Genomic DNA, 72,089 nt, shown 5'->3' on the forward strand with positions numbered 1-72,089 from the left:
CAATAAACGTTTCTTCAAACCTAGTGAAGAAGTCTGACACTGTCTCATCTTTCTTCTGCTTGCATGCAGATAACTTGTCCCAATTTACGCGCATCGCAGGCATTATTGTCTTCATATACGTGATGATTCTATCAGGCAATTCAGCTACTAAAGGTTCTGGTTTCGCACCACCAGTTTGTCTAGCATCAGCAGCAACAATGTTAGCCCATGTATCCCCTAGTTCTGCATTGTGATCTACATTACGAATTGATCCCCATAGAGGCTGTGGAACAACATTACCAAACAACATGTCTATGTCGGCCAGATTCATAATGCATGACCCTGCCGTCTGTGACAACTCTTTATAATAACCTGCTGGGTTTTTACGGGGATCAGGCAAGGACTGCTTAAGCGCTAACACCTCAGAGCGCTTCCATGGAACATGCACCCAAACACGCTGGAAATGCGCTGCCACAGCGGGGTTACCACCGACAGCTGCAACCGCTTCCTTCCATACCGGGGGAACTTCTCTCATAGGGTATTGGCGCGCTTTTGCCTTTTTTCCCACAAGGACCTCTTGTTCAAACAATGACTGTTGGCAATCGTCATTCCTAAAGGACAATACAACCGCAACTGCTTTATCTACTTCGCGGTCCACAATTATACCAGTTCCAAAATCGAACCTCACTCTACACAATTCCTGCGGGTTTGGATTTTTACCACTATCCTCCAATTCTTCACAGAGAATTTCGCACATTTTCTCAAACACATATCTCTGTTTCGGGGCATCCCATTGATGGAAAATGTTGACAACTGATTCCACATCATACAGTGAAGGAAAAACGATCCATCTACGAGCCATGTGATCTATTACCTTTTTCTCATCGGGGTTAGGCAATTGGCTGCGCAACTGCTTACGCTGTAAACCAGGAGTCGCACCAGATGACTCAAAGAGAGGAGACATTAATGTAGTAACCACATTAGCTAAGCGCTGTCGCGCTGAAGGAGAAGCTGAGGCGAGAACAGGGGGAAAAACAGAGGGAAGAAAAGAGGATGTAGAGACAGGTACTGGAGTGGTGGAAGGAAGAGTGTTAGGGGAGGCAGTTACTGGATTAGGCAAAGTCGCAGGAAGTGCGGGGGCAGTTGGAAGCACAACTGGCGGCGCTTGAGAGGGCTGCGCTACAGGAATAGGAACTGGCTCCAAAGCAACTGGCGGTTGCGGCAAGGCTTGCAGTATATGCACTGGAGGCGGCATATTTACAAGCTGGGGAGGCGCCGTGGCAGTTTGAGCATACGGGGGTGGCGAACTCAACAAATGTGACATCAGGGGATCTTTCTCCTTTTCTTCTGACTCATTCTGCTTAGAATGTGGCAAAGCTGGGTAACATTTGTCAATCCCTAACTTACGCTGCCTGTGCAATTGCTCATTCATTTGCTCCTCTTCATTGTCTTTAAATTGTACAGCTGCTTGCATTACTGACATACCTCTCTCGCTCTTATTCTTTTTCGCTAACTTAATTTCCTTTTGTTTGGCTTCCTTTCGCCATAAGCGGAAAGAGTCAAACATCGCCGGCCGGGCTTTCTTCTTAAACAATTTCATTTCCAAATTATCTAAAATATCGGTATCAAAACTACCATTTTGGGGCCATTTTAAAACACCATCTTTCCTGGTGTAGTGGATCCACACTTCGTTATATGCAATGGGGCCTACGCCATGTTTTACATAGAGCTCATAAGTTGGAGTTCCAACCGGAGGAACCGGACATGATTCCTCTAGCTGGAAATCTTTTCCACAACCCAAACAGAATAATCTACCAAATAGTCCAGAACCAGGCATCTTTGCTCACTAGTCTAGATCCAAACGTCAAAGGATTATCGAATACGATGTTCTCGTGAATACACGAGTCCTCTGGTTTTGGCGTTTGCAAACTCCAAAGTACCAATTCAAATGATCCCGAAGGATACCAAAACAAATGGGAGATGCTCCACTTATACTTAACTGAATATTGCTGATCGATGGCGTCACCAGAAGACTCTCTCGATTGTTTCGCTCTCTCAAACTCGTCAAGGGTCCAAAACAGGTCGATTAATCAGGGCAGCAGTCCTTCGTAGCCGTCGGGACGCGGAGAACCTCGCAGAAAAGACTTTCGGACCACGTCGACATGCAGGGGTCGATGAAGTGGCGGCCTTTCTCCGGAATTTCCACACGAAGCTCCTCACGAACCTCTGGCTTGGACTGGTACCTCTGAAATCGCCCCACGTTGGGCGCCAAACTGAAGTACTGGGTAATTTAGACCCAGCGGTGCAGGGGCACACACCCTATGACTTCTGGGTTCACCCTGTTCCGGACCTACAGAAACACAGAGTCTTTTGGGTGAAGTCAAAGATTCGTTTATTGGCTGCAGACCAATGACAGGTATCCTAGAAGTACAACAGCGTGTATGTTCTCAGGAGACTGCTGAAAATCATAGGAACGGACTTCTCCTTAAGTACAAAATATCATGCTCCAGGCACACATTCCTTGGTTTACGATATGGCCATATAAAGGTATACATTACAAACGAAAAAGCAGAGTCATGATGACCATCCCACATTCCAGTTCGGCCAGCCCACAATGATTTACACAGTAAGGTTCAGATCCCACGTTTTGATGTAAATAGACCCCCCAATAAACATGAGCATCTCCTGTTTTGGGAAACAAGTCATAAAGCAGGAACAAGCAGGTGTGGAAGAGATTAGCCGGGGGATTGTGTAGAATGAAAGGGTTTTATGACGGGTCAAACCCTGATGCTAATCACAGGTGGAAGGAGGAAGGGGAGCTCGTGAGACCGGTTTGACCCGGGGCAGCAGAGCCAGCTGCCCAGGTCACAGAGAAGTCAGAGGGAAAGCCCATGTACTGTGAGGCCCGTATTTACTCCATTATAGCCTATGTGAGGGCAATGACAAGATGGCCACTGCTTCCAAAATGGAACCCGCGTAGTAAAGCTGAATAACGTGTAAACAGTGCATTCATAGCTAGAACGGTATATAAAGCATTCGTACATGCCGCATTTACCATTTGCGGTTCGCTAATACCAAGATAGACAGGGGTAGGGCCCTGTCCCCTACGCGGTCCCGAATATTAAAGTACGACATCTCAGGCACAGTGGTGTGTTGGGAAGCCCTTGGTTTCCCCATTGTGGTGCCTGTGATGGTCTATGAGGATAGTGGGGCGTGCAGCCTATGGTTAAAGCGTTTCGTTGTTGGACCAGGAGATCCGGTAGGCGGTTGATGCCCGACAGGCCAGAGATAGGGTGGTGCCGGATTAGTTGATCTTTGAGAGAAGGGGAGCCACTGCTCCGGCTGTCACCATGTCTATTACGTCGCTCTATGGGTTTTTGGAGGACATGTGGAACTGCGTGTGGTGATCCCGATGAGCAGGACGCTGTGGGGGTCCTTGGCGAGACGGCCGTCTGTCCGTGTGTTGCACCCTTGGCGAGGTGTGTGGATTACGGCGGTAGCGACAATGGTTATGATGCCTCCATGTCAGAGTCAGGCAGCGACCATTTTAAATGTGTCTGGGGTGCGCTGTATTGAGAAAGGGAGGAGGTTTTTTTTCCACTGTATTGGTCCCGCCCGTGCCGAGGAATCCAATGGCTCACCTGAAGACTGTGGATGTGAAATGTTCACAGAGGCTCCCGATGCGTGGCCTCAGCTGCGTTGCTCGTCGTGGATCACAGGCGCCATCTCAGGTCCAGGCAGCCCCGAGGAGAGAACAGTCCAGCACTCTGTGGCGCGGACGAGGAAGGGGGGGTTGTAACTGCTTCTCCCCCCCGTTGCAGATAGTCCGGTCACTCACCACCGACCCACTGGGGTCTGATGTCTGTGGAAGGCCGTTGGCTCTAGGTCTCAGTGGTTCTGGCGATCTCGGGACCCAGCCGCCATCTTAGGTCCAGGCATCACCGAAAATGAAGGGCTCTCCTGAGCTTCGTAGGATCGCTGGTGCCTTAGTTTGGGGCTCGCACCACAAGTCTGTTCTGTGTTATACCAGCGGTGTGGACGGGTGCGGTGGCACGCAGCTCCTTGTCGCCGCTGGTAGTGTCCGCTGTGACCTTCGCCGCTTAGAGCCTGCAGCTAGTAACGGGCGGGCGCCATCTTGCTGTCATCAGCCCTGGTCCCGTTTTCTTTTTCCCGTTTTCCCACAGTAAAACCCTCGGCTGTCGGGTCTTGGGGGAACCGTTGGATGCCGCTCACCTTCCGACACCTGTCTGTTGTTTCGGCCATCCAAAACGGCGCTAGGAAACGGACGACTTGCTGGCCCGATCGTGGAGCCTCAGCAAAGCACCTCCGCCTTCATAGCCGGCTTGCCCACGCCCCCCAGAAAGTTAAATGCAAGTTAGTTGATATTGGCGAGAACCTCCTTCTCAACATGTTAACGGTTCTTCAAAATTCTCTTTACCCTTTTTAGTGAGTTACTGATTCTGCTGTTTTATTGAAAAACAAATGGTGGTGGAACAAAAGTGCAATTATTGTTCTTAAGCCTGAACAGGAGTGTGTTTTTTGAAAAGGACAAACTGGAGAGTGATGGTACTTTGTTTTGTGAGAATGGTGGGAAGTGTGATTCCTTGGTGAATCCTGCCATAAGACATGATTCTGAGTGTACTGCTGGCAATTTTATGGATTCAGTGACTAGTGAGCAGCATGGTGATCATTTGGTTGTGTGTGCCGAAGAAGGGAATTCTTCTGAAGAGAATCCTTCCTTTCAAAAGAGGATTACTAAAGTTACTAAGAGATTTGAGGATTATGTTTTTGTGAGGATGGGTGTTGACCCGTGAGGGGACCAAAGAGAGCCAGAGGCCATATCGAGGTGTATGGTCTATTTTTAATGTGTGGAGTACACAATACAGTTTGGAACAGGTCCCGATCTTCTCCTCCTCGGCTCCGGAGTTCATCTTTCTTCTCCTCCCCCTGGGGTTCTGGCTCGGGCGTTGGGACTCCGCGGGGCATAAAAGGAAGAGAGACCACACTTTAGACTTCTTGTTTGTGCCTCCAGGACAGCTTAGGGGAAAGGGAGTGAGGAGTCACCAGGGTCCTCCACCAAGGATACGAATGGCCATGAACCAGGGGAAATGTGATGGGAAGTTACCCCGTGACCTCCCCAACACGACAAAGACAAGAAAGTTATCTCCCTCCCCGTGTAGAAATAAAACCCAAGACTCGGTCCCGTACCTTTCCCAGCCACGCTCCTCCTGGCGCGTGGCGGGCGAGAAGCCGTGCAGTTGGCCTCCTGGCCCTCCGACTCTCCTGACGCCGGTTCCTCCTTCTCCTCCTCCTCGGCTCTCCACGATTCGACCTCCGTCTCCTGCTTCGCTCTCCGTCTCCGTTCTCGATCGCTCCCCGACTCTTTCTCCTCCGTGGGCTGACGCCCTTCCCTCGTCGCTGGCGTCCTCCTTACGTAAGAACTCCGCCGCCGATTGGTGCTCTGAGGTTCACGTCAGAGCAGGACTCCCAGCCTCCGAGGCGAGCCAGGCCGCCTTAAAGGGGCCGCTTACGTCCTGTAGATGGGGCGGAAAGGTACAATCAGTGAGGGTCCATTCCTGTTCCTTCTCCTCTCCCGAGCACACGCGACAGTTTTGGAGTAGTTTTTTTTGTTCTTTTTTTTTAAAGGACATGTGTTCACACTATTGTGTCCCAATAAAGTTTTATGTTAAATAACATGATCATAGATACTTGCCATTGATGTTCTAAAGCTGCCTCCGGCAAGTATATTCCCCATAATTCTGTTGGCAGGGTAAAATCTCCTTCTTTGGAATCGACCAGTAGCCAGTAGATTACCGCCAGCTCCTTCTTTAGTACTGTCTCCGACATCAAACGTGTTTCCAGCTCGTTTTGTTCCCCAATTATTGTCCCCACGGCTTGGTACCAGCTTCTCATTTGCAGGTATTTAAATCTGGACAGTTGGTGATCTGTTTGTTGATTATACACTTTCCATGAAATTAACACCCCTTCTATAATTATATGCTCCCAACGGACCAAGCCTACCTTTAATAGTGGTCTTGCTAAAGCGTCCTTCGTCCATTCTGGGGCACCTGGAGAGTCCCAGATGGGGTCCAGCAAACTGTGGTAAGGAATGTTTGCAATTTTCCTGATCTTATACCAAATTTCAGCTAAACCTTTTAGAATTTTCAGCCTTACTTTTTTAAAGTACTTTGGGTCCGCGTATTTGAATAGAAAACCTTGTTCGCCTCCTGGCTCTAAATTCGCCATCATGGCCCACATGCCTCCCATCTTGGTTGTATTTGGGCTGCCAAACAGACTTCTTCCATTCTTTAAAAGAAAAGCCCAGGAGTTGTAGAGCAGGTCCGGCAAAGCCAGACCTCCCTTCTCCACCTTCCTCCTTAGTTTCTTCCATGCTATTCTAGGGCCTTTATTCGACCAAATAAAGGAACTGATTTGGCTTTGTATGTTCTTTAGCCATTCCTTCCTAAAAGGCAAGGGTATTGTATCAAAAAGAAAGGTGAACTTCGGGAGGATTATCATTTTGATTAAGTTCAGCCGTCCCAAAAGAGATAGCTGAAGGTGGGACCATATCTCTAAAAGTCTACAGGCCTCCTTTTTTACCTTCTCGAAGTTTACCTTGGTGATCTTATTGATGTCCTGTGTTATTATGACACCAAGATATCTCATTTCTTCTTTCTTAGCCCCCCATCCGCCTCTAGGTTCCACGTCATGATCTCGATTTTGTCCCTATTGATCTCATAACCCGAGACCTTCCCAAAATCAGTCGTCAGAGTCATGATCCTCTCTAAGGTGTCTATCCCGTCAGCATATAGACCCAGTTTTTTATTCCAAACCTTATACTTAAAAGGAGAAATGGCCAGATCCTCCCTAATCTTCCTGGGTAATGGCTCTTTGTAAAGATTGAAAAGGAGGGGTGACAGCGGGCAGCCTTGCCTCGTGCCTCTGGTAATGCGTACTGGATCGGTTAAAGAGCCGTTAACTAAGACTCTGGCTACTGGAGAGTCATATATCTCCGCCAAAGCCTTACAAAAATTTGATCCCAGGTTTAAAAACGTTGTCATAGCTTTTAAATAAGTCCAGTTAACTCGGTCAAAGGCCTTTGCGGCATCTAAGGCCACCACGGCTAGAGGGAGCTTGTATGTCGTGGCCAGATCGATAGAAGCCAACAGGTTGTATGTTAAATCTTTTAAAGTTCTGCCCCGTATAAAACCCTTCTGGTCGTCATGTATCATTCCAGTCATTAACCCATTCAACCTATCGGCCAAAATCTTAGCGTAGATTTTATAGTCGCTATTCAATAATGATTATTGACCGATAGGATTTTTACCTTGGCTTCGGAATTAAAGATATAGTGGCCTCGTTCCAGGAAGCCAGCATTGTGGACCTTCCAATAAATAGGACATTAAATAACCTTATCAGTATGGGTGTTAAAGTATCTCCCAGAGCCTTATAGACTTCTTGGGGTAGGCCGTCAGGGCCCGGAGCCTTCCCCTTCTTAAGCTGCCTCATTACCTTCTCTATTTCGTCAGTTTCCATTCCCATGTTTAGGAGCCTTGCTTTATCTAGAGGAAGGGGAGTTACACAGTCTTGTCCTAACCACTCCTTTATTTCTTCTTCTGTTGGCTCTAGATCTTCACAATAGACTCTACTGAAGTAGCTGTAAAAAGTTTGTTCAATCCCTGTTGTATCTTCAATCAAGGCCCCAGTTTGCTCGCATATTACCTGGTCTATTTGGCTTCTCGCTTGCTCTTTCTTCACCTTCCTGGCCAACAACTTATTACATCCTTCGCTATACTCAAAATGAATAAACGGCTGGTCTCCCACCTACTCCTCACCCTGTCCTCGAGAACTATTGCCAACTTGGACTGAACTTGTGTTATTTCCAGCTGTAACCCTGGCCTCACCTCTTCCTCTGTATCTGGATCGATTATTAGCTTTTCTAAAATGCGAAGCTGTTCCTCCAAAGCTGATACTTCTACATGGTATTTTCTCCTTTATCCTGCCACCGGAGCTCCTAATCTTTTCCTTAAAAAGGCCTTATAGGCATCCCAGGTTATACCAGGAGGAGTCGAGCCCCAGTTATGTTTAAAAAACTCCTCAGTCTCTCTACTCAAAATTTCAATAACACCCTCGTCTTGGAGGACCGTATGGTCTAAAGTCCACCTGGATTGAGCAGCCAGATTACCAAACTTAATTTGAAGAATCAGTGCCGAGTGGTCGGACAGGTGAACTCCAACGTGATCAATACGATAGGCCATACCTTTTATATTGCCATTGATGAGAAAATAATCTATTCTAGACTGCTGTTTGTACTTTTTGTTATAGAAGGTGAAGCCTTTCTGTGTACCTGCTCTTTGATGCCAAAGGTTGCACAACCCCAGTTGCTCCATCATCTGTTTAATCAAGGGTTAACCTGTGTCCTACTGTGAGATGATCTATCAAGAGCATGATTTAAGACTGCATTAAAATCTCCAGCTAAGATGATTGGGTCGGAGGAATTTAGTAGCTCTACCATTAATTCTCCCAAGGGGTTAACATCGTCTTGATTCGGTCCATAGTAACCTGCCAAAGTAAAGGGGCGAGATAAGATCCTAACCTTAGCTACTAACCATCTCCCAGCTTTGTCAGACACAAAGGACTCTAACCTTGCTTGTACACCATGTTAGGTCTCGCCTGACCCAGCGCATGCACTGGTCTGGCGAGACTTATTGAGAGGGCTCCAAAAAGTGCTACCAGGCCAGCCTAGAGCTACAGTGCATGTGCGCGCGCGCCGCACTTTACCGCGATTGCTTTCACTTTCGCGGCCGCACGGCCACTTGGCATAGCCAATAGGTCTCGCTTTTGGGACCTTATAAGTATTTAGTTATGCAACTGTTGCATGGCTAAACACTTAAAAGGTCCCAAAGGCGAGACCTATTGGCTATGCCAATGCTTGTTTAACTAATATAGCTACCCCTTTGGTTACTGCTGTTTGGGCTGTATATGCAACTTGGTCGATCCAGTTCTTAGACCTAAAAAGCTCCATACCCTCCTTCTCAGTTAGGTGCGTTTCCTGTATTATTATAATTTGAGCTGGGGATTCCTTTAAGTATTGTAAAATTTTTTCCCGCCTCCCTCTTACCCTGAGACCGTTTATGTTCCAAGAGAGAATTTTTATAAGACTCTCCCTCTTTTCACCCATCCCTAATACCGACAAAGTGTGATAAAAAAACCCTTACTCATCCAAGAGGCTTCAGAGGAACAATTTTTTTTAGTTTTTTCCCCACTGCTCCCTACCCTGTGCTCCCCCCCCCTGAAAACCCATCCCTAGATCTACACGGCTAAAAGCCATATGGGTCTCCCCTCAGAGTGTACCTTCAGTTCTTGTATCTGAGCAAGGCGATAATTAAATTATTCAATTATTTTCTTTTCTTTTAATATATATTTTTTTCATAAATTTCATTTTCCTTTCTCCTTTTTTATTTTTTTCAAAGTTGGTTAATACTCGATAATTTTTTGGAATTTAAATTTAATTTATTTTATCATATATTAGACACAGGATGTGACAAGGGAAGGTTTATTTTTCTCTTTTTTTTTCCCGCTCCATCTCTCAATACAAGTTGTTTCTCTCAACTAATTTTTTTATTGCGTAATCCGGACCTGTTCAAAATCACTTGAAGTCATAGATCCCCAGTCTGCAGGTCTTTGATAAAATCGTCAACTTTTCAGCTGAGTGGAAAATAGACATTTTATTCTTATACATGACCTTCAGGTGGGCCGGAAATTTTAGCTGAACTGTGGCGCCCAAACTTTTAAGTGTATCCATCCTTTTACCCAGTTCCCATTGCCTGTTTGAGGTAGTATTCGAGACATCAGATCTGAACTCATATTTGATTCCCTCAACTTCTATCCTTTTTAAGCTCAAGGCTTTCGACAATATCTTTTCTTTCAAGGAAAAGGTTAAGAAGTTAAGCAAAATCTTTCTGGGTTTTGTCCTGTTAGTATTTAACCTGAAGGGGTCTCTGTGCACCCTTTGCAGGTCTTGAGCTATATCGTCCTCTGACTTTTCCAACTGTAATTCCTTTTTAATCAACTTTACCACAAAGGGCTTTATATCCTCTCCTTCTTTTCCTTCCGGTACTTTCAGAATCTTTATGTTATTTCTTCTTTGGAAATTCTCCTTCCTTTCCATTCTGTCCTGCTGCATCTTTTCTTCTGATTTTAACCTTATTAATTCAGAGCAATTTGCCTGTACCTTTTCTTTTAATTCTCTCACCTCTCCTTCTAGTGTTGTTGTCCTGCAGCCTAGGTCATCTATCTTCTTCTCAAGGGATTCACAAGCCTGTCTGATCTCACTCTGATTCTCTTCAGAAGGCTAAACCACTATGCCCGAGTGTGCCGCGGCAGGCGTTTCAGGCAGCCATCGTCAAGACCCAGAAGCGTGCCACAGCGGGTTCGCCAGATCTCTCTCGTTGACCCGTCACCAATCCCGGAAGACCAGCCACAGGCACGACACCCGATATATGAGGATGAAGACGATGATGTGTTCGTAGTGTCGTATGTCAGCCGGACAGGCTCCTGGCGAAGACCACCTCCCATGTGCTCAGTCTCAGTTGAGGGCATGGAGGTACAAGCCCTCATTGACACCGGTGCATCTGTCAATGTGATGGACTCCGATCAGTATGACCGCCTGTCACCGCGACCCCCCCTTGCACCGTCCACGGCACGAATATACACGTATGGAGGCACTGATCCTCTCCCTCTCCGTGGCATCATTCGAGCCACCATCGCTAGTGGGAGCTACTCCACCAAGGCACAGTTCCACGTCACCGAAGGCAAGAAAGGAACTCTACTCAGCTGCCACACAGCAGAGGACTTAGGACTTGTCTTCTTTGCCAACCAGGTCCATGACACACATGCGGAAGCAATACTAAAGGAATTCCCAGCGCTCTTCACCGGCCTAGGGAAACTCAAGGGCAAGAGGTTCAAGCTCCACATAGACCCTTCAGTACGGCCGGTGGCTCTCAGGCACCGGAGGGTGCCCTTCAACTTACGCCCACAAGTGGAGGAGGAGCTGCGAAAGCTCGAAGAGCTGGACGTAATTGAAAAGGTCTCGGGCCCCACTCCCTGGGTGTCCCCGCTGGTCGTGGCACCCAAGCCCAAAGAACCGGGGGCCATTAGGCTCTGTGTCGACATGCGACTGCCCAACACCGCGGTGAAGAGGGAACGTCACATCACCCCCATGATGGACGACATCGTGGCAGACCTTAATGGGGCGAAGTGGTTCTCTAAGCTGGACCTGAATGCCGGCTACCACCAGCTGGAACTGGACCCGGAAAGCCGGTATATTACCACCTTTTCAACGCATGTTGGCCTCCGGAGGTACAAAAGGCTCAGCTTTGGAGTATCGTCAGCCGCGGAGGTCTTCCAAAATGCTATCCGCGAGACACTGTCAGGGTTGCAAGGGGTGATCAACCTCAGTGACGATATCCTTGTGTTCTCCACTACGCTCGAGGAACATCACTCCCACCTCCGGGCCACGCTCCAGAGGCTGGCAGATTGTGGACTGACTCTACACAAATCCAAGTGCTCCTTTTATCAAGAAAGCGTAGATTTCTTTAGGTACACGTTCACCCGTGAAGGACTTCTGGTAGACCTGAAGAAGGCTGAAGCTATCAGGGCGGCCAGCACACCTCAAAGCCCCACCGAAGTGAGGAGCTTCCTCGGCATGGCCACTTACTGTGGACGGTTCATCCCCAGTCTTGCAGCCATGTCCGAGCCGTTGCGCACCCTCACGCGTCACGATCACAAGTGGGAATGGACGCCAGCTGCCAACAAGGCGTTCCAAGACATTAAAGCAGGGCTACTAGACAAGATGGTCATGGCGTACTTCCACCCCCAACGGCGAACAGAACTAGTCGTTCACGCCAGCACGTTGGGCCTAGGGGCTGTCCTCCTGCAAGAACACGGCCCGGAAGTGTGGAAGCCCGTCGCATATGCCAGCAAAGCACTCACGGATACTGAGACCAGGTATGCCCAAATCGAAAGGGAGGCGCTGGCCATCAAATGGGCATGCCAACATTTCCACCTGTATCTGTGTGGACAGGAATTCAATGTTGTGACTGACCACAAACCGTTGCTCCCGCTGTTTGCTGGCTCATTTAGGCTAGCACCCCCGAGGATCGAAAGATGGGCGGTCCAGTTACAAACCTATAACTTCAAAGTAATCTACCGTCCTGGGGCTCACAACCCAGCGGATTATCTGTCCCGTCACCCGGAGTCAGCGGTGCCATCTGCCCCATCAGGGGACACCTGCAGCACCGAAGCATTCGTCAACATGGTGTCGCAAGGGGCGTGTCCCAGGGCAATGACGCTGGAAGAGATTGGTAGAGCAAATCGAGAAGACCCCACTCTCTCTCGCGTTCGGAGAGCACTGGAGAATAATGGATGGGCCCATTTCATGGATGGCGCCCGCGCCCTACGGCAAGAGGTCAGCCATGCTTGCCAACAATTGTGTCGCGTCCGGAGCGAACTCAGCGTGGGAGAAGAAGGAGTCGTCTTAAGGGGACACCTAATAGTGGTCCCGGAAAGCTTACAGAGAAGAATCCTTGCGCTGGCACACGTGGCCCATCAAGGAATGGCCAAAACCAAAGCCAGGCTACGTGACAAAGTCTGGTTCCCGGCGATGGACTCCAAAGTAGAAGAGATGGTTCGACAATGCCACGCCTGTACAATCACCGGAGGGGACCCAGCGCCGGCCCCCGTGATCACCGAAGAACCGAGCAGATCTCCGTGGACGCCTCTCAGCGTGGACTTTGGGAGTTTTCCAGACGGTCGTCACATGCTGGTCATGGTTGACTTGTTCTCGAAATTCCCTATCATTGAAGTGATAGCGTCGACAGCGTTCACTCATGTGAAGAGGGTCCTGGACAGAGTGTTCGCAATGATGGGGCTGCCCGAAGAGGTCAGGTCGGACAACGGACCTCCCTTCCAGGGGCGAGAGTTCCAGGAATACCTCGAACGGCTAGCGTTGCGCCACAGGAAGATTACCACACTATGGCCCCAAGCAAACAGGGAAGTGGAACGACTAATGAGAAAAATTAACCGAGCGCTGCGCATCGCTGTGGAGAACGGAGAAGACCCGGAAGCAGCTCTTGACCAGTCCCTAGGTGCGTACCGCCAGACTCCCCACAGCACCACCAAGTGTGCCCCGGCTCACCTTCTATTCAAAAGAGCCCCACGAGACAGTATTCCGTCAGATCCGGTGTGGGTACCTGCTGAGCGGGATGACGCAGCCATCCAAGCAAGGAGAGAAACAACCAATCGGAAGGCCAGTGAGGCCCGAAGGGCCCAAGAACCGCAGCTGAGAGTGGGAAATCGCGTGGTGATCAAAGGCCGCCACCCCGGGTGGAAGTTCCGGACCCCCTATGAGCCCGAGGTGTGGATCGTGGTCGGGGTTCAAGGGACCATGGTCATAGCTAAAAGGGGACAGCAATCCATTACCAGGAACGTATCGCGCTTCAAGAAGCTCTCCGAGGCAGATACGAATCGAGATGGGTCCGGCTATCAAGAATCACCTTTGAATCTCTCTTCACCTGTGTCTCCCAGCGAGAGGATCACCTCACCGATCACCCCTCAGCAAGTCAGTCAGGGCCACGTTGACAATGTACGGCCAACTAGCCAGGACACTGCCACCGAGGTGTCCGGGAGTGTCCCGTTGGGCATCTCCCCGGAGCCCTGTGTCCGGAGCCAGAAGTATGGTCTCCGGCCGAACCCAGTCCCGAGTCAGAGGCTGAAGGATTTTGTATATACTTCCCCATGACCGGGGAGAACTTGATAGTCCTGAACTGAAAGAAAGGCGGGATGTAGAGAGCCATCCAGGCTCTCTCTTACAATGTTGCATTTACACACGCATACACGCACCCCTCAGGGCGGGCTCGTCCCGAGGGTATAAATAAACGAGGTCGAAGACCGCTCAGGGTCTTCCGGCCACGAGGAGTAACTGGTGGTCCTGTGTCCTTTTATTGAGTGCTGTCACACCTAACTGCGACACAGGCCCCGCCGCGCTACACTCCTATGTCATTTAGAATGGGTTTATATCATGTAGAATGTATTTATGTCATGGGTTGGAACGGGAGGGGAGAAGCTGTTGGAGTTGGTTGAAGCTGGATGTGTATTTCCTATGCACCAGTGGTTCATGGTTTTATTAATTAAACCTTTTTACTATAATTTACCGACTCCTTCGCCTCATTTCACTGGTGGCACACAGCCGGGTCTGAAAGACTGGGCCAGTCCAAGGTAAAGTAGGAGCTAGGGCCAGGGCAAAACATGAATGTTGATGATTTCTGCTCAAAAATCTGCATATTCCTGCATTCATCCTTGCTACTTTTTCGGAAGATTTGACCTGCAAAAATCACCTGTGGAATTGAGGGACATTGTTTACATCTAAACTAGTAACTGGAATCCCTGTCTAAACAGGGGGGCATTAATGCATGCTTCACATCGCCTCCTAAAAATCGAGGTACAAAGAATGATTTTCACAGGTTTTACTTTATGATATTACTTTTCTCATTTAGTTAAACTAGGGTGTTAAGAAGTGGTCCACAAAGTAGTTTAATCCAATAGGTTTAGTGGAACAAAAGACACCATCAGAGCAACCACCATCAGTCCTTCTCCTAGGGTGACCAACCGTCCGTAAATTTCATGGACAGTCCGTAATTTCGGCCGTCTGTCCGTTGTCCGTTAAGGATTCTTTAACGGACGCCATTTGTCCGTAATTTTAACCGGGCACCGATCGCACCACCCTAAAGCCCGCACAGCTTCCACCCACATCCCTGCTTGACTCGGATGCTGTTGAGGTCGGGTGTAACAGACTCCGATGCAGTACCAAAGCTCAGATACCCAGCAGCATTGGAGAGGCACAGCGGGATAACAACCATCACACCTTCAGCCCTTGATGAGCTGTTAAGAGGTGTTTGAAGGTGACTGAGAGGGAGGGGCTGCAGCTTCAGGCGCAGGGGCATCTATTCAGATGCAAACAGCCCTGAATGCGTCATGTCTCTGCAATTTAGAGGGGCCTCACACATTCCCTTCCTGTCCAGGGCCCCAAAAATCGTGGAACCGGCCCTGATTACACCGAGGCAGCACGTGGTTCTCTTCACAGAGCTTAATTGCTGTTACTAAATTGTAAGCAAACCTTGGTTCTTCAAACATGCAGTCTATAATGTAATAAAACAAAGAGATAGCACAATCGCACACACACTGATTAAAAAAGTATGGAGGACAATCAGTTAAATCAGTTCTCTTGGAGTATCTCCTTTAAGTACTGTACATCACAGTGGGGGGATGGCAAAACTAACATTTTAGAAAGAGAGCCTGTCCTCTCATTGTCTTGTCCAGGATGGGGTGAGGAGCCCTACCCCACTCTGTAAGAGACCAAGATGATACTAAAATACTGCATGCCCACCCCTGTGCCCACCCTTGTGGATCCTGTTCCCCCCCAGTGATGGCTCCTGTCCCCCCATGTGGTGGCTCCTGTCCCCCCTTCCGCCTGTGATGGCTCCTGTCCTCCCCCCTGTGTTGGATCCTGTCTCCGCCCTGGGTGGCTTCTGTTCCAGTCCTGGAATGGCTCCTGCAGTGAGGGTGAAGTTATTGATGGGCCTCTTCTCAAAAAGGCTCAGCTCAAAATTAATATGAAAAGGTGAGTGAGTGAGTAAGTGAAGGGATGGGTGGATGGCTGGATGAATTAGTGAAAGGGTGAATGGATGAACAAAAGATTGAATAAATGGATAATGAGAGAGGATGGATGGATTGAGTGAGTGGAAGGATGGATGAGAGAAAAGGTAAATAGCTGGATGTATGGGTGGAAGGGTAGGTGGATGGGTAAAACGGTGGATGGATGAGTGAAAGGATGGATGAGTGAAAAGGTGGATGAGTGAGTGAGTGGGTGGATGGATGAGTGAAATGATGGATGGATTGATGAATTGATAAGTGCAAGGGTGAATGGATGGACGGATGAGTGAAAGGGTGAATGGATGGACGGATGAGTGAAAGTGTGGATGTAAGGATGGGTGAGTGAAAGGGAGGGTAGGTAGACAAAAGGATGAATAGATGAGTGAAGGAGTGAAAGGCTAAATGGATGAGAGAAAGGATGGATGAGTGATAGGGTCAATGGATGGATTCATGAGTGGATGAGTAGATGGATGGGTGGGTGGATGGATGGAAGGAAGGATGGCTAAGTGAAAAGATCGATGGAGAGAGAAGGGGAGGATGGATGGATGACAAAGGGTGGAAGGATGAGTGACTGGGTGGATGGATGAGTAAGTGAAAGGATGGCTGGATGGGTGAAAGGGTAAATGGCTGGATGGATGAGTGAATGGATGGATGGGTAGAAGAGTGGATGGATGAGTGTACAGATGAATAGGTTGAAAGGGTGGATGGATGGATAACGGATGGATGAGTGAAATGATAGATGGAAGGATACATGATAGATAGGTTTGCAAATGGTTAAATATGTTTGGATATGGCTGGGCTTACTTATATACTATTGCGCGACCTCCTCTGATGTGTCTGTAAAACTTACCTATTGTCCTGAAGTTTTGTCCTGAATTTTGACCTCCTGTCCTGAATTTGTGTCCTGAATTTTGACCCTTTGTCCTAAATTTTTACACTCACCGTCCTGAATTTGCACAAATGCCAGTTGGTCACCCTACCTTCTCCCTGGCCAACCGTAGCCAAGAATACCGGTTACCAGGACGAACAACTGACCGATGGAATGTAGTTTTCCAAAGATAAACAAAGTGAACATTTCTCGTGCTATGCGCGAGGTATAGGATTTTACATAACCATTTAAAGAAACACAACACATCTGGGCACAAGGGAATGACTCCCCAGGAAACCTACGTTCATGACAATCAGTCGCTTTCAATTTCAGCTCAACGTGCTCCCCTTAGACATGGCAGCATACGTAGCACAGAAGGCAATCATCAGCCAATGACAGTCTCTTCCGGATCGGAGCGGTCCTTGTGACACGGTGGGGGAGACGTTGCGACTACTCTGTACGCCTTTACGTCATACGCAATAAGACCGCCGGAGTAGGCGGTGCTTTATGTGGACGAGGAGGCTGAGGGTGGTGTGTTTCTTGACTGTGCCCGTGTTACTGACTCGTGTCCTGTGTAGGGGCCATGTCCGCGCAGTACGAGCCGCCTCGAGCCTTCCAAGATAACATCACCGATGAGCAAAAGGTGAGCGTCGGGATCCTCCTTACCATGCAGCTTTCGGTGGCTGCACTGCGCTTCGTTCTGTACTCCATAGTCCACTCTGATGATAGGGCTTCCGTTCTCTGTGGTATCCAGTCCTGATGGCGCTGTGCTTGCTTTCTCCCTGCGTGAGAAGTACTATTTAGAACTATTTCAAATGTGTTTTTGACGTTGTATATGTTAGGCCTTGCGCTCCTCGAGCCGCTCCGCCGGCTTTCAGCTCGTGGCTGTACCTCCTGCTGTTGGGCGGCCGGATCGAGCTCACCGGGGCGGATCCCAGTAAAGCTTGTTATATGTTCCTGTGACTGTGCTGCTGCTTTAAGTCGTGGGCCAAAACCTCTGGTACCCGTAAAAGCAATGGCGGGCATCGCCTGGTGTTGGGCCTTCGACGTCAGTGGAGGCCTCGCTCACCTCCGCTGTCATCAACGGCTCGAGCCCCGGGTAATAGTACCACCCTCAAGCAGGCCTCTGTCAGTTCTGGATGTGGAGCTTTTAGAAGCGAAGTGCCTGTAACTGCTTATTCTCGGCCGCGGTGCGGGTGTTTGGTTTTTTTCGTGTTACGTAGACTGGTGTTGGGGGGGGGGGGGGGGTTGTCTGAGTTAGGCCCATATTCTTTCAGTGAGAGGTGTAGATTTTGATACCCGTGGTAAATCTGTTGATTCGCATAAGTGGTTGAAGCTTTGTTACCACCTGCAATTCTCATATTTGTCCCATTGCACGCAGAGTTGTCACCGATGGTTAACCCTTATTATTCGCCAACCATGTTTTAGAGTGCTTGTAGTCACTTATTTTATACAAACCTTGACGTGTCAGGCTATTCACTGTACTGTATGATGACGTTCCTTTACCCTGCTCCTTCTCATACTGCCTCTTTTCCTCTCGTGGTATGTCGTTAGAACGCTTTGGCATTCGGGTTGTGACATATCGTTATTGGATGAGGCTCCGAGCACATCTACCCGCTTAGTCTTGTTCTTGAAATATAAAAATAAAATTCAACTTTTTGGTGCTCTCCACACCAACAAATGTTATAGAGCAGCAATTGCAGTTAGCCATGCATTGCAAGAAGGGATTTCATTTAGCAGAAGTGAAACGGTGTGCAGAAGGATGAAAGGAGTAGGGAGACCACAAGCAACTTCCATCAAAGCTGGACGACGCAGATGTTGAAGGACAGCTTTTCTTGATCGTCTCTCTAGTTCAGGGCTCTCCAACCTTTTCTGTAGTGAGAGCTACTTCTGCTCATGCAAAGTTTTCCTTGAGCTACTAGCAAATTTTATACCTGTAAAATAGTGACTACACTGTGACCACCCAAAGCAAGATTTTCAGTAGTTACCACCCAAGTATACCAAGTGCGGTTACCAGCAGAAATGCTGTAATAAAGTTCTTCAATATTAAATGCCTCCCCTTGACTTATAAAGTAACATTCAAATCTTGACATGCCCAGTGGCACAAAGGACATAAGCACAGCAGTACGTCTCCCCAGCTCAGCTTGAATTATCATTCACCAGTTTCTGAAAATGCACATTTTTATATCTAATACTACTTTCCACTGTGGGCAAACAAACTCAATTTTCCAGAAGAAACCCAATTTTTGAAAACTAAAACTGCCTTTAAAATATCAGTTTTCAGTTTTTGAGAAATGCACAGTCGCAAAACATCAGCTTGTCATTATCATCATGTGCAAATGCCTCATATGTACAGACTACTTTGAATTCCCAGGTATTAGTCATATGCCATGGATGCTTACCATTGTTATAGGAAACAATGGTCCTGGACTTCTTTAAAGCTACAGTTCAGTTATGAAAAACATTCATTAGTCAAAGGGCATCCGGTACATATAGAATTAGCATTGTATCATTAATGTACCACCATTTTCTTTACAATGCACACAAGTATAACCTCAAAAGGCACAAAATATCGCTCCAATAGTGACTGTTTTATTACTTAGTTACTTTTATAACAGATCATTATATTCAATGCTCCAAGTACAGAAAGAGTTTGCTCCAAGTGGAGTGTGAAAAAGGAAAGTGCTTGTGAGGTAGGACAGGTATAAAGGAGGGGAAATCCAAAAGGCAAATTCAATAACCAATCAATTGCACATTCTGGTATCCTTAGTAAAACTGGTCGTGGTTCATGGTGGCACCAGTTTTACAGATGGGCCTGTCCATTATGGATTTACAAATATTCATTTCATGATTTTCTGATTACGCACAGAACATTTATCTGTGAAAAGGCAGGCTGGGATGATATCCGGTACAGGCCCACTGGGGGAAGAGTGTCGACGTTTCGATCAAAGTGCAATGAGGGTAATTTATATCCTCTGCAGGTGGTTCTTCCTCAGGACGGGGGGGCAACCTTGGGTGAGGTACAGTCAGGATACAGCCCCTGAGGAAGATCTGCCTGCAGAGGATATAAATTACCCTCATTGCACCAGGGTCAAAACGTCGACATTAAATGACATTCATTTCACAAAAACCAAACCATTTTTTTTTTACTTTACATTAATATGAAACACATAGTACAGAGATCTTATTAGCTCTGGTTCCCTAATTTCTAGAACTCTTTTAGTCTAAAAACTAACCACAAACATTTGAGCTGGCGTTACAACCCCCATTTTAAAAAAATCATTTTGCAAGGGCAAAATTCAAATAGTGTACCAATAGGGCTCAATATGTTCATCCTTAGTTACAACATATATATTTGTATGATGAGCCTCCTTCATAGACGCTTGCAAAACACACTTGTTTGGAAAAACAGTTCACGCGTTTAGAACCCTATTTTGTATCTCAGAGCCTTGCACCCAACACCCTCTTACTCATTAGTCTGTGCCCGATATGAGATAAAACCCTGGCATTAAATGAACATCTCACAAGCTCCCTTCTGTAGATAGTATTTCACCCTTGGATCCTGATGACTGGTGCCAAGAGGAAAGCAGTGATGAAGCGTGCCATCTTTTATGGGCTCACAAGCTCCCTGTGCTGTTAACAGTGAGTCCCGAACACGTTTGAGTTATTACAAGTCCTTCAACAATGAGAAGTCATGGGGGTGATACTTTTATCAGGGACTGGATGAGACATGCTACAGCTTGTAGGATGCCCAAAAGGGATGCCAGTGTAGAGTCTGGGAGACCACTGGGTAAGGCATTACCACTATCAGATGCAAGAGTATGAGGGCTTAAACAGTTCTGAAGTCACTTTCCACACAAGTTTCTCTCTGTTTAGAAGAGCTACCTGGTTCGAAGCGGTCAACCACCCTCTGTGTTCCTTGAGGGTGAGATTGGTGTAAAGGGTGAATACAATTGACTTGGCATTTGGTGGAATATGAGGTTCCAAGCCATCACACTTTGGCATTGAGTCATGTTTGTACTGTACCTTGTTTCTTCTTGGCAAATAACAGGAATTGTCTTTTGGGTTGCATTGCCATCTCTTTTATGCCATATTCTGTGTGTGTGTGTATGTATATATATATATATATATATATATATATTCACTGAAAAAACCATAGGTTTCACACATGTTATAGTTAGCTGGACATTTTACTGATAAAAAACCAATGAAATTCCCCCGTTATAGTTACTGTAGGCAACTATAACTCACGCGACCGCAATCCTCTGCTGATGCTAATACTGTATTTAGACACTTATTTGCCCATATCTTCTTCCATTAAATTTTAGCTATACATATATTACAAATATTTTTTTTTCATAAAGACACATATGTCATCAGCAGAGGATTACGGTCGCGTGAGTTATAGTTGCCTACAGTAACTATAACGGGGGAATTTTATTGGTTTTTATCACATGTGTGAAACCTATGGTTTTTTCAGTGAATTAGCAAGGTTTTTTAAATGCTATTTCCTAACTATAACGTGTGTGAAACCTATGGTTTTTTCAGTGAATTTGTACGTTTTTTTAAATGCTAAGTTACTTTACGCCATTTGTGGCGTGCGCGCCCACTTAACGCAGTTCGTTCCGTGCACGGTTTTTATCAACTTTAATAAGCCCTGTACATTTGGTGGCCTTCGGCCACCAAAAGCACAGGGGGTGAGGTCAATGTGGATAGTGTTTTTTTTATTTCGATTTTATAATTTCATGTTGCCAAAATTACGTTTTTTTTCTCTATTAATAAGCCCTGCACATTTGGTGGCCTGCGGCCACCAAAAGCACAGGGGGTGGGGTAAGTGTGGATAGTGTTTTTTTTATTTTTATTTTTTTACCGTAAGCGTACGGTAAGCGTACGGTAAGCGTACCCCGCGAAATTGCCGAAAAAAAAATAAAACCGTTTTTGCTCTTGGGGGATGTTTGGGGACTCCCTCAACATGACTATGTGGGAGGGAGTTGTCAAAACAGCCCCGTAACATGTTTTTGGCCATCATGTTTGATAAACAACACTCAGTGCGAGAGACAAAATGGCGGACGCCGCTTCCTGGTTTCGGCCGATTCGAATGTTTACTAAGATCTAAGAGCCAATCAGAATCGCGCACGCCACCGTAAGCTTACGGTAAGCGTACGGTAAGCGTACCGTAAGCGGGCTCAGATATATATATTGATTTAAAGGCTATTTTCTCAGAATCTACTGAACAGATTTACACCAAACCTACAAAAGGCACTTCCTTGACCTAGGGACTACCTCTCTGCCAAATTTCTAGTAATTCTGTTCAGCCGTTCGGGCTGTAGCTCGTTCTAAAGGTCCTATGGAAAAATGCATGGGAAAAACGCGTTTTGGGACCCCCCTTTTATCTCAGCCCCCGCTTGACGAATCCCCCCCGAGACTTTCAGGGTAGGAGCGGAGCGTAGCGCCCCACCTATTTTGAGAAATTCGCGAGGATTCGTCGACCGGCGCCAAAGTTATTCAAAATAGAATGTTGAGGTTTTCCTATGGAAACGTGGTCCTAACTATAACTACCTACTGGCGACCGCCAGTAGGTAATATATATATATATATATATATATATATATATATATATATATATATATATATATATATATATATATATATATATATATATATATATATATATATATATATATATATATATATATATATATATATTTTTTTTTTATTTTATTTTTTTTCGTCGATTGTGCTACTTAAGAGTACAGCTGTATCAACATACCTCCTGAATAGTCATTTTTATTACCGTAGCTCAATATTGTTCCTGGTATAGCTCTCATCTATGAATAGTTGGGGGACCAAAGTACTCTCCAGGTGTGCCTTTTTAGTCGCCATTTGTCTCGTAGCAAACATGAGAAACGTTTTTGGGCATTTGGTTGGCGCATTAGCTGCTGCTGTGTCAATTTGTATGAAGTGAGTCTGTTTAGTCCTTATCTGCTGGACATAATCATCTTAATGAGTGACGTGAATTGTTTTATTTTTGATGCTTGCTGTTTGCTACTAGCTTTTGAAAGAGTTTTGGAATCTCTCCCTGTTGAAAATTGTGTAGCTTCAAGTCATTGCAAAAGGACGTTAGCCGGTCATGTTCCCTGAGCGTTAGCGTGATGTGATTTAACTTCATTGGGTCGATGATGTGATATGTTGCCAGCTCACATCAAAGGGCTTACTGGGCTAGCAAGATATGACTGGGAGGCTGCTGAGCAAGGGTTTGTCTAAGTCTGGGTAGGAGAGGACCAGGGCTTCCGCAGTTAATCTGAAAAAAGTTTCTTTTTTTGAGAAAAAAGTGTTTTTTACTCTTTCATGAAGGGAGTGCAGGTTTCATGCTGTTATGGTTTCTTGGTGATGTTCTGTGAAGGTGAGGTCCCGACAGGTCTGCAATAAACGTGGCCTGCCACACCCAAATCGAACACGTGTTTTTTGTTTCAACTTTTTTCCTTCCTTGAAGTTTTGTCAAATCTGCCAAAGTTATTCAGAAAACAAAAAAATATTTTCAGTGGCAAGTCTGAACAAACGATAACTAAAGAAGTGAATTGCTGGCTCTAAAATATAACCTATTAAAATAATTCTTAGACCCAAGTAAGCATCAGTTGAATTGAAACAGAAAAACGTCCCTTGGTGTTTTTTATCCAATAACTAAATTCTGATGCAAAAATAACACCATGTTCCATCATGTAGCTTTCCAGGCACTAAATTCATGCCAGCCCTTGTGCTATTAGTGGAGTAGGACCCTGGTCTCATTTAATTTTCAGGAGTCGCAGTATCATTCTTTGTTCTGCGTAGCTTTTACTCTGACTATTCAGCTACTGTGCATTGAGCACTTAGTACACAAATTAGCATTGACAAAGCCAATAATGGTCTTGAAGATCCGATCTTGAATATAGTATTAAGAAATCAAAATGGTCATGGGAGGGAAATGCTTAGGCTGCATCCCACTCGTCATTTTCGTGCAGGACCAAGACTGATTTGCTTTTGGTCAGTATCTCTCTGAGTAATTACCAGTGGCTGACATTAATTGAAGCATTCCACCCATCACCTTTTTGTTTTCTTCTTTATGATTTCCTAAGTACAACTGTATGAGTCTTTTTATAATGAAATTTTTATTGTATCAATTAACAAATTGTTACAAAAAGTTTCCTATAAAATATCCACAAAACTTGCTTGCCACAGTAACCATCATTAACTGCTACAAATTTTATGTACTACATCCGCTAAAACAAATCCTGTAAATGCAGCTCATAGATAATAAAAACGCTAAAACCCATAGATCAATTGTGAAAAGAGAGAAAGTGGGTACGTACATTTAAAAAACAAGGGATTTTCCCCTGTGTGGAAACTTCACGAATCAGGCAAAATCCTATAGGATTTCCAGATAAAGAGGCGTTCAAGGCAGACCTATTTTGTGACATAAGATGCAATAAGATGCAGCATCCATAAATCATGTCATAACAAGCAAATCCAAGTCTGGGAATACCCAAAGTGCAGTCTTGAAGTTCTAATGTGCATTACTTAAACGTTCTTTAATTTAGTGTGCAAATTTGGCGAACCTAGCCAGTTCCAACGGGATCTCCAGGCTGAACAAAAGTTTCATAGCATCATTGTAATTGCGCGTCCCATATTTTAAAGACAATGGCCTCAGTAAAGTGCGACGTGCATGTATTAAGCAGTGGCATATGCAGGCCAAATGAACCAGAGATACCTCATACTGGTGACATAGTCTGCAGGTGGTGATCGCCTGTAGGGATTTCCAGCGCCTGTTAATAACTTTTATCGGCAATGCCATAAGCCTCCGTGTTAACATTTGCTATAAAATGATCTTGTTTAACGCAGCTTTGAGATATGGTTGCCTTAACCGATCTTCATAGGAGCTTGCAAGTATTCCAATGTTACTTTTGAAACAATTCAATTCCTTCATGTCTTCTTCCCTGTATGAGTCTATGCGCTCTCTGAATAGGAATCTAGCTATATTGCAATGATGAGCCCTGCAGCAGGCCAAAACTGATCTGGGGTTGATTGTGTTCCCAGCTACATGGGGACCTGGTTTGACAGTTCAGCTAGGCTGTTCAGTTAGAGCAGAAGCAAGACTGATTTCCATATGGCCGGTCTTTGCTAGAGTAGCATAGTAGCCAAAAAAACAAGCATTGGTATACGCAAAAGGTTTTGCGTAAGTGATAAGCTGTTTTTTTGTTGTAGCTTGGTGAACAGTTGTGCAATATAAGCTACCAAACCTCCATTAAAATGTTACGGGTTGCTTATTGAGAAAAGCAATATATTGTGCTGTCACTGGTGGTACTATAAAGAGGTGAGTATCGGCCCATTTAAAACTCTGGCTATGTCTGGACCTATGCAAATGGTATTTCCACTAAACTCGCAAGGTATCGGGCGTTTTATATTTAAACCCTGAGTTACAGAAATTTGTACAGATCTTTTACTGTTATTTCGTTATTTAGCACCACGATAAGCAAGCTTGTAATGGGCAAGCACACAAACCAATAAAGTAAGGGCGGATGCTAGCCCCTTTTAAGATTTATACTAAATACAATAAATATCAAAAGCACAGCGCAATCGCTGTGCAGGTGAAACCCTAATATGATGGGATGGTATGTGGCTTAAAGTACTTACAAGTGGCTGAGATGAATTCACACATTCTACCCAGCACCTTGCGCTTAATTCATGCAATCTACCAGTTACCATTTTAGTTCTTGAAAATAGCATAAAATATTTTAAATTTTGTATGTTCTTGCTGCGGCCGAGTGCCTTACGCTTGGGGTAGTATTATCTTCCAATGTGAAATAAGTAACGTGGAGTAGTTGGTTCCTGTATACGTGTTTTTGTGTATTTTCCCCCCCCCTTTTTTTTTTTTTTTTTTTTTTTTTTTTGTTACAGGATTTTTTATAAACATACAAGACATACAAAAACATTTGTCTGTCGGGTTCGTCGCCCTTGAGTTACGAGGTATAAGGGTACCTTTTGGTCGACTCCTCCATTGCTAGCTAGATTCATTTAGTGAAAAGAGAGGTCTTAAAGTGGGAGTGTATAGGTCAGGTTGGAATAAGTCGAGGAGGAGGATAGGATAGAAGCACGACAGTATACCTTTCTCAAGCATAGGTAGTCCTTTTGTTCTAGTCTTTGCCATGGCTCCTGATTGGAGCTGTTTCTTACGGTGGGTCATAAGGGACTAGCGCCTTGTTTAGCGCTTCCCATAGGCCTCTGGATGTCGCCTTCCACGGGGTGTATTTCATTTCTAGGTTGTCTGCTCCCCTAAGGTGGATGAGCCAGTTCTTGTATGATGTTTTTGAGGAGTCTTTCCAGTTAGTAAGCACCATTTTGATCGCCGCTGTCAGGAGTAGGTCCAGAAGTTCTCTCTCTCCCCCTGTGGGGAGGTCTGTTCGAATGAACACTGATGAGTGAGCCAAAGTTCCTTGTAATCTTGCACTTAAAAACATGGTCTATAAAGTCCATCACCTTATCCCAGAAGTTCTTGAGCCTTGGGCATTGGAAGACCAGGTGTTCCAAATCCCCCCCTCCCCATGTCGCAATTCCAGCATATTGGGTTATCTCTGAGCCCTCGTGTATGTAGCCGGGCTGGAGTCCAGAAAGTTTTTTTGTAGCAGCCATAGTTTGGTTTGGGCGAGAACTGATGAAATGAAATCACGTTTTGCCGATGCCCATATCCTTTTCCAGTCCTGTTCTTTTAGTGGGGGTTGTATGTGTGTGTCCCAGTATCCCTTTGTTTTATTAAGTTTGGACTTGAGAGGGCGTAGTGTTTTGTATATTTTTGATGCTTGGTGGCCTAGTTTGTTTATGTTCGTTACGTATTGGAAGATCGAGGACGTGGTGTCTATTATTTTTGATTTTGTTATGGCTGTCTTTCTCTTCAAAAACCTATACATATCTAGGTCTTCTAGCTGATGGATTGACTTCAATTCAGAGAATGTGATTGGTGTTGCTCCCTTTTCTAGTTGATGCGGGTGCGAGATGCCTTTCTCTATCCATTCGTTGAATCTAAGGGTTTTCCCTCTGAATTTAAGGTTGTTGCCTCCCCCCTCCTTCCCCCCCCCCCCCCCTATTGCTTCTGATTTCGAGCCTTTGATGCAGACATCCATTTTGTTAAGTTTTAAAAGCGCTATTTTGGTATTTCTCAGTATAGGGTTGTTCGCGTGTGGGTATGAGTTTTAGTAGGGCTGGTGGGTTCAGGTTGTTCAGAATGGCCTTTTCTGCTTGTAACCACACCAGTGTGTATTCCTGTGTTTGGTGTACCCACTGTGTGCCCTGTCTGGCAATGAAAGCGAGTTGGAAGAGCTTGAAATCCGCTAGATTCACCCATCCTTGTGTATTTGGTAGTCTTAGTTTTTTTTATGCTTATCCTTGCTTTCTTATCTCTCCACAGAAATTTGGTACACAATTTATCCACCTTTTGGTGGAAGTCATCTGTTAGGAAGATGGGGATCATCCCCGATAGGTAATCTACCAGGGCTGTGATCATCATTTTTAGTTTTTCGATTCGTCCCCACCACGTCATGAATTTTGGTGACCAGTCCTCTAGTTGTTTTGTTTATCTTTATCAGTAGAAGTTTCTCATTGTGTCGTATTGTGGTTAGTAGGTCGCTACCAAATAGTATACCTAAGTATTTGATATGGTTTGTCTGCCAGGTCAGCCCTGAGTATCCCAGGACTTCTCTGGAACAGAAGATATTCAGTGGATTGCACTCAGATTTGTCATTATTAAGCTTGTACCCTGAGTGTTCTTTTATCGTGGCCATTAGCGCTTTTATTGATGCTTGGGGTTGCTCAGTCATTATCAGAATATAGTCTGCATAGGCGGCCAGTTTTATTTTCAATCCTTTAAAGTTTATCCCCTTTATGTTTTCATTTAAATTTATGTCCCTATTTAGAGGTTCTAGAGCCAGGAGGAAGAGTGACGGTGAGCGTGGGCACCCTTATCTGGTCCCTTGTTGTAGCGTGAATTTGTCAGAAAGTGAACAGTTTATCGTGATGTGGGCCGTGGGGGTCTGGTATAGGGCCATTGTCATTCTGACAAAGTCGTCTCCTAAGTTGAAACTGTACATGCATTGTTCTAGGAAAGCCCACGAGACTTTATCGAAGGCCTTCTCTGCATCCAATGCTATGTCCACTGCTGGTGTCTGGCTCTCTGAGACTTGTTCTAGTACATGACAGAATAGCCATGTGTTGTCGCTGGCCATTCGGTTCCGCATGAATCCCACTTGGGTGTTACTTACTATTTTTGGTAGGATCTTGTTCAGGCTGGCTGCCAGGATTTTGGCATTTATTTTTAGAAGTCTGCATTGATAAGTGAAATTGGCCTATAGTTCCCCGGATGTTGGTGGTCTTTACCTTCTTTCGGTATGACTATTATTGTCGCCTCTGTCATAGACAGTGGGACAACCCCGGACGATGCTGTTTGGTTTAAACCTTTTTCAAGCTTGGAGTTAGTTGGGGTAGGAAGGCTTTGTAGAAATCGGCTGTGAAGCCATCTGGGCCCGGGGCCTTATTTTTTTTTTTTTTTTAGTTATTTAACTGCCAGTTCTATTTCTGTGTGGCTGATTTCTTGTCCTAGTTTTGCGGTGTCAGCTTGATCTAGTTTTGGGAGTTCCATCCTTTCTAGGAGTTTTTTTGCAGATCTCCTTGTCGAGTGTCTTTTGACTCCTATAGAGGTCTGCATAGAAGTCTTTGAATGTCTTGAGTATCTCCTTGTGTGTGTTTTGTTATGTCGGTCTGTGATTGAGATCGCTACCTGGTTACGTTTGTGCTTCGGGTATGATGCCAACATTTCCCCTGCTCTATTAGACTCGCAGAGGTTGAGAGCCTTGCATTTGTCGAACCACAGTCCCGCTCTCTCGCTTATGTTTTTTTTATATGAGTTCTTCTGTTGTGTTAGGGTATAGTGTGTTTGTTGTCCTGATTTTGTATATGCTCGAGTTCTAACTTTTTTATATTCTTCTCTAGCTGTGTCAGCTGTAGATTCGCTTTCTTGTTTATTCTTGCCTTAATGCTTATTAGTTTCCCTCTAATGGTTGCCTTTAGTGCCTCCCATAGGGCATTAATGCTGACCTCTCTATTGCCGTTGTAGGTTATATAGTCCTCTATGGCTTCCTCAATTTCCTTTTTGTTGCCAGGATCTCTGGTGTCGCTCCTAAAGCGCCATCTTTTAGGGATTGCTCCGTTGTGTGTGCCACTTAGTTTTAGGCTAATGGCTGAATGATCAGAGACTAGCCTTCGTTCGATAGTAGACTCTTCAATCATGTGTGTGTGGCTTCCTGAGATTTGGATATAATCTATCATCATGTATGACTTGTGAGGGTTGGAGTAAAAGGTGTAGTCTCTTTCGGCTGGGTGTTTTAACCTCCATGCGTCTTAGAGATTGAATTTAGAGCATATATTTAGTAGTGCTGCGTGGGAGTTGTTGTATTTGCACGGGGATTGCCTATCTGTTAGAGGGGGGTTGCGGTAAGTTGAAATCCCCTGCAACGACAATGATTTCGTCTTGTGGCAAGAAGGTATGATCTATGTTGGGGCCGTATGTGTTCACTATGTGCAGTTTTCTTCCCCTCTGGAGAGGCTTGTTACTAGCAGTCTGCCCTCGTGTGTGTCTATTGTTAGCCTCGAACCCCCCCCCCCAGATACTAGGGTCAGCACCCCCCTCCTCTTTTTATCTGCAGGTGAGTTCGCACTCTGCGCTATCCATTTGACTCTGGTTAGTTTGGTGTCTTCCTCATCTAGTTTCGTTTCCTGAAGCAGGACTATATCACTCTTGGTCTTTGTTAGGTAGTTTAGTATTTTCTTGCGTTTAATGGGGTGGTTTAGGCCCTTAACATTGAGTGATGTTATTTTAAGGTCTGTAGTTAGTGAGATTTTTGCTACCAGCCATTTGTATTTCTAAGGCACGGCCATTCTGTATACTCAAGCCTCCAGGCACCCCGGGGGTGCTCGTGTCTCTGGCCCTGGTTTCTCCTTTCTAGAACTATTCGGACTAGTACGTTGGAATTCGTTCGAGTATGTAGAGTTTGAGAAAAGGAAATAATGAAAAAGTCTGGAGATTGAGTTCTGCATCCGGTGGCACAGACAGTAACTAGTGTCAGCGTACGTAAGTGGCTCCTATACAGAGCCCCTCGTGTCTCTTCTTGAGTGTAGCATTGGCTGTTCGGAGCTGCAAAGTGTCACCTGTCGCTGTGCAGGAGTACTGCTAAAGTCTTTCTGGATACAGTCTGACACTTGAAAGGTGAGGAATCAGCTGTTAGTCTCTGGCAGAAAGGCAATACCGAAGGTAAGTAACTTGTTCTACTGTTTCAGCTTAAAGTATCAGCAAAATGTGATCTTTAGTAAGCTTTCATTCGATACAAGATTCAGTAGTTATGACCTTCAAATCTACAGCTCATTATGGTGTAATCTTTAATGCAACCAGTAAAACAAATCCCCAATAACTAATTTCCACATGCCCCACCCATACATAGCTAATTAAAACATTTTGGATAAAAAAAATAGTATAAGAAGTCTCCAGGGCAACGCCCCATCTCGTTGTGAATGCTCATGCCTTCAAAACCTCCTCCAATTTATATGTACATGCTTCAAACGCGCCTCTTCAGCTCTCGCCCATTCAGATATGTCCCTAAGCCAGTCCCAATTTCTCAAGGGTTAGGCCAGTTTTTTTTGTTTTGTTGCTATGCAGTGTTTTGCCAGCAGTAGGCTCGGCAAAATAAATTTACTGCTAAGTTTAGTAGCAGAAGAAGGGATCAAACCCAGCAGTCTCATCGTGGGCTGTACCATCCAGCTGGTGGCTGTATTAAGGGTCTCCACCTCTGCGTGCCAGTAGGATGTCGGTGATAGACAAGACCACACCACGTGAAGAAAGTTTGCCGGCATGCCCCTGCACCGGGTACAGCTGTTAGTGTATTGCGTGTATGGTTTTGGGGAAAGATGTGTCTGGTGCACGTAGTTATACTGTATCAGTTAAAATCTAGCACTGGAGCTAACAGTCCTGACCCCTCTCATGCACCCGTTCCCTGTCTTTTGTAGTCATGGGCTCCTCTAGCACTCCCACTTTGTGTGAAATATGAAGTAATTTCAAAATATTTGGGAATCTCCTAGAGAGGGTGCCCTGTAGGGCGAATAGGCACGGTAGAAAGCATGACAATTTTAATTTTGGCAACTCCCCCAATCAAGGACTGGGGGGGGGGGGGGTGAATCTCTCCAGACCATAATGCAGCTCGTAACCCATGGATCACTCTACTGATGTAAGATCTAAGAACATCTGTTCTATGTGGACCTGTCTGATGCCCAAGTACCTCATTCCATCCAACTTGCATGGGGACCTCTCCTACGGCAGCACCCCGAACAGGAGCACAGCAGGCTGGACCAGCTTGGATTTCGCTTGGTTAGCGCGGAGTCCTGATATTTCCCCAAACTCACGCTGCATTCAGGCGTATTGGTGCAGAATACTCTGGCTGCTCCAGATATATCAGAGCGTCCTCATTGTACAGGGAGACCACGTGCATAGCTCCCCCCCCCCCCCCCTGCTGTAATCAGCCAAGGACCCAACGTCCTGTGTAACTTCTCCACCATAGGCTCCATTGCAAGCGCAAACAGGGGGTGGCGACAATGGACACCCTTGTCTAGTTCCCCCCTATGTAGGCGAAAGCCTTCCGAGACTTCTCCTCCCTCCCTTCCGCACCGTGGCACGCGGGTCAGTATAGAGTAGTCTGCCCATTGTATACACTTGGGACCCAAGCCCGCTTTCTGCAGTACCTGCCAGCGGTAGGTTCAATCCAAGGAGTCCAGCCTCTTGCAGATTATGGAGGATACTTCGAAATTAAACCAGATTGGTCTGTGTGTGAATTGGGGTCGCAAGACTGGGAGAAGATGTGCTGCTAGTATGCCACTAAGGCGCTTTACATACATGTTAGTAGTGTGGTCTATATGCAGAGGCCTCGTTGGTTCCTTGCCTGATTTTTGCACCATCACAATTAGTGGGTTACACAGTGTTTTGAAGACTCATTTGGAGGGCCTCCCAGTAGACCTACAGCAATCTATATGCTACAGTGTCCGCACAGTTGTTGGAAATACTCCTTAGACAGATCATTGCTCCCTAGGTATTCTTGCAGTTCTTTGCCTTTTTAATCGCCGAGAGAATGGCAATTCTCAGATTACCATGCATAGAGAATCAGGATTTCATTAAAGACACAAAGGCGAACATTATGCATATCATCTTTTATTTGCCACTCCTGAGCAGCTCCTTTAAAGAACTTCCACCACAACAATCCAGAACTGGAACAACTAAAACACCAATAAATGTCTCCTGCACAGAATCTTCATCCTCTGTCTGTGTAGACAGCCTTCCTTCGTCTCCTGTTTCCCATTCCATATAACAGATATGTATGTTACTCTGAAAATAAACATACACTATCAATCAAAACCATAATAAAATACTGATCAAAAACCTGAATGTAAAAAGCAAAACCTGAACAAGTAACATAACTCCATTCTTTAATTGTTTATTGAAATTAACCTTGCATGTCTAAACATTATTATACACTTATTTTAAATATACTTAATTAAAAAAAATCCCATCAAGGGTGAGGCGGGAGGGATAATGTTGGCCTCCATCTCTTTAATGAAATCCTGATTTCCTATGCATGTTAATCTGCGAATCGCTGTTTCATTACAAGAACGGAGGCTACCATTATGCATGTTGAAAGCCTTTTAATACCACCTCAGACATATGCTCTACTGGTCTAAAAAAATTATGTCTTGCAAATGTATCCACATTTGACCAATCTGCAGCTTTCAAAATATTCTCCAAGCTTCCGCCATATAAACAAGACTTACTCGCCACTGTACCCCTAATAGAATGTGCTTAGAATTTTTCCATATTAACACCAGCTTGACTAATCACTCATCTCACCCATCTGTACTTACCGCTCTAAAAGGTTAACAAATTAAATGAACATTTAATGTTCACCATCTCCTGTTTTCCGTAACTCTATACTCGTACTCTCTCAAACAGTTCACCTCACAACGTCTTACATTCTTCATACCTAGGGTAAAACACAGAAGACGACATAGTCTTAGTCCTTTTATGTATCTCAAATACACCATCTGCAATAAAATGTCTATTAATCTCTAAACCTTTCACATCAGACACTCTTCTACATGAAATCAAACATGAGTGTCGCTAGTTTAATAGAAATATTCTTATTACTCAAATATCTATTTGAAGGCAGTCGCAAAACAATTTTAAAATCAAATTCACGTCCCACATAACATCATAACGAGCCTTGGGAGCCCTCTTCAATCTCATGCTCTTTAAAACTCTACAAACCAAAACATTACTGCCAACAGATTTTCCACCTACCATATCTTGACCTTTACCTTGCTAGGGTGTCCAACCAATCTCTGGCCTCCACCCTGGGTGAAAAACAGCACCTTCCCACCATGTAGGACTTGTAGCTTTTCTGGAAATATCAGACTGTATTTTAAATTGATTACCTTTGTGCGTTTCTTGACTAATGGGAACGTTTTCCGTTGATCCTGTACTTTTTGCATATAATCCGGGAAAACTGTGAAGGGCCCTGCATCCAGAAATATTGAAGTATGGTGTCCCTGTCCTGGAAATTGAACAGGCGGGCGGTTATGGCCCTTGGCCGGGCTTCAGTAGAGGAAGCCAGAGCCCTGTGAGCCTCTTCAATCATAAAAAAACTTGGATAGTCTTTTGGGGAGCAGGTATTGACAATCCAGTCCTCTAAGAACAGTTCCGCTGACTGCCACTCTGAGATTTGTTGGGTTCCCGGAGAAGGTAGATTCTTTCCTTGCGACCACCTCTCAGAGTATTCTAACCATTTGTCCAGCCAGGCTGTCTGCTTTTAAATCGCGCAGGGTATGGACCTCTCGTTGCAGGTTGTCCATGTTCCCCTCATGGTGGTAACCCGGTTAGCCTCCTTCCGCAGACGCACGTGAAGTAGATTGATCTCATTTGGCATTCTATTTTTGTGACCAGTTCATCCCGGGAGGCTTATATCACTGCCATCAGATCTGCGAATGACTGGGCTGATGCAATGCCCCCCCCCCCCCCCTCCCACCAGCCCCCTTCTTTCCACCAGGCCTTTTGTTGCTTCCTCCCTGGCCATACCTTCAGGGTGGATAGTGTCTGTATAGTTAATGTTTTTGTTTGTGCGGACTTGGCTTTCTTATCCTTCCCCATGTTGTCGATCAGCCCAGCCACAGTCTGATAGCGGGTCATCAGCACTGCCCATGTAGGCTGGATCCTCCTCAGGAGCTCACCGGGTCTAGTAAACTAGGCCCTCCACCTACAGGCTCGTAAACTTGGGTGGCATCACGTGTCTACTAGAGGTTGAATCGCCACTAGTCTCTAATAGCCAAGGGGTGGGATGCCTCCTTAAGCTCCAGTATTTTGTGCTTGTTTAGAGAACAGCAAATTGGGGCTCAACAAGTCATCCACCTCATCTGACACAGCAATTTGTCTGCATGCGCCACATTGTCACTGGACCTTCCAGCTGGGTCTCGCCTCACTCCTGAGTCCAGTGTTTTGCCCACCTTATTTCACAAGATGTCGAGACGATCCAGTTGCACGCTGTGCCACTCGTGTCCATCCGAGGCCAGCGCCTTGACTACGCCTCTCTGGATATTCTTGCAGTGTTCTCATTGTCTTGGGCCGTATTGAAAGCGAGACCGAGAGAAAGCCCACCCACTATCAGGCAGTGAACCCTTGGTTGCCTCCGTCAGGCCCCGGCCATCGCGCTCACTGTTAGTCTTTATTGTGGCTGTTCCGATGTCTTGCATATCTGTCAGGAGGAGTGCCGTAATCGTGCCTCCATTCTCGGCTCAATGCCCCAGTGGCTGGTGCGGTCTGGCCCTCGACTCACGGCTCCTTCGCCTCAGGATCTGGGTGCAGGAGAGGCACAGCGCACCAGTTTTCGGTTTGAACAGGTTGGTCTGCCGCGTTGTTCGCTGCGTCTTACGGCAAACTCCTCACCCCGGCTGCTGCCTGCTATCCCTGCATATGGTAATCTCTGGCCTGCCTCAGCTGTGCTGCCTTTCCCCTTCATCCAAGGATTATGGTCTCGTAGAGGCCCCGGTCCTTGATGTTTATCACAGCGCTGAACTTGTGATCCAACCTCATCTGTGACAAAGCGTCACACATCAATAAGACAACCTAAACGGCGACTAAAAAAACTCAAAATGAATGTGGAGTAATGAGGCTATCGCCTCGGTATCCAAAAACTCACCACTGTCAGATGGCATCTGACAGATGAAAACAAGACACACGCCGGTCCTTGATGCCCCGTGCAGCCAGGCCATCACTCTGCAGTACGGCTCCGTAGGTCATTTAAAGCGGCCCCTGGGTTTAAAACATGGCCCAAGCAATTTGAACAGTGTTTGGATACGTGGGAGACAAAGACTGCTCCAGCTTTATGCAAGATTTTGAAGTTGCCGGTGACGGGTCCTTAAGGAGGGCCTGGTAGGTCGTCTTACTTGCCCACCCTCCCAGTGTATTTAGATACTTGTAATGTTTCTAAACAAGCTTTTCTATTTCTTTTTTCATGTTTCTCTCATTGCATGTAAGCAACCTCTTGATGCATTATCCTGGCTTCTGAATTTAGGTTTTGACCGGTCTCTAGGTAATCAACATCTGAGGCTTCTGACGAAAGGTAAAGCCATGAATTGAAAAAATCAATTTCAAGACTTTGTTGTGAAAGACTGTGTGCGTGTGACGTCACTGGAGCCCGATTCCCAAATTCTAATAAATGCAGAAACCTGCTTACTTCATAACCACACCTTCTCCATGTTGTCTGTTTCGGGCATTCTGGTTTGCTGCCTTGGGTATGCTTGCAGTCAGGTTTTTTTTCTGTGTCGTTCAAAGCCGAACAACCACTGAAATGCTGTGCTTACTCGGAAGAAAGGTGAATGTGTCTGTTCATGTGGATGACTTAATTGAACAGAGATATCGACTTTAATTTACGGAAGAAAAGACTGGTTGCAAGTATGGAAGTACTCTGGATCCACGACTGAATAACTGTAATGTGTAAGCTGCTTTTTCTGAGCACAATTGCGCCTCCGCTACGTAAAGAAAAGGTACTTGTGTAGCTCTATTACCTTACATGCCTCCTGAAAATACTCGTCTTTCTCAGTAGCCTTAATAAACGGTGTATGCAGTGACTGATGAATATCTTAACTGTGCAATGAAATGTATTAAAAATGTGTCTTGAATTTAACATTTTTAAATAAAGGTGGTATCTAGATGTATTAAAATATATATATTTTCAGGAAATGGATGATAAGGTCATCAGTCCAGAAAAGGTGGAAGAAGCAAAGTTGAAAGCAAGGTATCCTCATTTGGGACCAAAGCCCGGAGGATCTGATTTCTTGAGAAAACGACTTCAGAAAGGAGTGAGTGTTAATAAAGCTCCACATGGGTTAATTTGTGTTTTTTTTTTTTTTTTTGCAATGAAAGACTCTGAAATGTACCGGTGAGTCTTATTTTATCTATCTTTGTAAAAAAGCTACATTTCACTAATTAAATAAAATGTGCAAGTCCCAACTGCTAAACCAACATCCGCTTCCCCTTTCCGATAGAACTAAGATGCCAAAACTAGGTATCCATAAAGTGATATCTTTCATGGTGAGAAGCCAGGTTCAGTTCAGGCCAAAACAACTGTGTATTATAACTCCTTGGGTTGACAAAGACAAAACGGTAATAATCATTGCCTGTACTTAATGAGAGCACTCATTCAAGAAAAGGCAGTGAAAATATACGTTCAATACTAGTTTTCCTTCACTGATGCATATATTTATCAACATACAGTATCGCTACTTATGCATTGTATCCCACAACACTATTCCCAAGAGATATTTCTCATCCCAAAATATATTTGAAAAATTACCCAGCTGAAGATTTTTACCTTCCAGTTGTGATTTGACTAATCTAAATCATGTAACTTGACGAAACTGGTCTCAATAATGCTCACTTTTAAAATGAGCATTGCAGGAAAGGTAGTTAATAAGGCATGATTTTGACAGTCCTCTTAGTAGCAGGATGATCTGGGGTGAAGTATCAGTCAACCTAGAGACAGTATCTTAATCATCCCTCTCCATAGTCACACCACTCATAGAAGAGATGGGTGTAGTCCTTGGTTTGTAGATACCACGATGAACATGGATGCATGTGTTTTTCTCTTTTTGTGAGAGTTAAATTATTTAGAAGTTGAAAATAATAGTTTACTTGCCAATCAATGTAAAAGCCAAGAGATTGGCCGCATAGGGAACGATGGTGAAGTTGCAATCTTTTTAATGAAATAAATTTCACATTGCGGCCTGACAAACCAATGATTGTTCTGGGTTTAATCTTGCGATAGTAACGGTAAGGACTGATCTCCAGTTGGCAGCTTTGTAAATCTGTCTAATTCAAACTTTTCTTATGAAAGCATAGTATGTGCCACGATAAGTTAAGCTATGACTGGACGTAGGCGAATATCTATGGGTAGCGCCATAATTAATGAAGAGTTATCACTTCCTAGTCCTTCTACTGATTGTCGCAGTACGTTTTCACATGTTGGCTCTTAAGAGATTTCTGCCTGAGAGGAAGTATTTCAGAAGAATGTCCAAAGGAAGATTTAGATTAAAACCAGAATTTCCCCTGAGGACAGGAATTAAATGATTGGCGGAAGTTTTTCAAGCACTGAATCATTGTTGGTCTGTCCTTTTTAGTTTGTTTCCTTTGCTGGAAGATAGGCCTCTGTGGATGGGACTAGTACTGCTTCAGCCGATATGGAGTTTTGCCTGGATTGGGCCAAAAGCCTCTCCCTATAGATCCTCCCTTTTATTTAGATTGACTGTTTGGTCATTCACCTTTATATCTCCACATCAGCTCACATTGCCTTCATCTAAGGACCTGTAAAATGCTAATCAATATCTTGTTTAGTAGTTAACATTGGACCAATTGTGCAGATATCAGTGGGTAGATGAGATCACCACATTCTTCCACTAATCCTTCACAGCACTTCACACCATGATTTTTGTGTTTCAAATGTTGTGCCTCTTGAACAGATATTTATACATTTCAATGCCGAATCTTGAGTTCGATTTTTCAAATTAAGTAGAGTTGTTGAATGTACGACACTTGACAAATTTTCAGAGACTTTATATGCTTTGTTTCTAATTAAATCTGTGCGTCATGCTTTTCATGGCAAACTAATAGAGGAGGAAGGATACTTTTGAACAGGTTAGATAATTAGAGAATCTGGTGTAGGACTTTGACATGCAGGGGCGTGGCGAGGTGCTGAGGCAAGCAGAGACGAGGTTCCGTGTCCTGAGTCCTAGATCTCTGTGACTGCTTTCCCCCTGCGAGTCGCTTGGCAGCCAGGTTGTCGCACCAGGGCCGGACCGGAGCAGGCAGTGAGGAAAGGAGGTCCCCTGACGATCGCGTAATCTGCACCCGGCGTATAGTGCGGCCGACATTAGCGGGCAGCTACAGTAATTGTGTGCCCCTGGCGGTTTTGCGGAGGAGGCCCAACTAGGTTGGTCGCAGCCTGCAAAACCTGCCTTGTGTGCCCCCCTGCCTCACCCTCATCTCTCTTCCTCCTCTCCTGCAGTCATATGCACATACAAACACAGCACACCAGGCCCCACCAGCCTAACCCTCAACGTCCCTCCCTGCAATAGCGCATTAAGCATAATAGTACACAGGGGTGGGGGGGGTGCGGAAGGGTGACCGCTGGTCAGAGTTCAAGGGCCTAAGGGTATTCAGGAAAAAACGAGAGGACAAGGGACTCGTCAACTAAGGTATAAAGGAAAATATAGAAGAAAAACAGAACCGCCCTTGCTCTCTGTTAATCCTCTCCCTCAGTTCGGCCAGTTTTCCCAAAGGGTGCTGCAGCATCTGACGAGGCTGGTTCCAGACAAGGTTCCTGTAAGCATCCACGTTTCAAGCCGCACCCGGGATTGGGCCAAAATACACCCACCCCGAGATCAGGGAAAGCCAGAGGCACAAACAAAAGTGCAAGGAAGGCCCAAGAGGGGGCTCACAGGCACAGAACTCGCCAACAAATCGCCTGGGTCAGAGTCTGCGACCCACCCAGACATAGAGTAAGCCAAAGACTGCAAGCCATCTACAACAAATGTGCAAGCATGCAGGACAACAAATGTGCAAGCATGCAGGACTCAGTCGGAGACCACCCCAGACATTGTCAAAGAAGGAGAGCCAACCAGAATTACTGCGCACGGCACTGGGGCCAAAGCCAGCAAGTGGGCACTGATTACAGACTTAATGAAAGTCTGTCGCAGGCTTTCGCCAGAGAGCCATAAGGACCACAAGGACGCCAAGCAAGACAGCAACAAAATAGATATTCAAAGTGAAGGCACCACAGCAGTTGCAACAACAAACCAAGATATTCATCGTACGGAACAAAAGATCCTTCTATCCCCCTCCAGAGAAGACTCCAGCATGCAACTAGCCAATCGGGACATACCAATATTCAAAGACTTGAATCCACTCACCACCTCCCAAGGGCACCACCTTCAGCTCGTAGAGGCTCTAGTCCACACCCAGCCAGACTCCAGCTGGGATTTACTAACCAGCCAAGCGACCCACTCAGTCCAACAGCAACCCCAAACTTCAACCCTAAAAACCAAGGACGATTCAGTGCACTGGCAAGACATCTCAAGCCTATTTGCGCCATTCTACTTTTCCCTTTTCACTGGCAGCCCCAGAACCAATTGAACAACTAGGGTCTGCTACAGCCTGCGCACAAGATTGCCATTCCTTTGCCATATCACCTGAACCATTTAAAACTACACCGCAAATGGACCAGGAATCCCCACAACAAAAACCAAGTGGGCGCCTGCTTGATAAAGTTAAAGAGCCCAAGCCAGCTCTGGTGCCTGTAGCCCATGACTTATGCAAAAATGAACAACCAAGAAAGGTCAAGGACCAATTCTTGATGAAAGTACCAACTTGCTCTCCAACCACCTCCTTATGGCCCCACCTGTTAAACACCATGGAAACTATTGGAACCGCTATGACATACCACACTGACAAGCTAGACACCCAAGTCGAGCTATTAAACATCCTAGCCATCCATGTTCAGGGGATAGAACAAAAGTTGCATGTTCTCAACACCATGATAGCGAAAGTACAACAACATCGAGACACTATATACCAAATGTGTCACTGTTCCCAAATAATCAACAAACTTGCAACTATAATGACAGTCCAGGCAAGTGCATACCCCCTCCCCCACCCCCTCCCGACAGGCATGGAGGTCAAATCAGCCACAAACCCTCAAAGCACCCAACAAAACAGTGCACAACATCAATCCAACTTAGTCCTACAAAATCGAGAGTCCATCGAAGCAACACCAGAGATCTCGAGCGACCGAGACAAAATACAACAAACTGATAGGCACAGCACATGCCATGAAAAGATAGAACTCGTCCCACAATTCATCTCGAGGGGTGCTCACGACCTATTGAATAGAAGCGCAATACTAAGATTACTAGAAGCCCTCCCATCCCTGAGCCATATCAAATCTAGTGATCCGTAAAGAATCTAGTTCAAATCCAATTCAAACCGAACCGGCCCCGAAATCACGTTAGCAACTTGGACACACACCACTCCTTCACAGAACAGATCTTGCGGCACAGGGAGTCCTTCACAAAATGGGGAATTTAGCTAAATAAGCTAGATCGCCCCTCTATCCAAGCCCGTTACAACAGCCCAATCAAACACAGGGTGTTTTTAAAAGGAGCAAAAGGTCCTGACTACTTTTAGCTTAATAAAATATGGCCAACCAACAAGGCAAATCATGATCACAACCACATTTCGAAGGAGCCAACCTCTAGGATAACCAGCAGACAAAAGACCTACACATGAATTATGAAGCTACATGAATTAAAACACGCAAGGACTCCACAAAAGTTAAGGGCTGTAAGATCTGCTCATGGAACGTGAACGGCTTGGGTTCAAAACTCAAAGATGCTGACTTTGCAGAGTTTATCCTACAGTACAACATATTTCTACTTCACGTAACTTAGCAGACCATAAACTCTCCAATCGCAGGCTACAACGAATAGCTCAATCCAGCCCTTTAAGACACACAAGAGAAAAAGTTGGTCTATCGACCTTCATCTCGACAAATACCCCTTGGAAAGATGAAGTAATCGACCTCGACTCTCCCTGGATTCAATGCATCAAACTCTCGATTTGTTTGCTAATTTTGAACATATCTATCCAGCCCACAAGCAAAAGGGACCTAGAATTCAGCAACTGATCGCTGCACTTAACTCTAAATCTTATCTATCCACATGCCAACATAATATTGCCCAGTATGTCAATTTAAACTTATTGCAAAGTCAAGAAAAAACCTAGCAGGCTTTATACAGGTACGACAGGGCAACACAAGTAGGCGTGATACTTTGGGCAAGAGATGCACAGCTTTATTGGATGATCTCGCACTGCACACGCTAAACTGACAGGGCCCACATGACAGTCCCGCAGCATTCACAAGAGTGACTAACAAACCAGGCTGTGTTTTTATTTTTTATTTAAAAACATTTTTTTTACACCCTGGCAGACTACGATCTTTTCCCTTCAATCTAACCTCAAACATTCACATTAACCAACATTCTAGAAAGGTCTTAGCAAGCCAAGGCTTTTACACTACCAACTCAATCCCACAATTTAAACGACTTGCATGGAATAAAACTAACAGGCTCTATCATAGTGACATGACATGAAAAAAGACTTCAAGTAAATTATGGCGGTAAAGCGAACATGCAGTGAACAATTCTGGATGAAAATGCTCCATGCCAGCAAGCAAAAACTCCCTAACTGTTTTGGGCAAACATCAACATTCTATCAAATGGTAAAAAAACGACGTTTTAATCTGTATATTACGGAACATACATGGAGAGCCCCTATAGAAGCCGCATACAATAGGACGTCGCACTCAAGCGCACCAAACATCACCAAACCTTTTAAAGCAACTCGGACCATAAGTCCCAAAACCCAGAAAATAGAGCCTCAACATCTAAAAAAAAAAAAAAAAAAACAACCCAGAAATTACATACTAAAACCCACTCCCCAACACTGAAAATCCCGCTCCCCCTAACCCTCAAGAAAAGCAATCCGATTACAACGTTCGGCAGGAAGTACGGGAAACAACAAGGACTGGCCCAACAGAACATCACCTAAAGATCACACACAAGCAGGTACTAAACGTCATAAAACATCTAAGACCTGATGGGGCACCAGGGCCGAACGGCCTGCAACGCCTGTTTTAGAAAAGATCTAACCTTTTGGTCTAGCCACTTAACTTCTCTGTTCATAAACTCCTTACACTCGCACCATTCCAGATTCTTGTCGGAGGAGCATATTGTAACCCATATTAAAATCAGGGGCGCGTTCTAATTGATCCAATCACAGACTGATTGTGCTCATTGATGTTGATGCAAAAATCTGTTGGTAGACCTAGATAACTGGGAAAACGCAGACAGGATTCTAGGCAGGGATGGGCACTCTAACAGACATATCCGCAGTTACCCTCTTGACCAATCAAGCTATTGCCAAATCAAACTTCCTTTACGTGCGCTTTGTAGATCTCAGAGCAGCCTTCAATAAAGTGCCCATACCCGAGCTGTGGGTGAAAATGAAATCTTGGGGCGCTCCCACAAAATTGTTAGAGGCAATCATCAATCTTTACACAAAAACATGGGTCCAAATAAAAAAGGGGACGGCCAAAGTCTAACCAACAAAATTTCGACCATCAGCGGCTTATAACAGGGTAGCGTCCTGGCTCCTTGTCTATTTAACATCTCCACAGCTGATTAAGAGAACCACCTTCGCTCAATAAAAGGAGATCCTCCAAAATTGGGTAATGTCCCAATAGCAAGCCTTCAAAATGCTGATATCGTCCTACTCTCCCAAACGCCTCTAGGCTTACAGCGGCTGATCAACTAGCAGAATACAGTTCGTCAGCTCCATTCGTAAGCATCCTCCAAAAATCGCTGGTTGTGTGCTTTTCCAGTACCCACAAAACACTCTAATTTCACCTTGACTATAAACGCCTTGTCCCAGGTGGATATATAGGGCTCAAAGTTCGAAAAATGGTATTAGTCCTGCAGGTCTAGTACCTTGAAAAATCTCCTCGACCTAACTGCAACCTACTTGACCTCCGTCTCTGAAAGCAGAGCAAATGTGACAAGTTAACAAGATTTAAAGGCATCTTTATTGCTCATTAGCTTTGTGAGCAATAAAGATGCCTTTAAATCTGGTTATCTTGTCACATTTGCTCCGTTTTTAAAAACGGAGGACAAAAGTTAGTTTGTTTTCCTACTCGCCAAAAAGGGCGAGTAGGAACTAAAAAATAGCTCGTCCTCATTAATTCTACCTCTCAAATGCAAGCGGGTGAGTGGATTTGTCGAGCCCTGTATATAGATACCTGGGGGTACTACTAGACTCATCTCAGCTACAAGCTACACCTTGACCTATTTCAAGTAAAAGCAAAATAACTGCTATTTCCGTTTTAAACCCTGCAGAAAAAAACTTTGTAATTGTTCAAATCACCTACTAACGGTCATAGCAGAAATTCTTGCCATCAGTTTTGTATGGATCGGAACTGTTAAAGACTAAGGACTCAACTGTCTTAAACACTGCACAAACTAGCCTTTTTAAAAAAACTTATCAATTCCACGTTGTATTACTCAAGCCCAGATAAAAAAACAGATACCAATAAGACTGAGTCCTGGTCCAATATTACTGGAGAATGAGGGCAGCAGACAATAACTCTATCCCATTTTTGTTGGCAGTAGGTTGAAAAGCAATCCAGGGTCAGCAAGTCAGTATATCCGTTTTAAAACAATCCCTTTCAGCATTAAAGCTAGAGGATGCTTGACTCACAATATCGCCCTATTCCGAGTTCCATCAAATAGCCAATAAAGCCATCAAGCGACAATCCCTGTTAATAGATAAAGCCCCCTTGGCCCCAAAAACACACGCATGGGCAGTGATGCTATCCTACAAATTCCTGAAACCCCAATCGTACCGGTTGGAATATTTCTCAAAACCGAATAAGTGGAATCTGATCCTATGGAGACTGGAATCCTACCGATCCAGACCTTACTCCAAAATAGAAACGGACCTGGCCGACAAAGGAATGCCGCCTTTGTGGATATGGAGTCACTGCTCCACCTGTTATGAATCTGTCTGGTCATACTAGACATTTGAAAAACTCTAACGGCCAACATTGAGAGAACAAATAAGGACTTGCAGAGCGTCTGTTATAAAATGCCTAGGAGGCTCGACTGTCTTATTGGCATGCAAGGCAGTTAAATTCTAGAACCTAGCAGCAATTGAACTAGAAAAGAGCAGTAGATTAACTGTATTCGACTTTGCAGAATCTCCTTCACTTAATTTAAATTCTGCAGCTCGTACGCCCATAGCACTAGCACTTGACTACACCCCGGGAAACTATGCATGCTTGTGTTTAGTTTAAACCATATCAGTCAGAAGTATGCTTGCCTTGCAGGGCTGGACGGTCCATGCTAGAATAGAAACACTCCCAAGATTATTTTATTTATTCAAATGGGTTTATTGTATTTTTTTGGATCATTTTTATTGACTTTATAAAACCAGAAATACCAGCAAGAAAAAAGCAATACCAGCACTTAATACATTTGTCGATGCGAAACAAAAGCGGAAGATTAGTACGGGGGGGGGGGGGGGGTGGAGAGAATGACATTTCCATACAGCATCCCCTGAATGTGGGAGAAACCCAAATTGTGTAGTTCCCAGGAGCCGAGTCACTAAATAATAAAGATAGAGGTTTGGCATTCCCAGGCCGCCATCAAAGGGTGGGATCCGGTACTGGGCGAGGGCCGGCCTCTGCCTCCGTTACCCCCCCCCCCCCCCCCCCCAAGGTCAGCACAAACCTGTTTCACTAGTGGGGTAACATTGAGGGACCAGGCGCGATCAGGAAAGAGGGCCACCCAGATCCCTAGGTACTTGAATGACTGCCGCCGGAGGAGTATCGACTGCCAATTGAAGCACACTCTGGAAAGATGGAGAGGGACCAGGACTGATTTAGCCAGGTTTAATCGGAGGCCAGAGATGTGTTCAAAGAGATGTAGGGCCCGGAGGCACCGGGGTCCTGATCAGGCTGGATCAGACTAGAATACGAGAACGTCGTCAGCGTAAAGGGCAATCTTGTCCTCTACCAAGCCGGGCCATCTCCAGCCTGTAAGGAGCGAGTCTGTACGAACAATGGAAGCGAAAGGCTCCATTGCTAGCACGAAGAGGAGGGGCGACAGGGGGCATCCCTGCCTCATGCCCCTCCTGATGGGGAAGGGGAGAGAAAGGGCGCCATTGACCATTACCTGCAAGAACAATAGTTGATGGACAGAATGCAGAATGTCATACATTCACCCCAGTACAGAGATCTGGGCCTAAATCCATCGTTTGTTTTTGCTCACCATGCCATTCCAGTTTGAACCCAGCCATATGCAAATCAGTCTTGACCCTGTGCCTCATGGGGGAACAGTCCAGCCCGAACTGCCAAGCCAGGTCCTCCTTGGACTGGAACCAAGCATCCTAGGACCGGTTTCGGGGTTTCACCCCTTTTCAGCCAGGATAGCTTGATTCCAGTGGCATGGAGAGCACGGGACTCACGTCTAAGCATACCCGTCCCACTCGGGGTGACCAATGCAAGAACAGTTGATGGACCGAATGCAGTTCGGGCTGGACTGTTCCCATGAGGCACAGGGTCAAGACTGATTTACATATAGCCAGGTCTAAACTGGGGTGGCATGGTGAGCAAAAGAATGATGGGTTTAACCCAGATCTCTTGACTGGGGGTGAATGTTTTGATTTGTTCTGCATTCCGTCCATCAATTGTGTCATTGACCATTACCTGGGCCTGCAGTTTACAATATAGTGTCTTAACTAGGTTGCAGAAGGGGGTCCCAAAACCCATCTCCGTCAGCACTGTCTCTAAGTAGCGCCAGTCCTCCGAGTCGAATGCTTTCTCTAAGTCCACGAGAAGCAGAGACAGATAGGGAGTCAGTTGCTGCCGATTCGAAAGAGCAAGGTGGAGACGCCGAAGGCAGTGCCTGGTGCCCCGTACAGGCATGAATCCACATTGGTCTGGGTGGACCAGCTTATCCAGATATCGACGCATGCAGTTAGCAAGGATCGTGGCAAATATTTTGAGCTCCGAATTGATGAGGGAGATGGGGCGGTAATCGGAGCAGTGGGTTGAGGGAGGCTGAGGAATCACTATGATGGTGGCTAGGTCCGTCTCTCTATACGGAAAGAGCCGTAGCCGGCTGCTTCATGGTACATCTCTAATAGGTGGGGAACTAGCGTGTCTCAATGGGAAGCCTAGAATTCCTGTGGGAGTCCATCTGGTCCCGGTTTCTTACCCACCGCCATACGTGAAATGGCGTCGTTTATTTCGTCTGAGGTGATCGGAAGATCTAGTTCCTCTGCCTCTGGTTCACTGAGCCGCAGAAGGGGGGAGTCGTTCGCGCTGGAGAAATTCTGAGAGAGATCGGGGGGCTGCTCAAAGTAGAGTAGTGTAGCACGTGGCAAAGCACTGGGCCACTGCTGCGGGGGCCCGTTGGAGCTCTCCGTGCGAGTCCATCACTTCAGGAATGATACGATTGGCCATAGGGTAGGTGGCCAGATGATGCAAGAGCGTTCCATTTTTATCTCCCCATCCATACACTCAAGCTACGAAGGACCTCCATAGCCGTTTAGCAGCCTCCAGGGACGTCTGCTTGATCTCGTCCCTCAAACGCCAGTTTCTGATCCTGGGCTTCAGTCCTCTCCTCCGGGGGTTGGGCCTCAAGCAAGACAGCCTGGGCCTCCAGAAGTGTGAGCCGGGAGTCTTGTATCGTGCGCTGGAGTTTGAGTTGGCCTTTGGCAAAGCCGCGGATGGTGGCTCTACTGGCCTCCCATAGGGTGCCAGGAGAGGAAACCGATCCCTGATTAGTGGAGAAGTAATGACAAAGCTCTTCCAACCCCAACCCCCCCCCCCCCCCCCCCCCTCCCTCCCATCCATCTCCGGAAATCCTTGTCCTGGAGGAACCAGGCATTTAGCCGCCAGATCTGGCGTGAAAATGCCTGGAGGGTGCCTATCTTCATAGACACTGGGGGAGTGATCTGATGAGCCCCTGGGGAGGATGGTGATAGCCTGAATTGTTCGACAAGCCACGGCCAGCATGAAGAGATAGTCCAGCCTGGCATGTGTGGTGGTAGGCCGATGTATGAGTGTACAGGCGAGTGGTTGGGTGCCAGAACCTCCAAGCATCTCGAGGCCCAGAGTAGCAGCCCAATTCGAGAGGAGAGTGGACTGCAACTCGGGAGATGGAAGGGACTGCCGCAGTGTCACGGTCAGGGTCCATGACCGCATTGAAGTCTCCCCCAAGGACGGACGTTCCCGGGGACAGGGCAGCTGCTAGTTTGGCGAGACGGAGTGTGGGAGACAGATGGGGGTGTATACAGCAATTGGGTTCAGGGACCAGTCCCCAATATTTTCCTCCAAGATAACGAAGCATTCCCCGGGGTCATGTGTGACTTTACGCGGCACAAAGGGAAGAGCACGGCGTATCGGGACAGCTACCTCGTGAACCTTGGGTAAAGCCAGAGTGCCAGATCCCATAGCGTGCCAGAAAGGGACAGTGATTGCCCGCTAGGTGGGTCTCTTGGAGCATCAGTATGTCCAGTGTGCGCTGCTGGGCATACCGCAGGACAGCAGCGCGCTTGACCTTCTCTAAGAGGCCATTGACATTCCAGGACATGATGTGGAGCGATGTCAACCCGGTATGACTGTCAGACATGGGGAGACTCGGACACCTGGCTTGGGCGATGGCCACGAGCAAGGTGGCGTGCTCGCAAGGAGTAGTGGGCGCACTTCTATAGCGTCTGGCTCTGTGTGTTCGCTTCGGAGCTGAGAGAAAGTGCTGGTGTAATAAACAAAGGAAACCAACAATACGACTCGTTACAACAGTCCCCCAACCCCCACTTCAGGAACGGAAGCTAGTGGAGAACCAAACTAGAACGCTTGGGAATGGGCAAACATGGAGGACCCCTCCTCCTATTAGGATGTGCATAGTTGCGTCGATCGGGAATTAAACTAGTAATGAGCTGGTGCGCAGCCCCTGGTCACGGAGCCAGATGCAGTCAGAAGGCCTTGGCAGGCTCATGCGGGACCCGTGAGAAATGTGGGGCTACGAGAGAGATCTGGGTCAGGCAGGTCCAGCAGTGATGGCCGAGGTGAAGCATCCCCAGGGTCTGAGCGGCTGGAGGAGCCAGACCACTGCACGACTAGGGGCCCCCCATGTAGCATCTCGGGTGGCGGTTGGTGAGAGGTGCCCAGTGATGAGTCGGAGCGGGCCCGCCTCTGTACCTCGTTGCCTACCCGAGCGGTTGCGTTGCAGTCGGGGGGGGGGGGGGGCGGGACCTCTCGGTGTGCACCTCCAGCAGTGCTTGTGGATGCCAGGTTCCGGTTGCCGGTCTGTAGGGGGTGCTCCTCAGTTGCCCATGTCCATGCTTCCGTCGGCGGGAGAGGGGCCCAGGTCTAGTCCGGGATTCAGAGGACGCCGCCGGGGGGAAAGAAAGGTGCCCCTGCGCCACTGTCCGATCGACAGCCGGGGGCAGTGGGAGCACAGAGTGGATCCAGCTGTATTCCGTCTGGCCCCAGGGTCGGAGAACTCGTCCCAGGGCCTGGATCCCGCAGCCAGCCGGGCAAAGTGAGATCGACAGGACCAGGACATCCAGTGGTGCCAAAGGAGTAGTGCCTCTTCTAACTGCCGCCCGATCGACGGCCGATCACACCCTTGATTAATACAGCGCCACAGGGACCCTCTCCGGTGTGCAGGAGGCTGTCTGGGGGGGTTGTGAGGGTAGGCTTCACCACCTCCTCCCGCCGGTGCCTCGCCAGCAGTCGAGGTCCTCACAGGTGGTACTGCTTCCAGTCGGCGTTGGTCAACTCCCAGAACAGCCTCCATCCGATCTAGGGCTGGATACCGGCCCCCAGGCAGGATCAAAACGGGTACCACTCAGGCAGGTCACCAACGGGGGGGGGTGCGGGGGGGTCTCGGGATCGGGGCACCACGGTGCGCTACCGCCCTACCGAAAGCCGATCTCGCCATCCTGGTCAGCCGCACCTCAGGAGCTGCCACCGGCACGCGGCGTGGAGGGCCACCACAGGCAGTCTCCGGCGCCCCAAATCTGCATCAGTTCTGGAGGTGGAGGTGGGGATCAGGTGAGTATGGCACCCCAGGGACCCACTTGTGGCACAGCTCCGCAAGTATTTCTGGAGTTCAGCCAGATCAGGAGCTCAGCGTTGCGGGGCCGCCATCTTATGATCACCTCAAGGCAGGGCTTTTGAAGCAAGGACCGTCCGTGGCGTCCATATGGCTTCAACACTGCTGCCAAAAGGAAGTCAGCAGCTCGGGGGACTCAGGCAGTCAGAATTCCAGCCCAAGGATTCCCAGATGGTGGCAGATTAGGAGCGGATGACGGAAGGGTCTGGAGCACTCCTAAGGTGTGACCGCCATCTTGACGCTCTTGCCCACGCCCCGAGTTTATTGTATTTTAAACCGGAACAGTTGTTTGATATTCAGGTGGTTAGTCCCACCCTTTTATGATTATAAAGAAATCTAATAAAAGTATCCTTCTGGTGTAGGACTTGCTTTTTACAAACTGCAATCTGAGCTACACCAAGATACTTTTTCCTGGATTCACATAAACTATGTGAGAACTTCGATTGTGCGTTCTAAGTCATCCCCAGATCCAATGGTGCCCATTATGACAGTCGTCAAGTTCCAAATTGTAGATCCCTCCAACTGTGCCACAATGTTAGGTTTCAAAGATGGTGTATTGGAAGACAGGGAGTTAATTCAACCAAGTAAATAGGTGGAGGGATGGCATCTGGAGACATTTGGTTTTAGTAGCACGTTGGTTGAGGGGTTCTCAAGTGGTGATTTAGTGTTGTGTTCTTGACTTAAAGCTGGTGCACCCTATGCAAGCTCATTCCTCTTTTATGCTGTATCATGAAGCTAAACCTTCCAGCGTTGGCAAACCTCTGGATTTATGCCCCTTCATCTGCAGCATCAGGTATCTGCAGTAGGTTCATAGTAAAGGAAGTGGAGATCAAATATTTTGAGGTTATGCTCTGATGTTTGGACCAGGACGTTCAGAAGGCCACAGAGTGCTGTACAGTCCTCAGAAGGTGATGGCCATTATAAATTGTGATTAAATAGAGCAGACAGTTGCAAAAGGTAACAAAGTAAGTGGAGATCAACTATTTTGAGGTTATCCTCAGAAGCTTGGACAGGGATGTGGCTGCCTTTGTATATGGATATTAAGACTTCACCTCTGATGTTCATTGAAGTGAGTAAGGACATACGGAATTTTGAAAGTGTTACACACCGTGTGTAAGATGGAAAAAGCCCTTTCGAAAAAAACGATGTGTAGCAGATGAGGTCCATTTTTTTGGCAGTCCTTCTGTATAGCAGTTGAGATCTGAAATTTGGTTTACAGGCAGTTCTTTTACAAATCTTTGCGTATAGTATTTGAATGCTTTTATAGAGAGAATAAGTAGGTAGATTCTGAAGAAATTGTGACCAGTTGTCTTACCTCAGAGGTAGGATCAATTGAGTATTTCTAGAGGCCAGTTCCAGAGAGTTACTAAGTAGTGGCTTGCAGTGTAGTTGAGTGCGAAGGAGCAGTTCCACAGTGAGGATCTAGATGAGAATGGGTGCAGGAAGTCCAAAAGAGTGGTGTGCCTTGTCAAGAGAAGTATCTAATAAAAGCTTCTTCAGTAACGCCTGTAGCCCTACAAGGTGACCCATTTCTGCGAAAAACGCAAACCAATAAATCTGTGCACAGCAGGAACAGTGACTCGTTTCGGCCAAAACGTGTCATTCATGGATTAAATCTATTTGAGTTTATGCCCGAGTAAGTGCCTTATCTCAGTGGATCGTGGAGTTATGTATATTTCATGCTGTGGAGGATCCACTGAGTTGACAGCCATCCAATCAAGCTCATGTTGAGATCGATCAATAGTGGTACATGCACTCCTGTATTAATTTTTTTTTTTTTAAAGTGAAGTTTACCGTTCAAAAAGTTCTGCATGCGGGTCGGGTATTGCTCACTGGTCCACAAGTATCTAGCTCAATGTATCATGAAAGTGTCCCACCAGGGGAGATGTCCCCTCAGTGCACCGCAATATTCCAGATTAGTAGAGTGATCCCATTCAAAACACTTCCAAATGCGTATATTCCTTCCATCAAATTCATTTTTTCATAAAATCTTTTTTCAATGCTTTGTAAGCAAACTTCATGTGAATTCCACTGGGGTAAATATTTTCATTTGATGACTAAATAGTTAGGGTCCCAATTTGTCAGTGCCCGTGCATTTCGGGCTCTTCATCCGGGGAATGTTAAGTATCTGTGTAAATGAAGCACGAAAGTGGCTAGGTTACCAACTCTACAAACAAGGTGTATATGTATGGCGGAGGTGGTACAGCTGACCCCATTTAGGATGAGAAGCGACAGACATGCATGTGACAACACGAGCAAACTATTGCTCAATGAAACTTGACCAAAAGAGTAAAGTAAAATAAACTGGAACCGCTCCTTTTTAATCTATAGGGGGTTTGGAATGATTGCATGGCACCACAGCCACAGCAATGTAGTGGTAGCCATTTTAGGACTCGGGACTCCGGCCCTCGTCCTGAAAAGAAACAAACGTAAAATAATCAAGGGTCCTCCAAGGTCCAGCGTGGTGTCCTTTTTTTTTTTTTTTTTTTTTTTTTTTTTTCGTTTTTTTTTTTCCTCTGTTTAAAATTAAACTGCGAATTCACGTTAAAAAAAAAAAAAGGCTCCTGCGCTTCAAAAAAGTAAACCACATTGGCTAGGCCAGGGACTATGTAATACTCTAAATAGGGTAGAGGGGCACGCAGCCATTTTCCCTGAGCCTCCAAAGACCCCTATCTTCCAGGGACGATATTCCATAAAGGAGATCTTTGTGCAGTTGGTGCACACTTTTAGCAAACCTGAGCTGCTTTGGGCTATGTTGTCCTTTTTGTTCAGCTTTGGTGGTGGCACTGGTTACTTTGTGCAGAATATAACATGCGCCTCTTACTGGATGCGAGTGGAAATTCTCAATTGCGGTGACCTTTAGCACCAGAAGGGCCAATTCCTCTAAGCATTTCCATTCCCCCATGCATTTAGATTTCCCCGCTGTCTACCCAACCCTAATAGCTATCGAATGGCTTTGTTATGGCCCAACATGTTATGATTTTCTGGTATATTTGATCGGCGTCTAGCTCCTTCTAATTAGAATGCTACGATCTGCTATCTCACCAAAATAAATGTCATTAATCGATCGCCAGTCTTTATCACCCAGGCGGGCTTCTCGTGCCATCTGAAAACAAGCTCTTGGGTGCCCAATGGTGTTCAGAGCCTTAGTTAACTTACTGTTAACTCGTTTAGCTAGATCTTATGAGTTATTGTGTGTAATGTCTTGTCCAAAACCCTTCCACATGACAACCCAGCATCCCATATTGGCTTATTTTTAACAAACTGTTAAATGGCACAAATGAGATGCTGAAGAGGCTTGCGTGTACATGGGATGGGGTGGGATTTGGTAGTTTGGTGGTGCTGGGCAAAACGCACTAAACCCATCTGAGCGGTTTGTCTGCCATAACGTAAGGTTAAAGGCTGGCGATCTTGGGGCTAACTATATAGGACTTGGTATACAAGAGGATGGGGGATACTTGTACTAATTTTCTAATTAGTATTTTTTTCATTCGTGTTAATGTAAGCCTCCAGGTCTTCGTGATAACTGCATTGTACTAGAATTTCAGTGAAAGGTTAATAGTTTTTTTTTTTTTTACTGTTTTGTTTTCCCCATTTTGTATTTGAATTTAGTTATATTATACTATGATAAAGATTTAAAATTAATATTCTGAAGCAAATTAACCAAATAGATCTGTTTGCATTACGGACGATTTGGCAACAGCAGAATTGATTTAATGATTAGATCGATCATATCAGTTGTAACTTATACAAAAAAGGGTCTGAGTGATGTCGAACGGCTTATGCTAAAATTGTTGTTTTTTGTTGTGTTGCAGCAAAAATACTTCGATTCCGGAGACTACAATATGGCAAAAGCAAAGATGAAGAATAAACAGCTTCCTACTGCCACTGCTGACAAGGCAGAGGTCACTGGAGATCACATTCCCACTCCACAGGACCTTCCACAGAGGAAACCTTCCCTTGTTGCAAGCAAATTGGCTGGCTGATAAAAGAACCTTACTTGCATGAATCCTTCCATTCCCGTCATTTGTTATTAACGTTCATTATTTCTCAGCTTTTTTTCGTACACTAAATTACTGAGACTGACATCTTTGCAGGTAAACGGTAGCATGTGCTGCTATTGTGAGGGAGTGAGAGTAACGTGTAGTACTTGGGCTAGTTGTTAAAGAGAACAATGCACTGATAATGGAAATGTTTTGTTAAGGTAATGTAAATCTACTTGAAAAATAAATGTACATAATTTCTATTTCCTAGTTTAGGAATAGAACCGGCAATTGAGTGCAGCGGCTTTTACCATTTTTAATGTCTGCTTTCCTTGTTTTCAATATGCTTACAATGTACTTGTTTTTCTTTGCTTAGTTTCGGTTTTTGTAAAGATAAAATGTAGGTTTGGACCACTGATTCTAGTTGGAGGTAAAGCATGTGTTAAAATAGACTGGGTTCTAAAAGGTTTATTTCTCTGCTCGGTCAGACCTTTTAACTTGAATGGCCTTAAAACCTGTTTCAGCTTTAACAATACACATTGACTTGGGCAATATTTGCCCATTCTGGCGTAACCTTTTGTGAACCTGGTGCTTAATGAAAACAGCCTGTTGAAACTGGTATTCCTTTCATTTGTGTAGTATAGAATGCTCTTCTGTTGAAGATGTGAATGAAGCGTGCATGTGCATAGACTGTTCAATTCACTCTTGTGCCATTTTGTAAATACAATAGTTTTGCACAAATTTTTGCAGATGTGTAATTTTTATAGTTTTAAATAAGCGGCATGTGTCATCCTTGTATGAATGTGGGCACGTGGCAAGAGTGTAGCCACATTCTGTGAATACCTGTAATAATAAAACCCCATAGCAGTAACACTTTGAATTAATGGGAATGAACTGCTAAATTCAGTAACTGGAAATCACTGTAGTTTCACCTTGAGGATGCTCAAATACTGTACTCCTTGCATATTCACAAAAGAGGGTTCCAACTAATAATGCATTGCTTGTACTTCTGTTAATCGGCTTTACTGGGCATTTATAATCAAAATGCCTTGGTTTGCTGATTGGTTTGAGGCTGCTCTTCCCTCAGTGCCAGGAACAAAAATGCTATTTTGTACATTGATTAATATTACAGTCTACGATGCTGCTAAGAGGCACTGTTTTACTTCACATTTAATAAAATATGTAATGTGGTAATCATACTGATAATTGGCTGAAACCAATATACTGGTTTATTGCTGATATCCGCAGTTAATAGGTGTTCAACTGTGCCACATCTTTTGGCTTGAATTGGTTTTATTTATTATAGATATTTAAAAAAAAATGTGCTGCTGACTTTAGTTTCATGGATAATTCAATAAACATTAATGCAGTTCTACTTGTCACTACTTACTTTAGTGTAAAACATTGACTTGTATCCTCCCATTCAATGACATAAAAGTAGTTCTTTATATCTATACACTATATGCATTCATTGAATAATCTAAGTGTTCTGAATGTTTTTTCAATGCTTATAGATTTCCAGACTCTTCTGTGATTAGATATGCTTTTCTGTTTTTTTATAGCCTTTTCATGTAAAAAAAAAATATGATCTCGTATGATACATGTTTACCTAGCTTCCAGCACCTTATGATACAAATTATTTCAGTTTCGTTCCAGTATTGGGTCTTGCTTAGGTTCACATCCATGAGGCACTCCGTGGTGTCGGGTTGTGACCTCCAGTTATTTGTAATCGCTGCAAATGGCATAAAACTCCCTAAAAGGCTACATATTAATGTCTGTTCAGCAGCACATTCACTTTATTAGTTAAAGCATATAGGGTTTCAGGTTTTCAGTGGAAACCTATTCTAATCAAATGTACACCACCAAAGAGAATGTTTGCGGACAAAGATCTTAATAAAAACATTCATATTTAAATTTCATACAAGGTGGTTTCACGCCATGTACAAATTAAATATATAAACCACAGGACACCAGATACCAGGCTAGTCTTCAACTCCGATGAGATTAAAAATCTCAAAAGCATCAGATAGAGAATAACTAATTGACTTATATTACTGCTGTTAAGGGTACATGCTCCTATCTTACAACATCCAGGTATGGCAGCTGGTTCCTTCTTTAGATGGCATGAGAAACGTGGACAGACTCAATAGCATAAGTTCACATTATCAAGATTATGGGTAAAATTAAAAGTATCTTTATTACGTTTTTTTCTTCTTCCTTTTAAAGACCATGGCCACAATTTTTGGTTTCCTCAAGTCCCTATAAAAGTTACAACAGAGTATAAAATGCATTATGAACTGGTTGGACTTGCCATCGCATGGGCATTTGAGTAACCTTTGGGAACCCATGTCAAGTTGATGAGTTTCCCTCCATATTCTCCACAATTGAGGGGTGACGCATCCCTAGACTCCTGGGCCTTAGTCATAAAAGTATCCGAAGGTGACGAAATGGAAGATGAGGGATATGCAACGGTCAGACGGGTCAATTTTATTATTTGTGACACCCACAGCATGTTGCAGGAATGCATCCTTTGTGTTGGTATGGGGAACACCAGCCTGAAATTTCTTTTTCCCCATTGCTCTAGTTTCCATACAATGTGGGAGGAGGCCAATTGGAGAGCGCTATAGGACCATGGGCCATGAATTGGAGCTGTCGTAATTCAATTCCAATACAGCGCCTATTGATACTCTCCTCCCAAGTGCAGACAGTACAGGAAGTGGTGGAAGATTGGGGGGTTGTCGTCTCTACGGCCCCTGTCCTGCCACACGAAGGACCTGATATGCTGGTGCTTCAAGGGGGATAAAGGCTGGAACAGTAACAACTATCTCTAGGCTGGTGTAGAAATTAAGCCATGTAGCGCAGCAGCAGACAACTGCAATCCTGAAACATCCACTTCACCAGATACGTTTTAAGGCATGGCCCAGGGCCCAGCATTTCAGGGGGCCCCCTGATAGACAGCTTTGTTCTTTAGAAAGTATTGCCCTGATGACCTTGAATATTTTTCAGTGGTTTGCTTTAAATACCATGTTCGAGGCATATGAGCTGTAGATCGTATACTTGTGCATAGATCGCAATCTGGTGTTGGGCTCGGATGTTTGCACTTTGTTTTTGTCTTGGAAGAAGTCTTTAGTAGTCACGAGGTAGGTGACTCCTCCTTAGGACGATAGTGCGCATGGGCATTGACTTCATCTTCAGATAGATTTTTCCGCCATTGGGTTCAGATGTGTATTGTGGTGATCCAGTTCGGGATCGTCTTCGAACCTTTTCGACACGCAGTCCTTACCGCTCGGTGGTATTGTTTTCGATCGCGTTTTCCCTTTCGACGTGCATCGTAAAAATTCAGGTACTTCGACACGGGCCGTGAGGTCTACCCGTGCCGACCATGCAAGCAGTCTATGGAACGGACGCTATTTAAAAAATGCCCCCAGGTGTGGTGCTAAGTTTCCACTCACGGACTTGCATGAGGTCTGTAACCACTGCCTCTCCCCGGAGCACGAAGAAACCAGCTGTGAGGCCTGTAGATCAATTGATCGAAGAAAGCAATTTGTGACCGTCTGGCTCGACGGCACAAGATGAGACGTGGCACTAGTCCGGTGCCGGATATCTTCAGAGAAGAATCTGAATTCCAACCCAGCGCTGTATGACATATTTTCGTGTCTGAAGCGGACGACTCCGACATGGAAGAGGACTCCGACATCACTCTTTCTCAACGAACCGTGAGCAACGAGCTCCAACTGCCCACAAAAACACCAAAGACTCCGGTTACACCTTCGCCCTCAGGCTCAGGTCGACACCGTGATACTGTTTCAGACGCCCCACCTTTGAGTCCGGCTACGAAACATAAAGACAAGCCCGTCCAGGTGTTGAACTCTCATTTTCAGCATGGAAACACAAGGCCAAGTCTGACGCTCCGCTGTCGGCACCGAAGACATCTTTGGCACCAAAAGACTCACAAAAACCAAATACTTTGGACCCAATACCATTTGAGACCGAAAGTTTTGGAACTGATACCGGTTAAACCAAAAGCATCAGAGCCAAAACCAATTAAAGAAAACATTTCGTAAGCCAAAAGAAAAGCCTTCGGATCTGAAAAAGGGAAAAACAAATCCTTCGGAGTCGAAGGGCACTGACCCTAAAAAAGATGGAGGCCCTCGTAAACAGACTCCATCTAAAGAACTTCTTCCACAAGAGTCTTTGGATTCAAAGCAAAAACAGTTGCATATTGACTCAGATGCTGGGGAAACTTTGAGCAACACTTCCAAAAAAAAAACCAGAAGCTGGACCTCCCTGAAGACCATCTCATACCTTTAAAGAAAAGACATGGGTACTAACCCCTCCTCCCCCTTACATACCTCCCTCTCCTCCTTTTAACCCACATCTAATAATTTCACCAGCAAGTTCACCACCACATTTGTCACCTGGGCAACAGTATTATAATGATGGGGATGCACACTGGTATGGGGAAGGGGCTGATGATGATGATGATGGAGGACAACATTCCACAGGACCCAGACCCCTGGGATTACTATAAGTTGCCGGATCATACTAATGACCCCGATCTATATCCCTCCAGACAATCCCCACCCGATGTCCATATTGGTTTCACAGAGCTCATTAATAGAGCAGGTCAATACCATGGTGTGGAATTACACACTGACCCCTAGGAAGAGGATTTTTTAGTGGAAACATTCGCCCCATCACAAAAAACCACAAACACACTACCCATGCTTAAGGGTATGATAAAATATTCCAATGAGGTATTCAAGGACCCTGTTAGAACTAGAATACTTGTGCCTAGGGTGGACAAAAAATGTAAATGCGCTCCTAGAGACCCAATTCACATCAGGGGGCAGGTACCTTTTTAGATTTGCTTGTTTCAAATGCACGAAAAAGGGCAAATTCTCGGACAACAGGTGACACCCCTCCACCTGACAAAGATTCAAAACTTATAGATGCATCAGGCAAAAGAATTGCATCTAGTGGCCAATCATTGGCGCATTGCCAATGCTCCAGCTCTCCTGGCACGGTATGATAGAGCTCACTACGAAGACCTAGAAAAAAATGAATCCACACTTACTAGACCAATACAAAGTTAAAGCTCACGACCTCATTCAAGAGGGTAAACTTATAACAAACACTTCCATCAAATGTGCCCTTGATGCAGATGATACAGCCTCCAGTGCCATTAACACCAGCATTTTGCTACGACAACACGCTTGGCTCCGAATCTCAGGCTTCAAACAAGAAGTACAGTAGGCACTTCTTAATCAGCCATTTGATTAGCAACACCTTTTTGGCCCCACAATCGATTCTTCATTGGAAAAAAATGAAGAAAGACACCAAGACTGCCAAAGCCATGGGGGCATTACAACTACCCTCTAACAGAGGTTCTTTTCGTCGCTCCTTTTATAGGGGTGGCTCAAAGATGGCTGCATCAGAAAACACTGCCGCTTCTTATAAAAGCCCCAATCAAGCCTCCTCATCCAGAGGATGTTTTCAGGGAGGATACAGAGGAAATAACAGTAGAGGAAGAGGCAGAGGAAACTCCACCTGAGCTTCCCCTACCACCAAACAGTGACTTCCCTCCACTACACCCCGATCATTCCACTCCACCCCGATCATTCCACTCCTGTTGGGGGATGACTAACACAGTTCCTACCTGTCCGGAATTCAATCGCAACAGACAAGTGGTAAGACAAATTATCCAGTGTGGTTACTACCTGGAACTCTCCTCTACCCCCCCCCCCCCCTCCACCCCATTCCTCCCAGACAACGTCCAATGTCCACGGAAAATCTAACACTTCTCAAACAAGAAGTGTTCTCTCTCTATTATAAAAACATGCAATAGAATCAGTCTCCCCTACCTCACCAAGGCACAGGGATTTACTCTATGTTCTAATCCCAAAAAAGGATGTCTCTCTCAGGCCGATATTGGACATTAGCCCAATAAACATCTACATTCAGTCAGACCACGTCCACATGGTCACTCTTCATTAGGTGCTTCCACTACTTCAACAGGGCGACTTTCTCTCCACTAAAGGACGCCTACTTTCATATTCCCATTCACAAGAAATTTCTCAGGTTTGTGGTAGATGGTCAACACTACCAGTTCAAGGTCCTCCCATTCGGGGTGACTACAGCACCCAGAGTCTTCATCAAGTGTCTTGCAGTAGTTGCAGCCCACTTAAGAAGACAGCACATTCATGTTTTCCCTTATCTAGTTTGGCTCATCACACTCGCTCTTACTCTCTCTTCCTCCCTCCCTCCCCCCTCCTCCCCCCTCCCTCCTCCTTCCTCCTCCTCCTCCCCCTCCTCCTTCTTCTTCCTCTTCCTCCTCCCTCTTCTTCCTCCTCCTTCTTCCTCCACCTCCTCCTTCTTCCTCCTCCTCCTTCCTCCTCCCTTCCTTCCTCCTCCCCCTCCCTTCCTTCCTCCTCCCCCTCCCTTCCTTCCTCCTCCCCCTCCCTTCCTTCCTCCTCCCCCTCCCTTCCTTCTTCCTCCTCCCTCTTCCTCTTTCTTCTTCTTCCTCCTGCCTCCTCCTCTTTCTTCTGCCTCCTTCCTCCTTCTGCCTCCTGCCTCCTCTCTTCCTCCTCCCTCCCTCCTCTCTTCCTCCTCCCTCCCTCCTCCCTCCTCTCTCCTTCTCCTTCTCCTCCCGTCAGGAGAAGTGCCATACAACTTCAACACTCCCTACCACTGTGAGTGTTCATGCAGTTAATCTGGATGATAGCCTCTTGCATTTTAATCGTCCCTTATGCAAGACTGCGTCCCTTGCAGGAGTGTTTGGCACGTCTGTGGAATCAGGGTCAGCTAACAGATCTGGTGTTGGTAGACTATCACTCTCTGCAGTGGTGGAACACAAAACCTTTCCAAAGGGTGGCCGTTTCTCAACCCGATTCCACAGATAGTGCTAACGGACGCATCGCTCACCGGCTGGGGAGCTCATCTTCAAGCCCATACCATTCAAGGCATATGGACCCCTCGGCAAAATCAATTCCACATAAATTACCTGGAATTGTTGGCAATCTGCCTAGTGTTAAAATCTTTTCAACTCCGCCTACTAAGCAAAGCTGTCCTGGTCCGTACAGACAACATGACAGCAATGTACTACATACAGGGAGGGACCATTCCCCCTAGGGCTCACTCGACTCAAAAACTATGGGCATCTATGGCATTCTTAGGGAATATTCCCCCTAGAAGACACTTGCAAAGCAGCAACTTGGTCTACACTGCACACGTTCACAAAACACTATTGTGTAGATGTGGAAGCAAAACAAGCTAGTGTGGGCCAGGCTGTATTAAGAACACTTTTTCAAACCACTGCAACAGATGCAGGTAGTTACCGCTAAGGAGGTAACTGCTGTATAGTGTATGCACAAGTATATGATCTACAGCTCATATGCCTCGAACAGAAAATGCTACTTACCAGTATGCATCTGTTCTTGGCATGTAGAGCTGTAGATTTGTATACGCCTACCCACCTCCCCGGATACCTCTATCTGTTCCAGTACTAGCTTACTTAGATACATTATACATGGACATCCTTTTTTATTTCTTACTAACTCCATCACGACCCTACATGGCAAAACATTCTGAAGAGGGGTCAAGGCCCATGCGCACTATCGGCCTAAGGAGGAGTCACCTACCTCGTGACTACAAAAAGACTTCTTCCAAGGCAAAAACAAAGTACAAACATCCAAGCCCAACACCAGATGGCGATCTATGCACAAGTATATGAATCTACAGCTCTACATGCCAAGAACAGATGCATACTGGTAAGTAGCATTTTTCTTTCCTTTAATTTATATGTAATGTGAGTGATCTGTTAGGCTATTACAGACATTTTGTAGATCTCCATAAAGTATTTTTTAATTCAAAATAAGATCTCCCATATGAGAAATGGAAGGATGTCAGATTATTTGCAGTAATACTAGCAATCTGCTGCTGTTTCAATATTGAAAACACACATCATTATCCCTGAATATTAGAAGAAAACACATTGAGGGGCATGTTTATGACCCGGTTTCCATCGTGTTTGCAACATGGTACATGTGCAACGCAAACCTTATGTGAGATTTATGAAGCCATGAAACGCCACTTTGCATGGCCCTGAGTGGCTCCATAAACCTGGAGTAAAGCAACGCAGCACAAATCGCTAGGTTGCCTTACTCCACCCTGAGAAGGCATTCCATGGGTGTTGCATTGGTGATCCCACGCAACTTCCATAGATTTTGATGCATTCCCAGGTTTACCAGAATTGGTAAACCTGGGAATGTGCCAAAAAAATACGCCTCCCCAGGGGTGGCGCAACAAAGCTTTATTTCTGCTAGTTACTTCCTCCTTCTGTGTGTGCAACACACATAGAAAAAGGAATATGCCTTGGGAATGTTTGTGTGCAGGAAGGGGCAAGAAATCCTGTTTGCAAAGGAGGCACCCTTGCACCATGGTGCAAGGATGCCCATGTTGGTGCTAGACTGCCAAAAGGGTGCGCACATAAGAGAAAAGGCAGGTGACTTGCTGCACTGTGTGATAATTTATAAATATGCCCCTTAGTATCTGGATGAGCGTGTCTGTGCACTGTCCTTGACCTGGCCAAAGAGTACATGAAAGAGCTGAAATTGGATTATAAATTCAAAGCTGTTCTGAGAAGGGGCCCCGAAATACATTTGGCCCAGGGCCCTGAAAACCCTTAAGATGTCCTTGCACTTACTTCCTCTACCCTGGTCTTGTGGGCAGCCTCCACCACACACCCAGGTCTGTGGCTATCAAACCACTAATAATTGACTTGGTACCTCCACTTGGGCTCGGAAACTGGGAGTTGAAGGGTTTTGGAGTGAGGCTGAGGGCTGAGCTCTAGCATCAGCTTATGCCCCAACACCCCTGCAAACAAAGCCTCCTGACACAACAAACGCAAAGGGTGCTGCGGTGAGCCTCGAGAGATACAGGGCTGCCAACTCCATCTAATACTCACCACCAGACTACACCCATGCCTACCTGCCTCCACTAGCCGTCCGGATACAGTGAGTGTGGTGGGTGCAACAACGGTGCTGACAGTCTGCTGCTGTAGTATTACAATCCCTGCTTGTGGCAACCTGGAACAATGGACAAAGCTGAAGAAGAGAGCATGCCCCCAACACTGACCCCCGCAGTAAACCTTGGTCTGACATATACTTTCAGTGTTAATTATTTACAAAATCTCAACAAGATTTGAGCCCCAAGAGCATGTTAAATAAACATCTCAAGATACAGTCAAACACCACCAGACACACAACTACGAATCATACATAACACAATCATACTCCATGACATTGCTGAACTGAACACATCAATGCATATCATAATTAATTTCATAGACACATAGAGCATGGCGCACTTACTAGATCTGAGTAGCTCAGTTGTGCTTAATTCAAGAGACCCTACTTACAAAACACAGACGTCTGGAGTAAGTGGGGGAAAACTCCGCCACAGCTGAGTAGGCGAGACATCCTATGTATTGGCTGTTGGTTAATCAAGCTTGAAAGGAAAATTCCCAAAATTGTGCATAATACCTTTACGTCCTTTTTTTTTTTTGGACATTAATTCCGTGCTCTGAAACACGATGTCTGACCAAGAAGGAGTTTTACACTAAGGACCTAATCAGACTGGTGAGGTCGATGCAGATGCAATAGAAATTGCACCCAAAGTAAGACAAACTTTAACAGTTAAACTACTCAAACATAGGTTACAACCCAGAGGAGGTGTAGGAAAATTCGTGATAGAGGCGCACGAAGATTTCAAAACAGAGGTTCAACTCCTGGGTTATATTCCCAACAGCCGATGCTATAACAAACTTTTCATTATTACATACATGATGACATTCCAGCGGTCTACACTCCTTTTGAGGAGACTGAGATTCCGCTTACCTACCAGGAACATTTTCTGGTTTAATGGTGCCCTACCCCACATAAAAACAAGAGCAAGACTTGGTCCTTTAGGAATAACAGGAGCAACATGGCCGATATTAGCGACCAGTGCACCACATCCAGATATTGACACAATGGCAAAGTATGAACTACTTGTTCAACACAAAGAGTTGATAAAACTCTACAGAAACATGACACGCTTTGTCGTAAGGACACTCGCGGTCCAACCTACAGTAATTGCACCTACTGCAGCTCCTACACAGCACAGGTACTAAAATTACTCCACAAACATTACTCGCGGTAATGGGCAAAGTGCCCACAAAACCTGAACAAATTCCTTTCTGGGTAGCTCAGAAAATAACCCAGTTAGAAGCAGTATTCCCAAATACAACACCATTTGAAAAACACAGAATGTTATTTGCCCGTGGGGACTACACCACAGTTAGAGGATTGCACCGCTTGGGTTACAGTCTTTGCTGCAATATATGCCAGAACACATGGTATTCCTTCATTAGCAGTTGAACCAGATCTATTAAGACCAATACAAAACCACTATGGAGCAGCACCTGCCCTGAACTTAGGGATGATGTTATTAAATAACTACGATCGGATATCGGCCATAATACTAGCTTACATTAAACGGGAAGCAGCATCCGTGGCAATCTGCCAACTGCGTATGCAGAATTAAGCAGGGATAGTTTGGGGGGAAAAGGTTTAAAACCTCAACTACAGGGCAGTCCTGAAAAGGACACTTTTAAACAGACACCTACTTCTAAAAAGAAGTGGGAACAAAAAGAAAATTCTAAAGATGAGATCTCAGTCCCAAGGTAGGTCTCCTCAACAGGAGCCCTCTGAAAAGAGGTATAACCTTAGGAATAGGGATAATATTAGAAAACCTGACTGGTATCAGGATACTGATACACATTCCTTTCAGGGCTCAAAGAAAGGCTCCAAAAGAGAAGGCCGGTCAGAACACAGAGATGAGCGCACACAGTCCAGGGACCAGCAGCACACTCAAGACTTTACTTTAAAAAAAAAAAAAAAAAAAAAAAAAGAAGATAAGCAAAATCCAAAACCTCAATTTAAGAAAAAGAAAGTTACTGGTCTGAAAATCAGACAAGCCCAGTATTCTGGGCTTTGATGATGCTAGACAGTGTGCAAAAGTAACCATAGCTCACTTGAACCTGAAGAAATTTCTGGTGACTGCGGAGTTGAATGATTACATCACGGTGGAAACACCAGGCACCAGGGTCAGCGTCCCACATAGGTTATACGAAGTAACACTCCGGCTGGAGGGGGACAAACCCAGGAAAGTAAAAGCTCTTTTTTGGAAGAAATTATCTGGTTATGACATCCTGTTAGCAGAACAAGATTGGCCGCCTGCATTCGTAATGGAGTGCCCCAGGGGAGAAACTATAATTTTTCCTGCGTTTTCCAACTACGTTCCCATTCACCTAAAACCTACATATGCACAGGAGTGGGCAGTAGCCCAAGCTCCAGCGTTGTATAAAAAAATCACCCAGGGTGGGATGAGAACTCAACCTACCATGTGATCCCGTTAAAAGTTTCACCAAATGCTCAGGCAATATCCAATAAAGCAAGAAGCTAAAAAACTGGTCAGGGAGATCTTAGATCAACTTGAATCACAGGGGGTCATTGAAAAATGTACCTCTCCAATGAGCAATCCTTTGTTTGCTGTGTCTAAACAAGACAATACATATCTTCTAGTTTTAGATTAGACATTTAAACTCATGCACAAAGATTTTTGCTGTCCAAAATGCACATAGTGCCGCATTAATGAATAATATTGTGCACAAAAAATACAAAACCACACTTGATATCTCAAATGGATTTTTCAGGCAAACTATAGCGCCTGAAAGCAGGTATCTGACCGCCTTCAGTGGGTTAGGGTCCCAGCGACAATTCTGTCGGCTAGCACAAGGGTATAAAAACAGCCCAGGTGTATTTTCAGCAAGAGTAACAGTTACTTCAAAAATTTGATGAAGCGTTGCTCTATGTGGATGATAATCATCTGACAGACGACGACTTAGAAAGGCACTTGACCAGGGTAAGCACCATTACTATGGGATTTGCCACAGAGGGCTACAAATTCTACTTTAAAAAATCTAAAATCGCCCACCTCAATGTCCTATTCTTGGGATATGAGCTGTTAAGTGAAGGCAAAAGTCTGGCAGCCAACTTTCTAGAAAAATGTGCGCTGCTGCAGGCTCCAAAATCATTAAAAAATTTACAATCAATACAAGGTTCCTAAATTTCGGCAGAACATACATTTTAGATTACGCACAAAGGGTAAAACCTTTCTATGACTTGCTAAACCTGACTTTTCAGCCTGAGATTGGACACAAGAACATACTAATATTCTTTGTTTACTCCAGGAAGGCATGATTGCTTCAAAACACTTACAAACACGCATAAATGTACGCCACATAGTGATCCGAATAATTGTGGATCAATGCGGGTACACTTATTTGACCTTTAATGAGGGAGAAACTGTACCAATCGCTTACAAATCACACCTGTACACAAATACAGAAATGCGTTTCACTTCAACAGAAAAAATCCTGACAGCCGTTGAGACTGCTGTAGCAAGAGAAAGAGCACTGGCTATGGGGAAACGCATCATTGTTGTAACTCCAGTACTGGCTTTAGAAGCTGTTAGAAAGGCCAGCATCCCAAATGCAAAAGTGTTGCATCCAAGGTGGATACAATGGGCTAATTCTCTTACTGCAACAGACGTTGAATACAGATTTGACCCAAGTTTAAAAACGCAAGCATTCCTGCAATACGAACAAGAATATCCTCTACCAAATTAAATCTTGCCTCTAGAACAGTATGAATATATTATCTACACTGACGGATCGCGCAACCGGCCATTGGAAGTAAGCAGCAATATCTTTCATCATGTTCTATCGTTAAAGGTCGCATGTGTGATGGTAAGTTCCATCCTAGTTGCACAAAAACGCAATCTCTCGGGGATTGCACGGCTCAGTTGGCAGAATTAAAAGCACTGATACTTGCACTCAAAAATACGGATCATGAATTCCCCACTAATCGTGTGTGATTCCTTTTACTGTGTACAGTCGTACAATGAGTACTTACAACATTGGGAACAAAACGGGTTTAAGGACGCAAAAGGTGGCACAATTGAGCACAAAATGCTATGGGAAGAGGTAGCAGAATTGAAAGTCGAGCTACCGAGGACTCGCGTGATCCATACATTGAGTCATCGACGTGATGGCGTGCACAATGAAGGGAATAAATTGGCTGATGAAGCTGCAAAGGAGGCTGTATGCACAGCTTCCGTATCTGCGCTGACTCATTCACAAACGAGAATAAATGGAGATATAATGGTAGGTGTCAATGCATCACGCAAAGGCAGCACAGCAGTACCTAAAATATTTCCACTCAAATACTCCTACAAGTTAGATGCACAAAACATTCCATATGCTCAGATTCCTGGAGTGGGGGATAGAGTAATACCAAATATGGATCGTAGGCAGTTATTGCGACTTTCTTTACTGAAACAGCGCTATTGGTGGCCAGGGTTATCTAAGCAAACTAAAGACTTAGAGCTCTATTCACAAGAATGTGTGATAACTACCGCAAGAGTAGCGTAACGCAACTTTCAATATCCTAGGACATCGCGGGAAAATAACACTGTGACAACGTGCGATTCACAAGGCGGCGGTACCATTCGATAGTCTTCCGAAACCACTGACAATTTCTGCGATGAAACCAGCTCAATGGAGATAAAAACACAAACCACAACACCAAAGAACCTGCGATGGGCCAAAGCGCGATGAGGAAATCAGTGATAAGCAGCGCCAGGCCTGCAACGCACACCTGCCGGGTGGCAAAAATCTCCATAAAAGCGGACAAAACACCCACACCCAACCGACCTACACCCAAGCGCCATGGAGGCAGCCGGAGCAGGTGCATAGGACGAGCGCAACCCCTCAAGCACCCCGGACGACCAGCCTGGGACCTCTGGGACCGGGGAAGGGCAAGGACAAGAAGAGCAGGAAGACTAAGTTCAGTCCGCAGGCGAACAGGATCATAGTCACGGAGGTGATGGAACACCATCAACAACTGTTCGTCTCCTCCAACTTGTCACTGGGCACCAAAACTGCAATATGGCGGGATATCGTCGACAAGGTGAATGACGGAGAGCACAAGCGAACAATGGACGAGGTCAAGAGGAGATGGAACGACATCAAGCGGTAGACCAAGGAGAAACTCTCTGCCAACGAGAAGGCAGCAACGCAGACCGGAGGTGGGGGACCAGTGCCACAGCTGGAGCTGGATGACCTGGAGAAGTTGGTGTCGACAGTCATCAGTGTAGAGACTGGCCCCAGTCGGGGGACCGGACACTGCTCGACAGGACACAACACAACAGGGTGAGTGACCACCAGGTACTGGGGGGACGGGTGGAGATGGGCACAATGGCACACATGCACAATCAAGCAGGCCCCAGTACACACCCACAATGACACTGGGTCATCGTTCAGATCCACAGACTGTCACAATGCCATGCTGTCAGAATGTCAACCTGTACCATGCGTCTACACACATGTGGACACGTAATACACCATCTCCCCTTCACATCGAGGGGCACCGTCAACACCTCCTGCAGAGCAGTCCCAGCCACTCTTCATAGATGACGAGGAGGGCAATGCCAGCATCGACACCAAACCATCCAAGACATCATTGACCTCATCCGCCACTCACCTCCAGGCTCAGGGCAGCCCAGCTACATAGATGAGACCCCCACCCACCACCACCACCCAGCAGGAGGCACCCACAGCCCCGGCACCCTCCCAAGACCCCCAGGAACAACACATGGCCTTCCAATGCCGTGTGCTGGAGTGCCAGATGAAGACGGCTGAGCAGGTGCGGGTGTGCTTCTGCATCATGACTGCCAAACTGGATGCCATCCTTGGGTGTCTATGTCCACCCCATGGTCTCCAACGAGCCCTGACTGACCGCTGGAGTCATGACGCGGAGAGAATAACACCTGTCCGCTCAGAGTGGCTCCAGCGATGCCAGCCGTGAGCTCGCACACATACTGTCGTAAATAAAATATTACGCGCTCAGAATTTCTATATATCAATATGATCATGCATGAAGCAAGAGGCTGAGTCCGTGGTATCAGGTTCAAAAGGGCTTTATTCAAATAACTCGAGTTATAGGGAGAATAGTTCCATCACCACAAGGGATCAGGAAGGGTCTAATTCTCAGAGTATTCTCAAAATATTCTCAAACTTTATTCACAGAGTACAGTATATATACATTGTAATAATATACGTAAGCAGGAGTGCTTCAGGCGGAGCAAGAGAGAATGAGATAAGAGCATGTGGGTGTGTGAGTAGGCGTGAAGGTGGGCGTCCACTTGATGATAATAGGTAAGTGTCATAGGTGGGTGGATGCCTGGAGGGGGTTGCGTGATCAGATGGAACTTTACTGGAACTTTGCCTTACTTGTGCTCAACTCGAGCATGACGTGTAACTGACGTGTGAAAGGGTTGCTATGCAACCGGGGAGTTTGGAAGTGAGGCCTTCGGTGTCAGGACGACCAGTACATCTTGTATTATCTGATATCTAAAGTCTGGAGCAGGGACTGATTTGTGACATAGGTTGCCCATCACCAAGAGCCAATGTGGCATCTATTTCTTCATTTACTGCTAAAGTCTTACATGGGGGCTATGGGCTTTTCACTGACGTGAGCTTTGTAATCACATGAAAAGAGACAGGAAGGCTAGGCTTTCTCCTTTGCAGACGGGTCGTGTTTATTCCTCCTTCTCCAGGCAGGAATGTGGTTTCGGTAGGAGTAAGCAGATAACCGTGCTCAATACTGTCTCGGCACCTCGGACTGGGCCCCTTTGGCTGAGGCCCAAGTGTGCAAGGCCAAGGATACGCAGCTGCAGCTTTCAGAGCGTTCTGAGGCCTGAAACCTCTTTTCGGCTTTGGCTGAGCCACAATAATGGGCTTTCATGAAAATGCGGGAAAACATGATGCAAAACGTGTAGGCCTCAGTACAGATTTGTCGTTTCTCTCATGGGAGACTGGATTATGGCAGGCCACGTTATAGCATAAGCATCATGATAGACAGGCCATGGAGGGGAAATACATAGGTTACATGTATGTGCACATGAGTGACGGGGACACATAGGCCTTATGATATTTTAATTTCCTCATTCCCTCCTTGTCCCCTAGTGGACCCTCATGTCACATCTATTCTCATGAGACAGTCGATCTGTTCTTGCAGCATTATTTTTCCATTTTCAATGCTCTGTAAATGGGGATGTGGAACACATGCAGTAGCACACAGTCCGCAAATGGCCGGGCCACACTGCAGACATAGGCAACAACTGAATATCATCAGTAGTATTAATCCACAGACGGTCAACACTTTCCATCCCCATGCCGATATTACTCCCCAGAGCCAACTGGACCAAGTCCACGTGCCTGGGTCTTGGTGTATGCTTTGGGCAATCTTGTGGAGCCTTGTTATTGCTTTGTATACAGACGGTGCGTTATTAGGAATGAAAACGCAACAGCTGGAACCGATGATCCTACAGGCCCCGCCCCTATCCGCTAGGATGACGTCAAGAACAAGACGATTCTGAAGAACGACCATTCTCATAGCAGATTGTTCCTGGGTCAAGTTCCCCAGGGCTGATGCAGTCTCATTAGCAACTGTTTCTAGAATCCTTGTTAGCCTGCGGATAAGTTTACTATTCTGGACGGGACCTATGAAGAAAAAGAATCCTTTGTTGAAATCTGTATATTGCTCCCAAGCTGTTTCAGTCTGGTCAATGCCAGAGGCATCGAGCCCTCGTCTGTGTCTGATAAGTGCTAGTTGGAGATTTTGATGATAGTTCGATGGGGCCAAGAAAACGGGTGGTAGAAGAAATGATATATAGCACGTCCCACCCCAGTCTAAGGGCAGTTGCACATAGGCTGTCTGGCCACAAATAAAGTAGGTGTGTTGTGATGCTCTGAAGTAAGACTTTCCTTTGTCTTTAAACACTATTATAGTGTTACACTCGCTGTGCCCCAAATGTACTGAGCCTTCTTTTCTGACACACAAGTTCCCTTTTACTGGCAGGACTGTAATTGAGGATGGACCTAAATTGTGTATGGGCTTGACATTCAACACTATAAAGTAGAGGGTCGCATTTCCTTGCAGATACTCTTCATTTTCTAGATCTGTACCTTTCCTTTGGGGAAGACCTTCTTCATCTGGGAAACATGCTTTATTCATGACTTTATTCAAGTTACCCCATACCCAGTCGCCCCTACACTCCTTGTCTTGACATTCTTTGGCATCACCGTTGATGGATGTCATTAAGGCAAACCATGCTCCGCAAGAACCATTATGGGAGAATGGAAAAGGGAAAAGAGGTAACACTCCCTTCACCTTCTGAGACGGGGGAAGTCGGCCACAGACCCAGCAGTCTGTAGCATTGCTAGTGTGATGTGAATGGTGCAGCATCTGAATAAAGGTATTGTTGCGTAAGGCAAGTCGATATGATAGCTCATGGGATGGCAGATCACTAAATGTGTGCATTATAGTATCATTAGTAGAAGAGTGTAAGAGTGAGGCAATAGGAGGAAAAATAGAATGTTAGTATTAAGCTGATACATATCATCGTGATGCACAGAAGAAATAGAAAAATCAAAGTCACTATACATCTACCACGTAATATTTTACAGTATTTGCTTTTCATCTTGCTCTTTTTCTCATCAGTAGTGTCCAAGATCTTATGCAAGCCAGAATACATGTTCAACCGCTTCACCACCTAGTGGACTTAATTGATCAAACGGGTTCTGACTTCTTAGATCTAAGTTTAGCTTTGTACTCCTGCTGGGGAGTCTTCTCTAGTAAAGGGGGCTCAAAGTCTGAAAAGTTTATGTCCTTTTTAAAAGAATCGTTATTCCCGAAGTAGCGTTTACAATGATGAAGATGAACCCATCCTTTCCGTCCTTCGACTTTAACAGCGGTCCTCGTGGTTAATAATACCAACTTGGGCGTCTTCCACCTCGGCTCAAGAGGGCTCGTTCTATCAAAGTTCCGTATTAAAACGTAATCCCCAGGAGCGAGGGAATGTTCCTTGACCTGGGTGTTGTCAGGGAAGGCGGCAGCAACCTGCGAACGACAAGAGAGTAGTGCAGACATCAAGGAAGCCAGGTAATCTGTCAGCATGTTACTATCAACATCAGTAATCTTTTTAGGCATTGGAGTGCCCCACATATTCGGTGGTCTACCAAAGACCACTTCATAGGGAGATAAACCTGTTCTAGAATGGGCTACCATTCGCATGTAAAAGAGGGCAACCGGCAGGGCTACCATCCAATCTACACCTTTGTCTGCGCAAATCTTTGCTAGTTTTATCTTTAAGGTCTGATTGTGTCTTTCTACAAGGCCTGCTGCCTCAGGATGTCGTACACAATGGAACTTCCAGGTATACCCTAACAGAAGGGACACCTGTTTCATGAGTTCAGAGGAGAAAGGCTGACCGTTGTCGGAATATACGACACGCGGTAATCCATAACGTGGGAAAATCTCTCGCACCAATTGTCTGGCGGTAGTTACAGCAGTATAATCAGGAACTGGATAGGCCTCTGTCCATCTTGATAGTGAACATACTACTACCAGGACATATTTGTAACCTCTACATCTGTCCATTTGGATATAATCCATTTGGAGGACTTCAAAAGGATGGTCAGGTGGATGGAATCCACCTTGTTCCATTGGAATGCCTTTACCTGGATTGAATTGGCAACAGATCATACATGTTCTGACCTTTTGTTTCGCTGCAGCACGCAGGTGCTTGTTGAACCATATATTCTGTAAGCTGTCTAGCATTGCTTTCTCCCCTAAGTGTGCAGGACTATGTGCGGTATTTATGATCACTTGTACCATCGAATCAGGAAGAAACCATGTTTCTTTGCCCTTAGTCATCCAACCCTGATCAGTCAGTACCCCTCCTTGTTCCGACCATTTCTTTAATTCATCTAGAGTAGCATGTGTCTGTATGTCTTGTACATCCTTGGAAGGATCCCTGACTGTCATGGCTTTGGTCATTGATGGTATCTGTGATTTCGTCATGTCTAGTGGGGTCTGAGCTGTCTGTTTAGCTGTTCGGTCTGCCAGATCATTGCCTTGAGAAATGGTATCTGTGGCTTCAGTATGTGCTTTGCATTTCAGGATAGCTATGGCTGTTGGTAAATG

The 72,089-nt window shown here is 45.6% G+C and overlaps 1 protein-coding gene across 1 annotated transcript; it reads left to right on the forward strand.

The window, feature by feature from the left end:
• The first annotated feature begins 17,022 nt into the window (after nucleotides 1-17,022).
• On the forward strand, nucleotides 17,023-54,313 carry ARPP19 (cAMP regulated phosphoprotein 19). The gene is made up of 3 exons (XM_085644170.1): nucleotides 17,023-17,201; nucleotides 35,903-36,025; nucleotides 52,771-54,313. Exons 1-3 carry the CDS (start codon nucleotides 17,142-17,144, stop codon nucleotides 52,939-52,941), a joined length of 354 nt encoding a protein of 117 aa, XP_085500296.1. The 5' UTR covers nucleotides 17,023-17,141; the 3' UTR covers nucleotides 52,942-54,313.
• Nucleotides 54,314-72,089: the final 17,776 nt, after the last annotated feature.

Source organism: Triturus cristatus, chromosome 3_1 (assembly GCF_964204655.1).
Source record: "Triturus cristatus chromosome 3_1, aTriCri1.1, whole genome shotgun sequence".
NCBI classification, from domain to species: domain Eukaryota; kingdom Metazoa; phylum Chordata; class Amphibia; order Caudata; family Salamandridae; genus Triturus; species Triturus cristatus.

Bases quoted from the DNA above. Each gene is read 5' to 3' on its own strand.
- ARPP19 (XM_085644170.1), top strand. From the start codon at position 17,142: ATGTCCGCGCAGTACGAGCCGCCTCGAGCCTTCCAAGATAACATCACC. The intron at 17,202-35,902 runs GTGAGCGTCGGG...ATATATTTTCAG, and splicing joins ACATCACCGATGAGCAAAAG to GAAATGGATGATAAGGTCAT. The intron at 36,026-52,770 runs GTGAGTGTTAAT...GTTGTGTTGCAG, and splicing joins GAAAACGACTTCAGAAAGGA to CAAAAATACTTCGATTCCGG.